A 72,089-nucleotide genomic window follows, 5' to 3' on the forward strand; every position below is an offset into this window, starting at 1 on the left:
GGTAATACGAGGGCAAATATTTGACTTTCTGCCATAAATCATAAAATTAGTTTTTGATAAATTTGAAGAACACCAATCAAGAACATTAGAAAATGCAGTAATCAGTTTTGCCTCTTCTCAACTTCTTGTCATTCCTCTCGGAAATTGAAACAGCCATATCATCAGTAAAATGTGTGTTGAGACACGGGACTGTAAAAGCGCGGTGAACATCATTTATATAAACTAAAAAAAGCAGAGGAACTATGACAGAGCCGTGAGGTACCCCAACCTTTGAAGACTAAGGTACAGGCGAAGAGAGGAAATTGCCTCCATCTATTTGTTGATTTCCCTGATCAAGATAAAATTTAAATAGATCCAACACCAGTGCGCGTACTCCACAATTATCCAATTTACAAAAAGAATATAATGGAATATTGTATCGAAGGTTTTTTTTTAATCAAAATTAAAAAAAAATACGCATCCGAGGTCTAGTTTCAAACAAAAATACATAATACCACATTTTTGTATATAGGAGCGTAAAACCACCACAACAGAGTTTTCTGATATGTTGAAAGATGTATCAATCGTTATCAAGACTCTGTTTCTTAGAGTTTTGATAACTATTGACTACATTATTCGTTACATAGAGTTCATTACCACGAGCTGATTGATTTGAAAAACATTTTTTAGGACTATAAAGTTCAACCAGATCTTGATCATTTCAAACTAAATAACTAAACAGGATTTTGAATGAAATTAAGTAATAACATTAAAAAGTGGAACAAAAGAAAACTGTTCTATGTAAGAGACAAGCCCCAACCCATGCGTCTCACTTTTTACACTAAGGTATTATTAACATTTAATAAAACTAATTCAACTGCAGCGGATGAAGTCAAATGGTAACTGCAAACTCAATATCTGTTCATTACCTTTTAAAAAAATGTGAACTAATCATCTTGCTGTTAAGGAAAATGTGAATTAATTCGTCTTTTCTTCTCAAAAGATTGAAAAAAAATATTTATACATTGGTTTTGGTTTTGTGCTAGAGCATGTCTTTACCGGACTTTTACACTTAGATTAACAAATGAGGGGCTTGTGTTAGAAGTGTGAAAAAGTCAAATATCTGCTTTACGCATAAAACGACAATATAACGAAGAGTATATCTAATTTTAGGTAGGCATGTGATGAAAATGCAACCTATTGTACTAAGTACAACCTGTAAATATAACTAAATTATACTAATACAAATTATGCTATACGAAAATTAGATCAAATTATACTAAAACAAATGATCAGAAAGTTTAGAAGAAGTTTATTATACAAACATGAAAGAACAACAAAGGAAATTATGGAAGACTCTTTCAACAGATAGTAATAGAGAGAAAAGCCCCGAAAAATGTAAAAGCTAAGTAAACTTGTTCTTTGAAATACTATGGCGCTTTAAAGGACATCTACTACAAAAAAAAAGCAAAATAGAGGGCAACCTAAAAATCAGCCAGCAATTCACCATGAATGGGAAAACAAATAAGCTACTACTAAAAGCGTGTGTTAGGCCTGTAATAGTAGCAATATTAACCTTTAAGTGTTCATGATTCGATAATTTGGTTGTGTCTAATAGTCTATTTTTCACTGAACTACAAATGCTTCAAAAGATTTAACCATGAACACTTAGAATGAATAGAAAGGTTCGGCCTTAAAAAAAATTGTGCAGTAGGTTTTTGAATTATTAAAAAAATCACCAAATATTGCAAGAGAAATGAAATATTAGGGTCAAAATTAAATTCCAGAGTAATATATTGTAATTATGGATTCATCCACAAAGAGAAATATATTGTGTTTTTAATTCATCCAATCAATCAATCAATCAGTTTTATTAATACTAGAAAAAATAATGGGTCAAAAATAAAAATAAAACTATTTTATAAACCATATAAAAAAAATAATAAATCATCAAATAGAGTAGAAATACAAGCACAAACAAAAAAAAACAAACAAAAAAAACACTGGAACAAGACAAGGACATTTATCAGATAGGGAAAATGGAAGGAAAAGTAAACATAGAACTGAAAAAGAATTGAAATGAAGAAAAGAGATAAGAAATTAGGATAGAATCCAAAAATATTTTAGGATATGAAAAATATATTAAATACAGAGAAGAGTTAAGAATAAATTAGGATAAAAAAAGAAAAAAAGACAACATTAAACTGGAAATACCCGATGAGAAACTGCCTTTACAGAGAGAAATAGAAGTACATCAGGAGGGATTTAGTTCCTTAGTAAAAGTGATTGATAAACAGGAGACCTCTGAGCTGCTGTTGATGAAGGTTCGGGTAAAATATATATGCGAAAAGAACTACGTATATATGAGACGGACCTAACTGAGTCCGTCAGTAAGAAACCTGCTGCAGATACAGTGGAAGTGTACCTAGAAAAGCAGAATATGCTAAATAAAGATAACTTTTACCCATAATATTATCCAGCAGAACTATTCCAGTATCATTAAAGGATCAGGGGAATGGTAAAACCGATGTAGAAGAAAAGTAGCCTTCGATGCCTAATTTGAGTTCATTAAAGTGAGCAGAGAAGAGGCTTGTAAGTACTAACCCAGACAGGACAGCAATAAGAAAGGTAAGGAAGAATAAAACCATGATAAAGAGAAAGTATAACATCTAGGGGAAGAAATGTGTTAACCTGGTGCAATATTTAAGATTGGCAGAGGACAAAGGAACAGCAATGTGTTATATGGGGTTTGAGAGAAAGAAAGCAGTCAAGATATACACCAAGAAATTTCACCATAGTAGCTTGTGGTATAATATCATTCCCATAAGTCAGGATTGTTGGGTCCTGTACGTCTTTCATACGATAAGGGGTCCTGAAGTGTACAATGGCACTTTTCTGGCTGTTGACAGCCATACCATTTGACTAGTACCAATCTTTTACTTCATCAAGAAGACTTTGAGCTATGGAAGTGGCAGATGGCGTGTCCACTGCAGCAATGAAAAAGTTACTGTCGTCAGCAAATAGTATACGGTGCAAAATGCAATGAAGACCATCGAAAAGATCATTAATATAAATTAAAAACAAAACTGGTCCAAGCACAGAGCCCTGTGGAACACCTTTCAAACAAGGCAAAGTAGAGGAAGAAGTATCATTAACCGAAACATACTGAGATCTTCTTAAAAGGTAGGACCTAAGCCACTCAAATAGGATTCCATGCACTCTAAATAAGAATAATTTAGACAAAAGAACAGAGTGGACTATCATATTAAATGCTTTTAAAAAGTCAAAAATTAAACCCAAAACACACAAGCCCTTGTCACGATGAACACGCACAAACTCTGTTGCATCTGAAAGTGCATGCGAGGTAGAGAAACTGGGACGAAAGCCATACGGATGGCTAACTATGAGAGAATTCCCTGCGGTCATTTTAGTACTAAATAAAAAAAAGAAGAGAGCCTATTAAAAAAAAGAAGAGAGTCGATACACTATTTTTGCAGCAACCTTAGAGGTTAATTGAAAAAGAGAAATTAGTCTATATTTTTAAATTAGAGATGAATCACCTTTTTCATACAAAGGTAGAACAGTATAAACGAGGAAAAAAAACAGAAGAAAGAGACAGGTTAGTTATGTGTGAGTTGGGATCAGATACAAACTGACCAATTTTCTTAAGAACATTGTTACTCAAAACATAACCTTCAACTGAACGGCTACTTGAAAGCTGAGAAATAACACTAGAAATTTCGGTATCACCGCATGGGGAAAGGAAAAAGGTCTTTTCTGCTAAGGGAAAACTACTTACTCTGCTCCAGAGTTGATTAGGAACCAAAGGAAGTGTGGTGAAAAATGAATTTCAAGCGTTCGCTAAAGAATTTTTGTCTACCGTAGATCCATCAGTTTTCCTGTAATGACATGGGGGGGGGACCATTTTGAATTTCTTCAATTCAAGGAAAACTACTTACTTTGCTCTGGGTTGGAGTAGGAACCAAAGGAAGTGTGGTGAAAAACGAATTGAAGGCGCTCGCTGAAGAATTTTATGTCCACAATAGATCCATAAGCTTTCCTGTAATGTCATGGGGGAGGGGGTGACATTTTGAGTTTCTTGCGGAAAAGAGCTTCATTAACTACAGTCCAAACCTTTGGCAAGTTCCCCTTACATTCATCAATTCGACGCAAAAAATTGAGCTTTTTGGCTGCACATACTGAAGAAGTAAGCACATTTTTATAATGTTTATACTTTAAAAGATCATCCTGTGTCATACTTTTACATGCAGTCTTGAACAGAGACACCTTCATATGTGTAGCATTGACCAGACCTCTAGACGTGGACATTTTGGACGTGGACCATGGACATTTGGGCTTAGAATTCCTTGGCCTCTTTCTGAGAGGAAAAGCCTTATCTAACAGAGCTCCCGTATGACACAAAAATAAACTCACTGCACATTCACCATCCTTAGCTTCAAGAACACTAGATCAACCATTACTCTGAAGACTATGTATTAAATTAGAAATTCCTTGGTCTGTAACAGTTCTAAGAGAAAAATCACCTTGCTCATTCACAGCAATCTCAGTTTTAGGCACAAAAAGCGATAGGTAAATAGGGAAGTGATCAGAAAGATCTGTGAAAATAAGACCAGAAGTAAACTTCAAATTAGGAGAATGGGAAATGAAAATATTACCTATTAAAGTGGCAGAAATTCTTGTGGGGTCAACACGGGAAGGAAAAGAAATTGAAGGAAGTAGCCCAGAAGAAGAAAGCACATCAAATTAGATGATCACATTCATCACCTGATCCAATATTTAACCTAATACAATTAAAATCTCCCAAAACACAAATACATTTTTTAGAGAAAGCCTACACAAGAAAGCTGATCAAAGAAATAGCAGAACAGATGTGTTGGAAAAGGAGGGGGCTTACAAAACAAACAAACAGTATCACATGCAAACTGGTTTTTCTTAGAGAATAAACTGTCCTACCATTTTACACTATTGATTTAAACAAGGATTCAAGGTCAAACCTTCTATTAAATTCAGTATGAGAAATAGTCCACAAATGACTATTTTTTAGAAGTTGTTTTTGAGCGAATTAAAACCAAGTCTTCTATTACAGTAAGTTATTTGGATATTAAACTTTAACTTTGACAATATTTTTTCCCTAAGAGGATAAGTAAGGATTCAATCCTGCTGAACAGGAGATGGCGTATACAGCTCACCACAAATGTACATGGCCGATTTTTTATCAGGAAGTTAATATAAAAATATCTCATTGCTCCTATAACAGGTCTAGTTTGTAATGCGAAATTTCTAATTGTACATTACTGTGATGTTTGCACATAGCTCCAAAAATACTGCTATTTTGTCGTAATGAATTTTCACTTGCAATCAAAATTAGATTTTCTTAGTTTTTCTCAGCGTCGGCTTCTAAAATGCTAGATAATTATTTATCTAAAAAACAACGGTTATGTCACATAGCTGCTCAAAATTTGGAGAAGCCATAAGATTCTGAGAAGCGTAACTACCACCTCATAAAAGTCCCCCAATTTTTGCATGCAATGAATTTAAAATTTTTAAAGTTTTCATCACAATAGCCCCGGGACAAAGTTCTAGAATTATTTAAAAGATACTACAATCTTTGGTTAAAGTCCATTTTCTATTTCCTTTTTTTCAGTGCATTTTGTTCCCCTATGAAAATGAAACCACCTATCAGAAGCAAACCTACTGCAAGATTTGGTGACCAGGGGCTAAAAAATGGTCAATTACATAATTTGGGGCTTTTCACTTGGGGTTGCTGGTATCTTTCGCGCTGTATTATGTTTTTGGACCATTCAATTACTCTTAGTATCAAAATTTTCTCAAAAGCTTGATCCAAGGGCATGGAGTGCTAAGGAGGTGTCTAGAGGAAAAAAGGACACAGGAGGAAGGATGGTTATACTCCAGTTACTTTCTCTTTTTAAAAAGAGCTCTAATTCTTGGTACTTCCGATTAAATGAGCCGATGTGAGAAGCTACTGAGGCGCAAATATACAATCAGACCATAGCCTCATGGCTACCAAGATTCATCTAAATTTAAAAGCGACACAGAAAAACAATAAACCGACAACACACAAATCCTTCAACGTTGAGAAACTGGACGGCAAGGAAACAACACGAATGTTGCAGTTAGAACTTTCAAATAAATTTGAAGCCCTGAAATCGGAATTAGAACTAAGTGCTGATGTCAAAAGTATATGGGAGAAACTGAAAACCATGTACAGAGAAGTTGCAGAAGAGAAATTAGGCTATAAGAAGAAAAAGAAAGAAAGATAGATTTCCGAACAAACCTGGAAACTAATTGATGCAAGAAAATCAGCCAAACTTTCCATTCTGTCGGCCTCAGACGCATCTGAAATAATGTTCTGCAAGACTCATATAGAGAAATAAACAAACAAGTAAAGAAGATTGCCCGTACCGAAAAGAGGCAATTTATTGAACACAAAGCAGCTTTGGCGGATGAGGCAGTAAAGAAGGGAGATTCGAAAACAGTCTATAGATTAAACAATGAGATGGTTAGAGTCAAGCCTAACAGGACTAATCTAGTAAAGGATGAGAATATAGTCCTTTTGACATACTCTTTGAAGATTGACGAGAGGTGGGTAACCCACTTCGAGAACCTACTAAATAGACCGAGAGTAAATGACCGAGATATAATTCCTGACAATCCATTTATGATTCTTGATGTTAATGAAGAACCACAGTCTCCAGAAGAAATCATAGGCGCCTTCAGAAAGCTGAAGAATGCCAGGAGTAGATGGCATTACATCTGAGATGCTGAAAACTTCAGTCCGCGAATGCATGACAGTTAGGGTTGAGCTGCTAACTCAGATACGGAGCGACCAGAAAGTGCCCAGTGACTGGACGAAAGGAATATTAAATATATGAGAAAATATTAAAGAATATATTAAAGAATATATTATTAGTATATGTTAAAGAAGAAAGAAAAGAAAGAATATATTAAAGTATAAAATGTATAAAAGCACAAATACTTTGTTATGTACACAGCATGTCTTGTGCAATGTTAAAATAGGAGAAAACTTACCAATATAGATGGAATGGCAATACCAGTACTTGGGAACAAAAAATCCTTCTATTACGTGCCATTGGACAGATTCCAAGCGTAAATTTTGTGGCTTTCCCCGGGTGCTTCTATTTGCGAGTACTTTTGTACCAAGTGAACAATGCAACAAGTTTTGAAGATGTTAAAACAGTTGATAAAAATGTTTTTCCACACACAAAAACTGTAGATAGTATGTTTTGGCTTTTTCAAAGAAAACAACTTGAAATTGTTGCCAATATTGTACAGGCTGTAAATGATCCTAATAATGTTGAGAAAAAATGTTTGTTCATAGATGGACCAGGTGATACCGGTAAAACATTTGTTTATAAGACCTTGTACCACATTATGTGTGAAAAAAATACCATAAAAACCACAAAAACCAAAAAACCATAAGAATAGCAGCAATTGTATTGCCACTAGGACTAACAACACACACGACCTTTGGCTTGAAAGTTCCACTTTCCTCAGACTCTGTTTCGAGTATAAGATCTGGTTCAAGCAATGCTTTAGAATTAGCTCAAGTAGATGTTTTCCAACTTGACGAAGCACCCATGCTTCCCAAGTATGGCTTACAAAATATAGATCAGTTGTTGCGGTCCGTTGCAAATCCAAACTTGCCATTTGATGGGGAAATTTTTAGTGGCTGGAGGTGGTTTCCAACAGTGTTTACCAGTTCAGACCCAAAGCAACCGCAGTGAAACAGTCAATTCAAGCAATGCTTCAGAACTAGCTCAAGTAAATGTTTTCCTACTTGACGAAGCACCCATGCTTCCCAAGTAATGCTTGCAAAATATGGATCAGTTGTTGCGGTCCGTTGCAAATCTAAACTTGCCGTTTGATGGGAAAATTGTTAGTGGCTGGAGGTGATTTCCGACAGTGTTTACCAGGTCAACCCCAAAGCAACCGCAGTGAAACAGTCAATTCATCAATAAGAAAAACATCTTTGGAAATATTTCAAACATATTTCCTTTGAGAAACATATGCGGGTTGATCCCGAATAAGAAGCATTTGCAAAGTACATCCGTGAACTTGGAAATGAAAATCTTCCTAAAAACCTTCGTAATAAATTGAATTACCAGAAGACATAATTCTGAGTGGTAATTTAATTGAGGAAGTTTCTGGAGAATGTTTGTCTAAACAAAGTTTCAATCAAACAGTTCGTGGTAACGAACTGTAGTAAGGAGCGACCCGGCTCAATAGTAAACGAAACTCGAAAAAACGGAATTTCGATGCTAAAAGATATATCAAAAGAATCAGATTTTTATGCTGATTTCAAATATATAAGTTTCATCAAGTTTAATTATTGTCATCAAAAGTTACGAGCCTGAGAAAATTTGCCTTATTTTGGAAAATAGGGGGTAACACCCCCTAAAAGTCATAGGATCTTAACGAAAATTACACCATCGCATTCAGCGTATCAGAGAACCCTATAGAAACGATTTCAAGGTCCAATCTACAAAAATGTGGAATTTCGTATTTTTTGCCAGAAGACAAATCACGGGTGCGTGTTTATTTTTTTTTTTTTATTTTTTTTTTTTTTTCCCAGGGGTCATCGTATTGACCAAGTGGTCCTAGAGTGTTGCAAGAGGGTTCATTCTAACGGAAATGAAAAGTTCTAGTGCCCTTTTTAAGTGACCAAAAAAATTGGAGGGCACCTAGGCCCCCTCCCACACTCATTTTTTTTCCCAAAGTCAACGGATCAAAATTTTGAGATAGCCATTTTGTTTCGCATAGTCGAAAACCATAATAACTATGTCTTTGGGGATGACTTACCCCCCACAGTCCCTGGGGGAGGGGCTGCAAGTTACAAACTTTGACCAATGTTTACATACAGTAATGGTTACTGGGAAGTGTACCGACGTTATCAGGGGGATTTTTTTGGTTTGGGTGTGGGGTTCAGGGGAGGGGGTTATATGGGAGGATCTTTCCTTGGAGGAATATTTCATGGGGGAAGAGAAATTCAATGAAAAGGGCGCAGGACTTTCTAGCATTACTATAAAAAAAACAATGAAAATATAAACATGAAAAAGTTTTTTCAATTGAAAGTAAGGAGAAGCACTAAAACTTAAAAAGGAACAGAGATTATTACGCATATGAGGGGTTCTAAAAATACTTTAGCATAAAGAGCGAGGTATTTAGGAGGAGATAAACACTTAACTCTTTATGCTAAAATTTTTTTAAATAATTTCAACTATTTATTCTACGGCCTTTCTGATTCAGGGGTCATTCTTAAAGAATTGGGATAAAACAAGATTTAGTGTGAAGAGCGAGGTATTAACGAGGGGACCAACCCCCTCATATATATAATCAAAAATATAAGAATATAAAAGTTTGTTACGTAAGTTAATTCTTAAGTTACGTATTTTTTTCTACTAATAAAAACGTTCGTTAAAAATAAAAGATCTAGTTGCCTTTTTAAGTAACCGAAAAATTGGAGGGCAACAAGACCTCCTTCCCCACCCCTTATTTCTCAAAATCGTCTGATCAACACTAAGAGAAAGCCATTTAGCCAAAAAAAGAATTAATATGCAAATTTCATTTTAATAATTTATGTACGGAGAGCCAAAATCAGTCATGCATTAATTAAAAAACTTTCAGAAATTAAATAAAAAAAACAAGTTTTTTTAAATGAAAGTAAGGAGCGACATTAAAACTTAAAACGAACAGAAATTACTCCGTATATGAAAGGGGCTTTTCCTCCTTGACACCCCGCTCCTTGCGCTAAAGTTTGATTCTTTCTCGCAACTCTACTTTTTAAAACAATAAAAAACTTTAGCGTAAGGAGCGGGGTCTCAAGGAGGAAAAGCCCCTTTCATATACGGAGTAATTTCTGTTCGTTTTAAGTTTTAATGTCGCTCCTTACTTTCATTTAAAAAAACTTGTTTTTTTTATTTAATTTGATGAAGGATCGGGTTACTTCAGCTTTAATTAACAAACATGTTAGTGAAATAAACATGAAAATTGTCAATCGCCTCCCAGGAGAATACGAATTGTATAAAAGTGACGATTCTGTAAAAGATTAAATAAAAAAAAACAAGTTTTTTTAACTGAAAGTAAGGAGCGACATTAAAACTTAAAACGAGCAGAAATTAACCGTATATGAAAGGGGCTGTTCCCTCCTCAACGCCCCACTTTTTACGCTAAAGTTTGACTCTTTCTCTCAACTTTACTTTTTTAAAACAGTAAAAACCTTAGCGTAAAGAGCAGGGCGTTGAAGAGGAAGCAGCCCCTTTCATATACGGGTAATTTCTGCTCGTTTTAAGTTTTAATGTCGCTCCTTACTTTCAGTTAAAAAAAACTTGTTTTTATGGCACTTGGTATTAACCAAGTGACATATAGCAGTCGCCAATTCTGTCGGTCTGTCTGTCGGTCTGTCTGTCGGTCTGTCGGTCTGTCTGTCGGTCTGTCGGTCCCGGTTTTGCTACTTTAGGCACTTCCAGGTAAGCTAGGACGATGAAATTTGGCAAGCGTATCAGGGACCGGACCAGATTAAATTAGAAATAGTCGTTTTCCCGATTTGACCATCTGGGGGGGAGTGGGGGCCCGGTTAATTCGCAAAAAATAGAAAAAATGAAGTATTTTTAACTTATCAGCGGGTATTTGGATCTTAATGAAATTTGATGTTTGGAATGATATTGTGTCTTAGAGCTCTTATTTTTAATCCCGACCGGATCTGATGACATTGGGGGGAGTTGGAGGGGGAAAACCTAAAGTCCCGGTTTTGCTACTTTAGGCACTTCCAGGTAAGCTAGGACGATGAAATTTGGCAAGCGTATCAGGGACCGGACCAGATTAAATTAGAAATAGTCGTTTTCCCGATTTGACCATCTGGGGGGGGGGAGAAGGGGCCGGTTAATTCGGAAAAATAGAAAAAATGAAGTATTTTTAACTTATGAGCGGGTGATTGGATCTTAATGAAATTTGATGTTTGGAATGATATTGTGTCTCAGAGCTCTTATTTTAAATCCCGACTGGGTCTGATGACATTGGGGGGAGTTGGAGGGGGGAAACCTAAAATCTTGCAAAACACTTAGAGTAGAGGGATCGGGATGAAACTTGATGGGAAAAATAAGCGCAAGTCCCAGATACATGATTGACATAATCGGAACTTATTTGCTCTCTTTGGGGTAGTTGGGAGGGGGGGAGTAAGTCTTAAAAATTAGAAAAATGAGGTATTTTCAACTTACGAACGGGTGATCGGATCTCAATGAAATTTGATGTTTAGAAGGATATCGTGTCTTAGAGCTCTTATTTTAAATCCCGACCGGATCTGGTGATGGGGGCGGGGAGTTGGGAGGGGGAAACCTAAAACTTGGAAAACACTTAGAGTGGAGGGATCGGGATGAAACATGGTGGGAAAAATAAACATAAGTCCTAGATAGATGATTGACATAAACGGAACGGATCCGCTCTCTTTTGGGTAGTTGGGGGGGGGGGGTTAATTCTGAAAAATTAGAAAAAATGAGGTATTTTTAACTTACGAATGGGTGATTGGATCTCCATGAAATTTGATTTTTAGAAGGATATCGTGGCTCAAAGCTCTTATTTTAAATCCTGACCGGATCTGGTGACATTGGGGGAAGTTTGGGGTGGGGAGACCTAAAATGATGGGAAACCCTTAGATTGGAAGGATTGGGATGAAACTTGGTTGGAAAAATAAGCAAAAGTCTTGCATACGTAATTTACATAATTGGAACGGATCCGCTCAATTGCGGGGGGGGGGGGGGGGGTAATTCTGAAAAATAAGAAAAATAACGTATTTTTAACTTACGAAGGAGTGATCGGATCTTCATGAAACTTCATATTTAGAAGGACCTCGTAACTCTGATATCTTATTTTAAATCTCAACCGGATCAAACGTAATTGGGGGGGGGGGCAGTTGGGGGGACCGGAAATCTTAGAAAATACTTAAAGCGGTGAGATCAGGATGAAACTGGATGGGAAGAATAGAAACCTGTCTAAGATACGTGACTGACATAACTGGACCAGATCTGCTCTCTTTGGTGGAATTGGGAGGGGGGAGGTAATTTTGAAAATTGAGGTATTTGTAACTTACGAAAGGGTGACCAGATCTTAATGAAATTTGATATTTAGAAGGATCTTGTGCTATAAAGTTTAACTTTAGGTTCTGACCTTCTCACAAGTGCCAAATGAGCTCTTGGCTCTTGGCTCTTCCGACCTCGTCCAAATGAGCTCTTGGCTCTTCCGACCTCGTACCATATGAGCTCTCGGCTCTTCCGACCTCGTCACAAGTGCCATATGAGCTCTTAGCTCTTGTTTTTATTTAGTTTCTGAACGTTTTTTAGTTAATCCATGTTTTGATTTCGGCTCTCCGCAGATGAATAATTAAAGCGAAATTCGTATATTTATTTTTTTGGTTAAATGGCTTTCCCATAGTTTTGATCGAATGATTTTGAGAAAAGAGGAGGGTGGATGAGGTCCAGTTGCCCTCCAGTTTTTTGGGTACTTAAAAAGGCAACTAGAACTTTAATTTTTTACGAACGTTTTCATTAGTAAAATATACAAGTAACTTACGAATTAGCTTGCGTAACAAACTTCTATATTCGTATATTTTTTTGCGTATATGAGAGGGTTCGCCCACTCGTCAATGCCTCGCTCTTTAAACTAAAGCTTAAATTTTGTCCCCCTGAATCACAAAGGCCGTAGAATAAATAGTTGAGATTACTTAAAAATACTTAGTGTAAAGAGTGAGGTATTAGGAGTAGGTAAACCCCTCGTATGTGTAATATTTTCTGTTCGTTTTAAGTTTTAGTCCTACTCCTTACTTTCAGCTGAAAAAACTTTTTCATATTTATTTTTTCACTGTTTTTTAAATAATGCTAGAAAATGCTGCGCCCCCTCCATGGAAATATTATTCCCCCATGAAAAATTCCTCCATGGAAAGTTTTCCCCACATAAATCCCTCTTCGCAACCCCTCCTCCCAACCAAAAAATCCCCCTGAAAATGTCTGTACACTTCCCAATAACCATTACTATATGTAAACACTGGTCAAAGTTTGTAAATTGCAGCCCCTCCCACGGGGACTGTGGGGGAGTAAGTTGTCCCCAAAGACATAGTTATAAATTTTTTCGACTATGCTGAATAAAATAGCAATCTTAGAATTTTGATCTGACGGCCTTGGGAAAAAATGAGCGTGGGAGGGGGCCAAGGTGCCCTCAAATTTTTTGATCACTTAAAAAGGGCACTAGAACTTTTCATTTCTGCTCAAATGAGCCCTCTCACAAAATTCTAGGACCATTGGGTCGATGCGATAACCCCTGGGAAAAAGAAAAAAACAAACAAACAAACAAATGAACACGCATCCGTGATTTGTCTTCTGGCAAAAAATACAAAATTCCACATTCTTGTAAATAGGAGCTTGAAACTTGTACAGTAGGGTTCTCTGATACGCTTAATCTGATGGTGTGATTTTCGTTAAGATTCTATGACTTTTAGATATTGTTTCCCCCTATTTTCTAAAATAGGGCAAATTTTCTCAGGCTCGTAACTTTTGATGGGTAGGACTACACTTGATGAAATTTATATGTTTAAAATCAGCATTAAAATGCGATTCTTTTGATGTAACTATTGGTATCAAAATTCTGTTTTTTAGAGTTTTGGTTACTATTGAGCCGGGTCGCTCCTTACAACAGTTCGTTACCACGAACTGTTTGATAAAGAAAAATGAGGAATTAACTTTACTTCAGAATTTGTCAATTCAATTTAAACTGCAGAATTACCATCACATTACTTCGAAATTATGAAAAATATGGTGGTTATGCTTTTGCGTAGCTTAGATATCAAACAGTTTGTGGTAACGATCAAACAGTTCGTAGTGACGAACTGTAGTAAGGAGCGACCCGGCTCAATAGTAACCGAAACTCTAAAAACGGAATTTTTATAAAAAAAAATGGTTACATCAAAAGAATCGCATTTCAAAACTGATTTTAAATATATAAATTTCATTAAGTTTAGACTTACCCATCCAAAGTTACAAGCCTGAGTAAATTTGCATTATTTCAGAAAATAGAGAGAAACACCCCTTAAAAGTCAAAGAATGTTAACCAAAATCACACCATCAGATTCAGCATATCAGAGAACCCTGCAAAAGAAGTTTCAAGCTCCTTTCTACAAAAATGTGGAGTTTTGCATTTTTTGCCACAAGACAGATCACGGATGCTTGTTTATTTGTCAGTTTTTTTTCCATGGAGGAATTTGTCATGGGGGAAGAAAATTTCCATGAAGGGGGCGCAGGACTTTTGGCATTTTTTAAATAGAACAATAAAAAATAAACATGCAAAAGTTTTTTCAACTGAAAGTAAGGAGCAGCATTAACACTTAAATCGAACAGAAATTATTGTGCATATGAGGGTTCACCTCCTCCAAATACCTCACTCTTTATGCTAAAGTAATTTTATTAATTTCAACCATTTATTCTATGGCCTTTGTGATTCAGGGGTCACTTTTAAGGCACTGGGACAAATTTAAGCTTTAGTATAAAGAGCAAGGTATTTACGAGGGGGTAAACCCCCTCAAATAATCAAAAAATTGGAGGGTAACTAGGCCTACTCCTCCGCTTCTTTTTGGCAAAATCATCCGACCAAACTATGAGAAAGTCATTTAGCCATAAAAACAAATTAATATGCAAATTTCGTTTTGATTATTCACGCGCGGAGAGCCAAAATTAAAACATACATTAATTCTAAAACGTTCAGAAATTAAATAAAAAAACAAGTTTTTTTTTTTAACTGAAAGTAAGGAGCGATATTAAAACTTAAAAGAACAGGAGTTACTCCGTATATGAAAGGGGCTGTTCCCTCCTCAACGCTCCGCTCTTTAAGCTAATTTTTTTTTTACTGTTTTAAAAAGTAGAGTTGAGAGAAAGAGTCAAACTTTAGCGTAAAGAGCGGGGCGTTGAGGAAGGAACAGCCACTTTCATATACGGAGTAATTTCTGTTCGTTTTAAGCATTAATATCGCTCCTTACTTTCAGTTAAAAAAATTGTTTTTTTAATTTTATTTCAGAAGGGGTGTGTAATAGGACCCACCTTATTGTTACTGAATTATTAAACAATGTAATAAAGACGAATATCATTACTGGGAAAAAAAACAGGGAAAGAAGTTCATAATTTTCGAGTTACAAAGGACTCTAGTAAAGGTCAACTTTGATGTACTGTTCAACGACATCAATGTCCACTTCGACCCGCATTTGCCTTGACTATATGTAAGTCCCAAGGGGAAACTTTGAATTTGTTTGAGTCGAACTTAGTATTCCAATTTTTAATCATGGAATGTTATACGTGGCGTTTTCTCGTTTGAAAAGACAACGTGGCTTAAAAGTTCTGCTACCACCTGAAAATGAAGGAAGAACATACAACAAAGTGTGGAAGGAAGCCCTGACAACTGCAAACAAAACATCTTATTGTTAGAGTGATATTTCTTTTCTTAGGTTAAATAAAGGATTAATAATTGTAATATATATTGCATCATTGGCATTTCAGGTCACAAGAACGATCTAAGTAGGTCAGGACTTTAAAGGAAGAATTCATATTTTTCCTTGTGTGCTTGTAATGAACCTGTGGTGCTATTCTAACAGGTTCTCGTCTGCGGTTAGAAGACATGTGACGATGAGAATCCATATATAGAAGCCTACCATGTGCCGAGTGCCGGGACCCCACAGCGAAGCCGCCTGGTTCCCAGTAATATATATATATATATATATATATATATATATATATATATATATATATATATATATATATATATATATATATATATATATATATATATATATATATATATATATATATATATATATATATATATATATATATATATATATATATATATATATATATATATATATATATATATATATATATATATATATATATATATATATATATATATATATATATATATATATATATATATATATATATATAATTTCCTCTTATAGAATATTAAAGAAAGTCATATTAGCGTTATTTCCCAGTCTTATAAGTTATCCAGATTGTTTGATTTGCATTAACTAGCTGCCATCTGTTCTTCTGGAAATCCCTCAGATGGTACCGGATCTCAAAATAAAATCAAAGAAAACCCAGGTTTCGAAAAGTCAACTTGTCAAAACCCACAACAAAAAGTTGTTTTAAAAAAATCTTCGCATTTGCTCATTAATCTCAGATGTTTATAGCAAGAAAGTCAATATTATAAACTAAAATCAAAGGTTTTTCAATTGGCTTTTCGCTCTTTAAAGCTTAGTTTTCGGTTGTTTAATTGCCTGGTTTACTTTAGCACGGAGTGCTCCATTCAATTTGGAACCATAATTGTACAAGATTTTGTCTTTTCATTTCATTTGCCTTCTCTAATTTAATTAATAAAAACACTAATCAGTAAAAATTAAAAAGAAAAATTGAAATGCACTAAATTTTATTAAATAAATTTGACTATAAAATATATGCTGTAACTCAAGGTTTGTTTCAGAATTCACTGCATAAAAAGAAAACGTTCAAATTTTTTGGCAGCATTACGGCAGAGTCGTCAACTCTCTGTGTGAAAAAATCATAGATTTTTTAAGGGAAGGTTTTCAAGGGAATGGAACAGTGACGAAATTGCGACACTGCCCTAAAAATTCGTCGCTTTGAAATATTCTCTCCTCACTATCTCTCTCTTTTTATTTCTTTTGTTTATTTTTTTGCGTCATCTTAGCTTTTTTACTTTTCATTTGTTTCACTCAATAATCGAAAATAAATTATGTTGGTTTATAATACTCTTCTATACTCTTCTTACTTATTACTAATTGCAAAGCTGATAATAGTGTCATTTTTGAAGAGTAATAATAAAGTAATCGATTCCAAATTATGACATTAAATTTGACAATAAGATATGTGAGTGAAAAATAAGCAAAAACAAGCTAAAAATATATAGCACCAGACTAGCTGTACAAGGGTATTTTTTTCAATTTCTTACCAATATTTTTGATATTAATACGCTCTTCCACTTTTTACTCAGATGGAGTAAAAATAAAAAAAGAAATAAAAAGAGAGAGATAATGAGGAGAGAATATTTCAAAGCTCATTATTCCGTATATGAGGGGAAGTCCCCTCATATATGAAATAAGTTCTATTCGTTTTAACTTTTACTTATTACTAATTTCAAAGTTCATCATGGAGTTTTCTAGGATCTAAACGATTATTACAATCTAAATGTTACATTAATGCGTTTAAATTCACTCAACACCGACAAAGACACTAATTAAATCACACGAAAATATACAAATTTGGATGTACGGATTGAAACCTTCAACCAGTCTTTCTATCCCTTAATTCACAGAGAATCGCAAGCCCCTATTGCCAGGAGTTACTCCATTGAAGATGACCAAGAAACTTAAAACATTTTTATTTTTTATTTACCTTATTGGTCATGTTACTTTATGATGATTCTGATTTACAACTTATTACTTAAAAGGCCTCTTACCTCTATTTCTTCAATTTTATTCATTTCTTTTTTGAATGTTGGAATAAATCTATCTACTCTATAAATGCATTATTTTTTTTACGTTTCTTGCAGTATGTAAGTGACTCAGTATGTATTGTTCTCTGAGCCTTTGATCCGTATATGTCCCCTTAATTCATGGCTCAATGAACCTCCTTTTTTTTTGGGGGGGGGTCATTATTTTGTATCGATTACGAATAGATCTTATGTTATACTTCTAGCAAATGGACTGAACTTTTGAAATATGATAAAAATTGTGAAAAAATTTTGCGATTTACTAATTGAGATTTTTTTTTCTTTCATTTATTCGATTTATATGAAAATTGCAGAATTTAAGGTTATGAACAAAGACTCAGACGGACAATCAAGAGATAATTCAATTTCTAAATAAAGGTTCAAAAAAGAAATTATTAGAACTAAGAGATGTACTGAAGGCTGTACTGTTACTGCTGAAAATTGTGTTTAAATTGTCATCTATAACCCAAATCTTCAGAAGGAACAGGGAACAGACTAGGGATCTGAAAAGAAAAAACAAAATTAACAAAATTAAATGAATTTACCATGTCAACCTAAAATTAAGGAAAAGTAACTGTAAAAATAATAAAATAAAAGAAAATAACAAGAATCATGATTCTGAGAACTGATAATAAAACAGTTTTACCTCAAAAGTCCCCCAGAAGTATAAAAGAAAACTTTTGCTAAGTCAAATAATTATAATTCTTTAAAGACTAAAAAAGCGGGTGGAGAGGACCCAGTAAGTTTTATTGAAAGATTCTAAGTTTTGAAAGTTTGGAAAGCTGATGAGTGTCAAATGTTTTCATTTTTGTTAAATTTTTTTTTCTGAGTTTAGTATTTTACAAGTAACACGAAATCAAAACTCATTTTAACTTTCTTGATCATTTGAAGGTAAAATAGACACACTCGGTGTCTTTTTGTTTGGTTCTACATTCCCCTCAACATTCCCTCTAGTTTCACATTAATACTCTTAGTTTTTTCGCATACATCCAAGATCAAACATTTCCCAGTTCTACATTCCCCTCAACATTCCCTCTAGTTTCACATTAATACTCTTAGATTTTTCGCATACATCCAAGATCAAACATTTCCCCTTTACCAATAATAAATCAATAATAAATCAATAATAATAACATAACAGAAAATTATGTATAATTTACAACTTTTGCCCTGGGAGGTGTAATGGATCATATCATTCCCAAAGGGCATAGTTACTAGATTTTTTGACTATTTTGAACATACTGGCAATCTTAAAATGGCCATCTCTAACCCAATATGACTGTTAGTATTGAAAAGATGATATCACTGTTCATTCAATAATTAATGTTTCCCCATAATATTTTTACCATATAGATCTGTCCTTTTACCATGGTTCGCAATAATAATCAAAGTTCCCTTAAGTAAAAATTTGGTTTATACTTGATTTCAACAAGTAAAATAATTGGTTTAAAAATGAATTCCAACACTCGAAATATGATTTCGGTATTAATAGCGGATAAAAAAAAAAAAAAAAAAAAAAAAAAAAAACGTTTAGGTTCACAATACGGTGTTTATTCAACACCACATCTTTGGTCTCATGCACACTGCAGCACAAAAATAGCAGGAAATTGCAGTTTTGCAATTTTTGCAAAATTGCAGTTTAGCGCAGCACCTTCCTTTTCCTTAATAGAAAAATATATATTGAAAAATATAATAAAATATAAAAAAAAGACATAATAATAATGATAAATAATATTATAGTAAAATAATGATATAGTATATATTAATAATATATAAATAATATAATGAATAATAAAATAATAAATATAAAAAAATAATAAAAATTAAACATAATTTAAGTATCCAGTTTCAATGAGCATTCTCTCTCTTCTCTGTAATTAAATAAAAAAAACAAGTTTTTTCAACTGAAAGTAAGGAGCGACATTAAAACTTAAAACGAACAGAAATTGCTTCGTATATGAAAGGGGCTGCTTCCTCATCAGCGCCGCGCTCTTTACGCTAAAGTTTTTACTGTTTTAAAAAGAAGAGTTGAAAGAGTCAAACTTTAGCGTAAAGAGCGGGGCGCTGATGAGGAAGCAGCCCCTTTCATATACGAAGCAATTTCTGTTCGTTTTAAGTTTTAATGTCGCTCCATACTTTCAGTTGAAAAAACTTGTTTTTTTTATTTAATTTCTGAACGTTTTTGAATCAATGCATGTTTTGATTTTGGCTCTCTGCAGAGAAATAATTATAACAAAATTTGCATATTTTTTTTTTTTTTGGGGGGGGGGCTAAATGGCTTTCTCATAATTTTGATCGAATGATTTTGAGAAAAAAGAGCGGGGGAGGAAGCCTAGTTGCCCTCCAATTTTTTGGTTAATAAACTATGCCATTAGATTCAGCACATCACAGAACCCTGTAGTAGAGGCTTCAAGCCCCTATATGCAAGAAATGTTGACTTTTGTAGTTTTTGCCGAAAAGCCAGGGACGCGTTTTAATTAATTTTTTTTTCCAGTTGTAATCGTATCGAACCAACTGTCCCCGAACAGCGGAAGAGGGCAAATTTGAACACAAATTGAAATTTTTTTTTGTCTCTTTTAGTCGAACAAAAAGATTGGACGGCTACTAGCCCCCCTCTCATGTCTCTTTCACCCCTTCCGCCAAATTGTTCAATCAAAAGTTTAAGATCCATTTTGTTTAGCATTGTTGAAAGGCTCCAAAACTATATCCTTAGGTTTAAATTACCCCTGTATCCCCTTAGGATAGATCCGGAGATGAAAGTATGCTAAGGATAGTTTGCTATGGATAACAAGGAGAATGTACGATCTATGAAAATCGGTTTCATAGCCACAAAGAAAATAACTGGTGATAAAATGTATTTGACTTGTATAATTTGGACTATATATTTGCACATTACGGGGGTTGGGGTTAGGTTAGGTTAGATTACCTAGAGCTCTAGCAGCTCTGTCTCCAAAATACTGGTTCAATCAAAAAAGGGTTTGGAAGCCTCCAGTGTTTTCTGATAAGCTTTGTTCAAGTCCCTAGGTCAAGAAGATGTTTATTCATAGAAAATAATCGAATTTTTTTCCCCGGACCAGAGTTAACAAAATTTCTGATTGTCCAGCACTTTGAATGTTTTGATCATCTTGTTCGAAAAGATCATCTTGTTCGTTTTTTACTGTTTTAAAAAGTAGAGTTGAGAGAAAGAGTCAAACTTTAGCGTAAATATCGGGGTGTTGATGAGGGAACATCCCCTTTCATATACGAAATAATTTCTGTTCGTTTTAAGCTTTAATGTCGCTCCTTACTTTCAGTTAAAAAAACATTTTTTTTATTTAATCTGTCCTAGTGGGTCGGGAATAAGAAGCTCTTTTAGCCATATCTGCTTTGAAATGGATTTTATCAGATTTTTCAAAAGATGGTAGATTTCTCAAGGAGGAATGGATTTTTAAATGGATTTTCGGACGAAGATTTCTCAAGGAGGAATGGAAGGAGGAAAAAGGAAGGTGCAAGTGGATTTTTCAAGGAGGCAAATAACATACTTCAGATTGCAAACTGACAATTTTTTGCATTCTAGAATGCTCTCTGGAAAGCCCTTATCAAACTTTAGCGTAAAGAATGGGAGAAGGATATCCCTTCTCCCATTCATTGCCTAAATGAGGCAAATTTTGATGGATAAGACTAAACTTGATGAAACTTATATATTTAAAATCAGCATTAAAATGCGATTCTTTTGATGTAGCTATTGAAATCAAAATTCAATTTTTTAGAGTTTTGGTTACTATTTAGCCAGGTCACTCCTTATTACAGTTCATTACCACAAACTGTTTGATATATCATAAAAATTATTTATCCTAACAAAACTTCCGCAAAAAAAAAATTGCTGGTTTAAACTTGGCAAACTTGGTTTAGAAACCTAAAAAATATTTCAAATCCCGCTATTAAAGTCCTTTGTCATCTTACGTTAAGCCCTTCGATAGAAAAAGTTCGATAACCTTTTTAATGTTTGTCTATGGGAACTATTTATTTAACAACTTGAACAGAACAGAATTTACTGACAATTACTGAATTTACTGAACAGACGAACAGAAATTACTCCGTATATGAAATGAGTTGTCCCCTCCGCAATCCCTCGCTCTTTACGCTAAAGCTTTAAATTATTTTAAAAAGTAGAATTGTGGCAAAGAGTTAAACTTTAGCGTAAAGAGCGAGGGATTGCGGAGGGGAAAACTCATTTCATATACGGAGTAATTTCTGTTCGTTTTAAGTTTTAATGTCGCTCCTTACTTTCAGCTAAAAAAATTAATTTTTTTTATTTAATTTCTGAACGTTTTTGAATTAATGCATGATTGGTGTTGGCTCTCCGCACATAAATTATTAAAATGAAATTTGTATATTAATTCTTTTTTTGGCTAAATGGCTTTCTCTTAGTTTTGATCAGACGATTTTGAGAAATAAGAGGTGGAGAAGGAGGCCTAGTTGCCCTCCAATTTTTCGGTTACTTAAAAAGGCAACTAGAACTTTTAATTTTTAACGAACGTTTTTATTAGTAAAAAATATACGTAACTTAAGAATTAACTTACGTAACAAACTTTCATAACCTTATATTTTTATTATGTATACGAGGGGATTTGTACCCTCGTTAATACCTCGCTCTTTACACTAAATCGTAAGTTTTGTCCCAATTCTTTAAGAATGACCCCTTAAAGAATAAATAGTTGAAATTACTAAAAATACTTTAGCATAAAGAGCAAGGTATTTATCTCCTCCTAAATACCTCGCTCTTTATGCTAAAGTATTTTTAGAACCCCTCATATGCGTAATAATCTCTGTTCGTTTTAAGTTTCAATGCTACTTCTTCCTTTCATTTGAAAAAACGTTTTCATGTTTATTTTTCATTGTTTTCTTATAGTAATACTAGAGAATCCTGCGCCCTTGTCATTGAATTTTTCTTCCCCATGACAGATTCCTCCAAGGAAAGATCCTCCAACATAGCCCCCTCTCCTCAGCCCCACCCCCAAACAAAATAAAATCCCCTTGAAAACGTCTGTACACTTCCCAATAGCCATTACTGTATGTAAACACTGGTCAAAGTTTGTAACTTGCAGCCCCTCCCCCAGGGATTGTGGGGGAGTAAGTCATCCCCGAAGACATATTTATTATGGTTTTCGACTATGCTGAACAAAATGGCTATCTCAAAATTTTTATCCGTTGACTTTGGGAAAAAAATGAGCGTGGGAGGGGGCCTAGATGCCCTCCAATTTTTTTGGTCACTTAAAAAGGGCACTAGAACTTTTCATTTCCGTTAGAATGAGCCCTCTTGCGACATTCTAGGACCACTTGGTCGATATGATGACCCCTGGGGAAAAGAAAAGAAAAAAAAAAAAAAAAAACAAACAAACAAATAAACACGCACCCGTGATTTGTCTTCTGGCAAATAATACAAAATTCCACATTTTTGTAGATAGGAGCTTGAAACTTCTACAGTATGGTTCTCTGATACGCTGAATCTGATGGTGTCATTTTTGTTAAGATCCTACGACTTTTAGGGAGTGTTTCCCCCTATTTTCCTAAATAAGGCAAATTTTCTCAGGCTCGTTATTTTTGATGGGTAAGACTAAACTTGATGAAACTTATATATTCAAAATCAGCATTAAAATGCGATTCTTTTGATGTAGCTATTGATATCAAAATTCAATTTTTTAGAGTTTTGGTTACTATTGAGCCGGGTCGCTCCTTACTACAGTTCGTTACCACGAACTGTTTGATCATTGTTTTGGTTCAGTATGACCAACCCCAAAAAAGGTGAAAAAAGGTCTTTGGGGAGGTATATAACAGCGGAAAAATGAATATTATAGTCATAATTTTGATTTTTTCTTTTTAAGGGGCATCAGTATCTTCCGACAAATCTCAATCTGTAGTGAGGTACCCCAATCCCTATTCTTATTGTACACCTGACGACAAAGCGTCTTTATAGAAAAACAAAACAAAGTTAAATAAAAAATAATGAAATAAAAATAAAACAAATTAAAAATTATTAAATGAAAAATAAATAAAAAAATCCCTCCACAACCAAAAAATAAAATAGTAATTATAATTATTTGTAAAAAAAATCCAGCAAATTAAGTTTCATCGTTTCAAATCTTTCTACCGACTAGAAGGGTAAAAACCCGACCCTATTGAGGAAACAGATATAATTTATTATATGAGAATTTATTTTTTTAACCACGTATTTAAAGCAAGTCTGTGGCAAGGAAAGCACGCAGGAAGGTTTTTGAACCCGTCCTTTTTGCGAAATTTAAAAATGTTCACCTTTTATGCAGTTTTCTGTATTTATCAAATATTTTCCGGTTAATTGCAAATGGTCAAATATTAGAAAAACAGCTAAAACGTCCCCAATAATATCTATTGTAACGTTTCATTATGTTTGAGAGTTTAGTAACAGCATTTTGGCCTTCATCCAGATGGATTGTCCACTTTTGTTTTCCTAACTATGACGCAAAAAATTGCAATTCAAAATTGCTGCGGTTTAAGCAATTTAAGACAATTGGGATAGTATAAATACCAATTGTTTCTGTTTAAGATTAAATAAAAAAAACTAATTTTTTTAGCTGAAAGTAAGGAGCGACATTAAAACTTAAAACGAACAGAAATTACTCCGTATATGAAATGGGTTGTCCCCTCCGTAATCCCTCGCTCTTTACGCTAAAGCTTTTAATTGTTTTAAAAAGTAGAATTGTGGCAAAGAGTCAAACTTTAGCGTAAAGAGCGAGGGATTGCGGAGGGGACAACCCATTTCATATACGGAGTAATTTCTGTTCGTTTTAAGTTTTAATGTCGCTCCTTACTTTCAGCTAAAAAATTAGTTTTTTTTATTTAATTTCTGAACGTTTTTGAATTAATGCATGTTTGGTTTTGGCTCTCCGCACATAAATTATTAAAATGAAATTTGTATATTAATTCTTTTTTTGGCTAAATGGCTTTCTCTTAGTTTTGATCAGACGATTTTGAGAAATAAGGGGTGGAGAAGGAGGCCTAGTTGCCCTCCAATTTTTCGGTTACTTAAAAAGGCAACTAGAACTTTTAATTTTTAACGAACGTTTTTATTAGTAAAAAATATACGTAACTTAAGAATTAACTTACGTAACAAACTTTCATAATCTTATATTTTTATTATGTATACGAGGGAGTTTGTACCCTCGTTAATACTTCGCTCTTTACACTAAATCGTAAGTTTTGTCCCAATTCTTTAAGAATGACCCCTGAATCAGAAAGGCCGTAGAATCAATAGTTGAAATTACCAAAAATAGTTTAGCATAAAGAGCGAGGTATTTATCTCCTCCTAAATACCTCGCTCTTTATGCTAAAGTATTTTTAGAACCTTTCATATGCGTAATAATCTCTGTTCGTTTTAAGTTTCAATGCTACTTCTTCCTTTCATTTGAAAAAAAACGTTTTCATGTTTATTTTTCATTGTTTTCTTATAGTAATGCTAGAAAATCCTGCGCCCTTTCCATTGAATTTTTCTTCCCCCATGACAGATTCCTCCAAGGAAAGATCCTCCAACATAGCCCCCTCCCCTCAGCCCCACCCCCAAACAAAATAAAATCCCCCTGAAAACGTCTGTACACTTCCCAATAACCATTACTATATGTAAACACTGGTCAAATTTTGTAAATTGCAGCCCCTCCCCCAGGGATGGTGGGGGAGTAAGTCATCCCCAAAGACATAGATTTTATGGTTTTCGACTATTCTGAACAAAATGGCTATCTCGAAATTTTGATCCGTTGACTTTGGGAAAAAATGAGCGTGGGAGGAGGCCTAGATGCCCTTCAATTTTTTGGTCACTTAAAAAGAGCACTAGAACTTTTTATTTCCGTTAGAATGAGGCCTCTTGCGACATTCTAGGACTACTTTGTCGATACGATGACCCCTGGAAAAAAGAAAGAAAAAAAAAAACAAATAAACACGCACCCTTGATTTGTCTTCTGGCAAAAAATACAAAATTCCACATTTTTGTAGATAGGAGCTTGAAACTTCTACAGTAGGGTTATCTGATACGCTGAATCTGATAGTGTCATTTTCGTTAAGATTCTATGACTCCCTTTTGTCTTAAATAAGGCAAATATTCTCACGCTCGTAACTTTCGATGGGTAAGACTAAACTTGATGAAACTTATATATTTAAAATCAGCATTAAAATGCGATTCTTTTGATGTAGCTATTGATATCAAAATTCAATTTTTTAGAGTTTTGGTTACTATTGAGCCGGGTCGCTCCTTACTACAGTTTGTTACCACGAACTGTTTGATAGCCTTGCTCACAATGCTGCGTTGTTGCGGTTTGATAAGACTGATTCCCGACAATGACTGTTACAACTCCAAATAGGCCGAATTCGTACTTCAGAATCAATAACACAGCAAAATTCTGTAATCATAATAACAGCTAGAGTCAAAACCCCTCGTAATTTTGGTACTTTATTTTCATATTTTATTTCAAATTCAAAGTTGTTTTCTTATGCAAATTAAACATAAAAACAAGCTTATCAACTGAAAGTAAGGAGCAACACTAAAACTAAGAATTAACAGAAACTATTATGTTTATGAGGAGCGTCACTCTGGGATTGCTCCATCGTCAATACCTCACTCATACGCTAAAGCTTCTTTAGCACTTTAAAAAGAGCTTTTTATTCTAATTAAACGGCCTTTGTGATTCAGGAGTCATTCTTAAGAAATTGGCACAAATTTCGAACCTTAGCGCAAAGAGCGAGGTATTGACAAGGAGACGACAACCCTCACATATGTAATATTTTCTGTTTGTTTTAAGTTTTACGTTGCTCCTTACTTTCAGTTGAAAAATATTATTTTGTTTTGTTTAATTACAATAGACAACCGAGTCAAACTAAAAACAAGTAAAAATTTACAGGAGTACGGCTGACAACCAACATGCCTTCTCGAAACCTGAACACAATTTACACTTTACCAGAAAAAAAATATGCCCTCTCAAAAATCTACATATACATGGATTTTTTTTTATTTAATTGAAACTCCCCGTAACCATTCCATAGAAGTTTCATCTTAATGCTCAGCGTTATTAGTTCAAGTAATTGTGCTGGTAGTATAAATATGGTGCCTTCTGGCTAGTTCAAAAACCGTGGCAACTTACTCTTGAAGGTCTAATTTAATAATATAACCCATTCTTGATGGTTTGTTTTGTAACCTTTTTAAAAATTTGTTTAGTCACAGTTCGTTTTGATTTATTTAAACTACTACCTAAATATTGCTCCAAAGCTGCACCTCAATACTCTTAGGTTAAGCAGTAGCGACAGTTGTAATATCAATAGTAACACTAGTACCAGTAGGCCTACGGACATAGCACCTTTGGTTTCTTCAGCATCCCCTTCAACACACGCTGAAAGTTTCAATTTAATACCATCAACCGTTTTTGAACCATTGCTAAAACGTCATCTTGACAACTTCTGTGGGCATAGTATGTTTCGATTTAGCTTAACAATATTTTAATGTTCCCCAAATTTTTCGTCTTGGTACCCTAAGCCTTAGAATAAGCTGTAGAGGTACTTTAAGTTATGTATTTTGATCATTGTTCATTAAACATTATTTGAATTACATTAGTTTGTTATTAACAATAATCTGGTAATAAATGGAAAAAAACAAATCAAATGTAAGTAAGTAGAATTTTCCATGGAAAATACCATATGAAATTTTCAGCAAGGAAAGAATGATCCGGTAATAATTTGAGGAACTTTAAGTAGAGAAATTTATCGTGGGAGTGGAATCATCATGGGAAAATTTTTCATGAAACTGGGAGGTGGATTTTCTGTAAGGATCTAAGAAACGACCAGAAATTAAATGAAAAAATATTTTGTTTCAATTGAATGCAACCATCTACATTAAACCTTAAAACGAAGAGGAATTATTCCGTAAACTATTACAACCACTATTGTCTTTGTGAAGAAAGTAACTGTCCCCTACCCCTCCCCCTCATATGTGGAATAATTTCCGGTAGTTAAAAAACTTAATGTTGCTCCTTACTTTCAGTTGAAATAATCTGTTAATTTATTTTTGGACTAATTGTTTTTTTAATTATAGTTGGAAATCCTAACCCCTCTTTAATTCCCCTTTGGAAACTTTTCTTCCCACGGGAAATTTCTCCGGTGGAAAAAACCTCTCTCTCTGTGATTAATTCTCCCCTCCCCCAGAAATCACCTTATATTTTCATATAATAAATACCATATGTAAATAATTAGCAAATTATATTTCTCCCGCTCGTTTTCCATGGGACTATGGGGAGTTATGTCATTCCAAGAAGCATAGTAACTGGATCTTTCAAATATGCTAAATGACAAGACTGGCTCAAAACTTTATCAGATCTCTTCTGTAAAAAAGGATGCGTCAGAAGGGGGATAGTTTTCTCTAATATCTTAGGTCGCTTAAGAAGGATTCCAGAGCCAAGGCCGTATCCAGCAGGGGTAGGGGGTTGGACCCTCCCTCTTTTATTTTGTCTGACTCTTAAGAACGTAACCAAAATGAATATAAAAACAGTTTTGATTCTTTTTTACAGTTTTTTCGTGTAACGATCCTCCCGCCCCCAAAAAAAGACAATCCTTTTGAAGACTCCTTCCTTCAAAAATAATACTGAATACAACCCTGGCTAGAACTTCAGAAATTTATTCGAATGAGCCCTCTTTCAAACTTCTAGGACCATTGGTTTAATTTGATCACCCCTGGGAGAAAAATAAAGTAAAAAAGTTCCCCTAGTCGTTATTCTGGTAAAGAATACAAAGTCTATTGTTTTTGTAGATTTAAGTTTGAAACCTCTTAATGAGTGTTTTATTATCATTTGAATCTGATGCGTTATCTATTTACTATGTGAGGGTGCCCCTTTTTTTTGATAACCAGGCGAATTTTCTCAGACACTAAGCTTCGATGGTAGTTTAAGTATTTTGCCCCCTGCGGTAAAATATAGTATGCCTTATCAGTTTTACCAGGCATTTCCACCATTTGGGCACTATTTTCGGGTACTTGTACATTGATATTTTCCGATAATCAATTTTTTCACCTCTTGCACATTTCCCCTAGAAACAGTATGTCTTGAGCACACTTGAGCGTCATCTGGGTCATTGTGGGATGATGGAAACTTTAACGAATTTTATATATTTGAGTTCACCAAGAAAAAAATCAACTGGTATATTTGCTGTTTTCAAAATTGTTTTTTTTTAAACTTTGGTTACTATTGGGCTGAGTAATTCCTTCATACAGTTCGCTACTACGAGCTATTTGACAGCTGATGAAACTCAAAGGGTATTGAGATGGAATACGAAGCGTTTTTAAGTTAATATTTTTTTGGAAGTTTTCAAGGAAAACGTTGTTGAAAACGTTTCATATCGTGTTACATGCTGTGCAGTACACAATTACAAGAATAAATTTTAAATCAAGGAAATTGTTAATAGGCCTCTTTTGACTTTCACATTAATTTCAACTGATAAAGTTGGTAAATACCTAGTGGTGGAAAATGTGGAATTTCTTCGTTTATGGTACACTCTTGAGCTGCAAGTTGGCGCTCTTGGCGTGCCACTCCCACTATTGTTACTATCTGAAAAGAAAATGTATCAACTTAGATTTAAGGCTTGTTGTGGAAAATTACAAACTATAAACCTAGGCCACGACCAAAATAATTACAACCATACTCCCTTTCTATAGTTAGAAAGTCATACTAGACTCTTGTCATAAGAGCCTACAAATCAGGCTCAAAATAAATACAATATCCCGAGATAAATTAGACAATACGCAATTAGATAATATCTCTTAGATAAGTATCTCAATATCCCGATTTTCTCTTACGCTAGGATATGTGGTCACATATGACCTTAAAATTCATTAGAAAAATATATATCCACACAGAGAAGAAATGGAGATAAAAGGGGGAGGGAAGGGAACTTGCACCAACAGAACTACTAGTGAGAGACACCACACGGATTGTCGTTTAAAACAAAGCAAACATGACTCATGAATGCAAATGAGTCTTGATGAGTAATAGCATCATAGCGCTCTTAGGGTTTTTTTTCCTGTTTTCTTGATAGTGAATTTTTTGAAAGAAATGAGGTATCAAAATAGCTTAAAATGCCCCTTCTTTTCTTCATAATTCTAATATAGATAGAATATTCTAGAAACATTTCATTTCTACATTATTTAATTTGTCATACTTTTTCTTTAGCAGCTCAACTTTGAATGAGGCGGAGTTTTCCATTGAGAAAAGTTTCCAGGAAGATATAACTCGCACTTACAACATCAACAACAGGCCCCTTTTGAGTTTGATAGTGATAAATCTGTTAATTATGCATTTTTATTCCTTGATTTAAGTTCAATATCCACAACCCCAATTTTTAGAAGACCGAATATATACTTATTATTTATTAGAAAAAACAAATATCCGGAGGGAGTAATAATTAAGTAGAATTAAACATTTTATCTTAATGTTTCAACTCTTCAAATAAAATTTAATATCGCAATTATCCCGAAATTCCAAATGAAGCGCTAGTTTTTGTTGGGACTGTTGCTTTGTCCCTGGTACACCAACTAGCCGAAGTTGCAAACCCCTTATTTCCAAAGATGATTATGGTCTAACAGCCGACTGTTGCTTACAAGTCCTCTACTTGTCTCACAATTTGTATCGGCCTATTTTTGTTTTCGGTGTTTACCCTACTACTGAAGTTGTCAGCCCCTTGAAACTTTCAAGATAGTATATCTCATGAAGGAATTTTTGTACCAAAAAATGAATGAAATATACTTTAATCAGCTCATCAAGAGCTATCGATTTCCGTCGAAAGAAAAATTCTATCTGTCTTAGTTCAAAAATTGATTTTTTTTGCCGTAGGCCAACTTTCTAACGTCACCACTTAGAAAGGAGTAAAGGATAAGCTCCAATTTCTTTAGCAACGACACAACTTTTAAAGTTTAAGAGGTACATATGATAACATTTCTCAACCTCAATCCCAAGTCCGAAAAAACAAATTTTCGGACCTTGGGAAGATGGCGCTTTTTTGCTTCTGTCAATTTTTCTATTTACCACTCAAAGAAGATATGTTGGCTGTGGGGCCGGGTAACTGCCACATATATTTAACACTTATAGATTTTAGTCCATCTTCAATTTGAAAGTGGTGCCTGCCTGCATACCTGCTAGAACGGAGCTTTCCACTCGAAAGCAGAAACAAGGTTTGATGAAACGAAAGCTTGGCTTCACAACTTCAGATACTGCTCTCTGACATAGGCTATATAACTCCACTTCACTTCGCACAACATAGTCTCTGGTTCGTGGACAAGCGAAAACCATCTTTTTTGGCCCCAGGCAAGAGTTCTGCGGAGCTTTCCAAAATGTAATGCCACAGTCATCAATCCGGCCTGAGGTCCACACTTTCCGTAACAGCCGCACAGGTAAGACCCTTACCAGTTTTCAGGAATAAACCGAGATCGGCGGCAGAGGAAAAAAAAAAAAAAAAAAACCGGGACAAAACCAAAGTGTTCCTCTCGCATCACAATCACATCATCGGAATCAGCGTATCAGAGATCCCTATTGTAGAAGTTTCAAGCTAATATCCAAAAAATGCGGAATTTCGCATTTTTTGCCAGACTATAGATCACGGATGTGTTTTTATTTGTTTTTTGTTGTTTTTTTTTGCCAGGGGTGATCGTATCGACTCAGTGGTCCTAGAATATCGAAAGCGGGCTCATTCTAAGGGAAATTAAAAGTTCTAGTGCCCATGTCAAGTGACCAAAATTTGGAGGGCACATAGGCTCCCTCCTACACTGATTTTTTCCACATAGTAACCAGATCAAAATTCTGAGATAGCCATTTTATTCACCATAGTCAAAAGACCTTATACTTTGTCTTTGGGGACGACTTATTCCCCCAAAATCTCCATGGGAGGGGCTTCAAGTTACAAACTTTGAACAATGTTTACATATAGTAATGGTTATTGGGAAATGTACAGACGTTTTCAGGGTATTTTTTTGGTTTGGGGGGGGGGGGGGTTGAGGAGAGCAGGTTACGTGGAAGGATTTTTCCATGGAGGAATCTGTCGTGGGAGAAGAGAATTTCATTGAAGGAGCCACAGGATTTTCTAAATTTATTTTAAAAATAATGAAAAAATAAATATAAAAAAAGTTTTTTCAACTGAAAGTAAGGAGCAGCATTAAAACTTAAAACTAACAGAAATTTTACGCATATGAGGGGTATACAACAGCCTCCTGAGTCTTGTAATTTAGTGACGTCAAAAAATGATTTAATTGAAAAGGTATTTCCGAATATTCTAACCAATTATAAAAACCATAAATGGTTAAGTGAACGGGCGATTCTGGCAGCCAAGAAGAAAGACGTCCAGGAAATCAACAATATTATTCTGACCAAGATTCGAGACCAGGCAGTCATTTACAAGTCTGTCGACACACTGGAATCAAATGAAGCGGTTAACTATCCAATTTTTAAATTCCCTGGATCTCCCAGGGTTTCCACCACACTTGCTACAAATAAAAATAGAAGTAACAATAATACTGTTGTGAAATATTAACCCACCAAAGCTTTGCAATGGCACGCGACTTGCTGTAAAAAAAAAGAAAAAAGAAAGGAAAACTTAATAGAGGCATAAATCTTGACAGGGTCTTCAGAGGGTGAGACTGTTCTTATTCCTCGCATTCCCATGATTCCAACGGATCTGCCTTTTCAATTTAAAAGATTGTAATTCCCAATTCGATTAGTATTTGCAATCACCATCAACAAAGCTCAAGGGCAATCATTAGAAAAATGTGGTATAGATCTTAAAGATCTTAATACGGATTGCTTTTCCAATTGACAATTATATGTTGCGTGTTCTAGAGTCGGTAAACCGGACAATCTATTTATATGCATAGACAATGGGACTTCGAAGAATGTTGTATATCCACAAGTTTTACGCAGTTAAAAATTAGCACCTTGCATACGTGCTGCTTTAGGGGGGGTCTAGGCTTGCGACTCAGAGAGGAATTACCAAACGAAAGCGCGTCGATGTATTATAAGAGCAACGCAAAACCCTGCTTGCAGCTGAAACAGAAAGTAAAACAAGAGCTAAGAGCTCATATGGCACTTGTTAGAGCCCAGAGATTATATGGTATGAGCTCTAACAAAATTCTATGAATCAATAGATTGACTTAAAAAAGAAAACAAGAGGCTTAATGCTGGTCAGAATTTCAAATAACACTTCTGAGTCAAGATGTCCTTCTAAATATCAAAATTCATTAAGATCCGATCACCCACTCGTAAGTTATAAATATCTAATTTTTTTCGAATTTTTCATCTCCCTTTAGCCCCCCCCAGATGGTCGAATCAAGGGAAAACGACTTTATCAAGTCAAATTATGCAGCTCCCTGACACACCTACCAATTTTCATCGTCCTAGCACGTCCAGAAGCACCAAACTCGCCAAATCACTGAAACCCTCCCCCAACTCCCCCAAAGAGAGCAAATCCAGTACGGTTTTGTCAATCACGTATCAAGAACATTTGCTTATTCTATCCACCAAGCTTCATCCCGATTCCTCCACTCCAAGTGTTTCCAAGATTTCCCCCTCCAACTCCCCCCAATGTCAAAAGATCTGGTCGGGATTTGAAATAAGAGCTCTGAGACATGAGTTCCTTCTAAATATCAAATTTCATTAAGATCCGATCACCTATTCGTAAGATAAGAATACCCCAATTTTCACGTTTTCCAAGAATTCCGGTTTCCCCCTCCAACTCCCCCCGATGTCACAGGATCTGGTCGTAATTTAAAATTAGAGCTTTAAAGCACAAGATCCTTCTAAATATCGAATTTCATTGAGATCCGATCACCCGTTCGTAAGTTAAAAATACCTCATTTTTTCTAATTTTTCAGAATTAACCCCCCCCCCCCCCAACTACCCCAAAGGGGTAGTTGGTTATGTTAAGCATGTATCTAGGACTTGTGCTTATTTTTCCCACCAAGTTTCATCCCGATCCCTCAACTCTAGGTGTTTTCCAAGTTTTAGGTTTCCCCCTCCCAACTCCCCCCAATGTCACCAGATCCCGCCGGAGTTTAAAATAAGAGCTCTGAGACACGATATCTTTCTGAATATCACATTTCATTGAGATTCGATCACCTGTTCGTAAGTTAAAAATACCTCATTTTTCTTAATTTTTCAGAATTACCCCCCCCCCCCCCCCCCAAGTACCCCAAAGAGAGCGGATTCGTTCCGGTTATGTCAATCATGTATCTAGGACTGTTGCATATTTTTCCAACCAAGTTTCATCCCGATCCCTCCACTCTAAGTGTTTTCCAAGATTTTAGGTTTCCCTCCACCCAGCTCCCCCCCCCAATGTCACCAGATCCAATGGGGATTTAAAATAACAGCTTTGAGACATGATATCCTTCCAAACATTAAATTTAATTAAGGTCTGATCAACCGTTTGTAAGTTAAAAATACTTAAATTTTTCTATTTTTCCGAATTCACGGGCCCTCCACTCCCCCCCAAATTGGTCAAAACGGAAAAACGATTTTCTAACTTTTTCTAATTTAATCTGGTCCGGTCCCTGATACGCCTGCCAAATTTCATCGTCCTAGCTTACCTGGAAGTGCCTAAAGTAGCAAAACCAGGACCGACAGACCGACAGAATTTGCGATTGCTATATGTCACTTGGTTAATACCAAGTGCCATAAAAAGAATGCGTGTCGAGGAATTACCAGAGTATATAAGAGGAATTACCAGTTGCATATCCGCAAGTTTTATGCAGTTAAAAATTAGCACCTTGCTTAAGTGTTGCTGGGGCATGATCCGGAAAAAAGAAAACAACTAAAAAATAACGAAGAAAAATAAAATAAAAAAAGAAGGGAAAAAAACTAAAAAAACTAGAAAAGGTAACCAACTAAAAAAAAAAAACTAAAAAGAAAAAAAGAAAAAAAAACTAAAAAAAACTTAAAACCAAAAAAAAAGAAAAAAATAAAAAAGAAAAAAGTTAAAATTTTTTCAAACAGTTTTTTTCAAAACATTTTGAAAATTTTTTTCAAAACACCCCCTAAAAGTCGTAGGATCTTAACGAAAATGACACCATCAGATTCAGCATATGAGAGAACCCTATAGTAGAAGTTTCAAGCTCCTATCTATAAAAATGTGGAATTTTGTATTTTTTGCCAGAAGACAAATCACGGGTGCGTGTTTATTTGTTTGTTTGTTTTTTTTTTTGTTTTTTTTTTCTTTTCCCCAGGGGTCATCGTATCGACCCAGTGGTCCTAGAATGTCGCAAGAGGGCTCATTCTAACGGAAATGAAAAGTTCTAGTGCCCTTTTTAAGTGACCAAAAAAATTTGAGGCCATCTAGGCCCCCTCCCACGCTCATTTTTTCCCCAAAGTCAACGGATCAAAATTTTGAGATAGCCATTTTGTTCAGCATAGTCGAAAATTATAATAACTATGTCTTTGGGGATGACTTACTCCCCCACAATCCCTGGGGGAGGGGCTGCAAGTTACAAACTTTGACCAGTGTTTACATATAGTAATGGTTATTGGGAAGTGTGCAGACGTTTTCAGGGGGATTTTATTTTGTTTGGGGGTGGGGCTGAGGAGAGGGGGCTATGTTGGAGGATCTTTCCTTGGAGGAATCTGTCATGGGGGAAGAAAAATTCAATGATAAGGGCGCAGGATTCTCTAGCATTACTATAAGAAAACAATGAAAAATAAACATGAAAACGTTTTTTCAAATGAAAGGAAGAAGTAGCATTGAAACTTAAAACGAACAGAGATTATTACGCATATGAGGGGTTCTAAAAATACTTTAGCATAAAGAGCGAGGTATTTAGGAGGAGATAAATACCTTGCTCTTTATGCTAAAGTATTTTTAGTAATTTCAACTATTTATTCTACGGCATTTCTGATTCAGGGGTCATTCTTAAAGAATTGGGACAAAACTTAGGATTTAGTGTAAAGAGCGAGGTATTAACGAGGGTACAAACCCCCTCGTATACATAATAAAAATATAAGGTTATGAAAGTTTGTTACGTAAGTTAATTCTTAAGTTACGTATATTTTTTACTAATAAAAACGTTCGTTAAAAATTAAAAGTTCTAGTTGCCTTTTTAAGTAACCGAAAAATTGGAGGGCAACTAGGCCTCCTTCTCCACCCCTTATTTCTCAATATCGTCTGATCAAAACTAAGAGAAAGCCATTTAGCCAAAAAAAGAATTAATATACAAATTTCATTTTAATAATTTATGTGCGGAGAGCCAAAACCAAACATGCATTAATTCAAAAACTTTCAGAAATTAAATAAAAAAAAATAATTTTTTTAGCTGAAAGTAAGGAGCGACATTAAAACTTAAAACGAACAGAAATTAATCCGTATATGAAATGAGTTGTCCCCTCCGCAATCCCTCGCTCTTTACGCTAAAGTTTGACTCTTTGCCGCAATTCTACTTTTTAAAACAATTAAAAGCTTTAGCGGAAAGAGCGAGGGATTGCGGAGGGGACAACTCATTTCATATACGGATTAATTTCTGTTCGTTTTAAGTTTTAATGTCGCTCCTTACTTTCAGCTAAAAAAATTATTTTTTTTTATTTAATTTTATTACAAAACAAGGGATTACAAGAATTCAAAAACCTTAGAAAATAAAAACAAAACTTTGAAGCTTAGTAGATATCATTGTTAGAAATTGGTCTTGCTTTAATAATCAAATATCTTTGCAATTGAACGCAAGGGACAATGAGAATCCTATATATATACAAGCCTACTGCGTGCCGTGCTGGGGCGCGGCGGCGAAGCTGCCAGGACCAGCTATATATATATATATATATATATATATATATATATATATATATATATATATATATATATATATATATATATATATATATATATATATAGTTGGCTACAGACTTCAATATATGGGTTCTCATTGTCATATTAATTGTTCCCATTGTTAAATAAATGCAACTCACCGTCATTTTTACGTTTCTCTTTGAATGTGATATACACTCTTCAGATGACAGTCTAGACTGCTGAGATTTAAATAAGTTTTATTGCATAAATGACAGATATGGTTTTCGATTGTTTTTCATCTGACGTGTTTCTGAAAGAGAAAGAATTACTTGAAAAAGCGAAACAAAAGTAATATAATGCATAGCACAGTAATATAATGTATGAATATCATATAATGGCTCGAATTGTGCTCATCAAACAGTTCGTGGTAACGAACTGTAGTAAGGAGCGACCCGGCTCAATAGTAACCAAAACTCTAAAAAATGGAATTTTGATACCAATACCTACATCAAAAGAATCGCATTTTAATGCTGATTTTAAATATATAAGTTTCATCAAGTTTAGTCTTACCCATCAAAAGTTACGAGCCTGAGAAAATTTGCGTTATTTTAGAAAATAGGAGGAAACGCCCCCTAAAAGTCATAGCATCTTAACGAAAATTAACGACCACGGATGCGTGTTTTTTTTTTGTTTTTTTTTCCCCAGGGGTGATCGTATCGACCCAGTTGTCCTAGAATGTTGCAAGAGGGCTCATTCTAACGGAAATGAAAAGTTCTAGTGCCCTTTTTAAGTGACCAAAAAAATTGGAGGGCACCTAGGCCCCCTCCCACGCTAATTATTTTACCAAAGTCAATGGATCAAAATTCTGAGATAGCCATTTTATTCAACGTAGTCGAAAAACCTTATAACTATGTCTTTGGGGACGACTTACTCCCCCACAGTCCCCGTGGGAGGGGCAACAAGTTACAAACTTTGACCAGTGCTAACATATAGTAATGGTTATTGGGAAGTGTACAGGCGTTTTCAGGAGGATTTTTTGGTTGGGGGAGGGGTTGAGAAGAGGGGGATATGCTGGGGGAACTTTCCATCGATAATTTATAATGGGGGAAGAAAATCTCCATGAAGGGAGCGCAGGATTTACTAGCATTATTTAAAAAAAAAACAATGAAAAAATAAATATGAAAAAGTTCTTTCAGCTGGAAGTAAGGAACAGCATTAAAACTTAAAACAAACAGAAATTATTACCCATTTGGGGGGCTCACCTCCTCCTAATACCTCGCTCTTTACGCAAAGGATTTTAGTAATTTCAACTATTTATTCTACGGCTTTTGTGATTCTGGGGTCATTCTTAATGAATTGGGACAAAATTTAAGCTTTAGTGTAAAGAGCCCGGATCTGACAAGGGGGCGAACCCCCTCATATATGTAATAAAATTATGAGAATACAAAAGTTCTTTACGTAAGCTAATTTATAAGTTACGTAAATCTTTTACTAATAAAAATATTCGTAAAAAATTAAAAGTTCTAGTTGCCTTTTTAATTAACCAAAAAATTGGAGGGCAACTAGGCTTCCTCCCCCGCTCTTTTCTTCTCAAAATCATTCGATCAAAATTATGAGAAAGCCATTTAGCAAAAAAAAAATGCAAATTTCGTTTTAATTATTCCTCTGCGGAGAGCCAAAATCAAAACATGGATTGATTCAAAAACGTTCAGAAATTAAATAAAAAAAAAACAAGTTTTTTTAACTGAAAGTAAAGAGCGACATTAAAACTTAAAACGAACAGAAATTACTTCGTATATGAAAGAGGCTGCTTCCTCATCAACGCCCCGCTCTTTACGCTAAAGTTTTTTTCTGTTTTAAAAAGAAGAATTGAGAGAAAGACTCAAACTTAAGCGTAAAGAGCGGGGCGTTGATGAAGCAGCCTCTTTCATATACGAAGTAATTTCTGTTCGTTTTAAGTTTTAATGTCGCTCCTTACTTTCAGTTAAAAAAACTTGTTTTTTTTTTAATCATATAATGGCTCGAATTGTGCTCATCAAACAGTTCGTGGTAACGAACTGTAGTAAGGAGCGACCCGGCTCAATAGTAACAAAAACTCTAAAAAATAGAATTTTGATACCAATAGCTACATAAAAAAAATTGCATTTTAATGCTGATTTCAAATATATAACTTTCATCAAGATTAGTCTGACCTATTAAAAGTTAAGAGCCTGAGAAAATTTGCCTCATTTTAGAAAATAGGGGAAAACAAAGTCATACCCCCTAAAAGTCATACAATCTTAACGAAAATCACACCATCAGATTCAGCGTATCAGAGAACCTTATTGTAGAAGTTTCAAGCTCCTATCTAGAAAAATGTGGAATTTCGCATTTTTTTACCAGAAGACAAATCACAGATGCGTGTTTATTTTTTTTTTTTTTTTTTTTTTTTTTTTTTCAGGGGTGATCGTATCGACCCAGTCGTCCTAGAATGTCGTGGGAGGGCTAATTCTAACGGAAATTTAAAGTTCTAGTGCCCTATTTAAGTGACCAAAAAGATTGGAGGGCACCTAGGCCCCCTCCCATGCTCATTTTTTCCCAAAAGTCACCGGATCAAAATTCTGAGATAGCCATTTTATTCACCATAGTCAAAAAACCTAATAACTATGTCTTTGGGGACGACTTACTACCCCGCAGTGTCTCTGGGAGGGGTTGCAAGTTACAAACTTTGACCTGTGTTTACATATAGTAATGGTTACTGGGAAGTGTACGGACGTTTTCAGGAGGATTTTTTGGTTTGGGAGGGAGAGTTGAGGTGGGGGGGGGGGTTACGCGGGAGGATCTTTCCATGGAAAAACTTCTCATGGGGGAAGAGACTTTCAATGAAGGGGGCGCAGGATTTTTTTGCATTATTTAAAAAAACAAGGAAAAAATAAATATGAGAAGTTTTTTCTACTGAAAGTGAGGAGCAGCATTAAAACTTAAAACGAGGAGAAATTATTGCGCATATGAGGGGTTTACCTCCTCGTAATACCTCGCTCTTTACGCGAAATTATTTTTAGTAATTTCAACTATTTATTCTACGGCTTTTGTGATTCAAGGGTCATTCTTAAGGGATTGGGACAAAATTTCAGCTTTAGTGTAAAGAGCAAGGTATCGACAAGGGGTGAGCTCCCTCATATACGCAACAAAAATATACGAATATAGAAGTTCGTTACGTAAGTTAATTCGTAAATTAAGTATATTTTTTACTAATGAAAATGTTCGTAAAACAATTAAAAGTTCTAGTTGCCTTTTTAAGTAATCAAAAAATTAGAGGGCAGCTAGGCTTCCTCCTTCTCTCCTTTTTTCTCAAAATCTTCCGATTAAAACTATGAGAAAGCCATTTAGTCAAAAAGAAAATTAATATGCAAATTTCGTTTTAATTGTTTATGTGCGGAGAGCCAAGATCAAAACATGCATGAATTATAAAACGTTCAGAAATTAAATAAAAAAAACTAGTTTTTTTAAATGAAAGTAAGGAGCGACATTAAAACTTAAAACGAACAGAAATTACTCCGTATATGAAAGGGGCTTTTCTTCCTCAACGCCCTGCTCTTTACGCTAAAGTTTTTTCCTTTTTTAAAAAGTAGATCTAAGAGAAAGAGTCAAACTTTAGCGTACAGAGGGAGGCGTTGAGGAAGAAAAGCCCCTTTCATATACGGAGTAATTTCTGTTCGTTTTAAGTTTTAATGTCGCTCCTTACTTTCATTTAAAAAAAAATTTGCTTTTTTTATTTAATAGTAAGTTAGGAGTCGGCTTTTCAAGTTCAAATATGCATTTGAAATATAAACAACCAAGAAAAAAAATGTGCCATTGGCAGCAGAGTAGCGCTGCCTAAGTAAAGAGCGATTTGGGTGCAAAGTATTTTTTTTCTTTTTTTTAGTAAGTTATCGGGGCATAACTTATAACCCTTGCACTGAGAGATGTGGGGGTAATGTCATTCTCAAGTACATAATTTCCAGACCTTTCAACTACGCTGAACAAAATGGCTATCTCTAGTGCCCTGGTCTAAAAAAAAGGCCTAAAGGTCTAAAGGCATATAAGATTCTTATGGAAAGGGTGGATGTAAGAACTCAGGCATGAGCTGATTTGATTTGAAATAAGATGTTCTTGTGTCCTTTTTATGAGTCTAAGTGATCTGAGGGCAGCCACCCCCCACACAGCCTTCTACACTAATGCATCTGACCTAAATTTTAAGATAGCCAATTGTTTAAAAATGGTTCAAAGTTCTTGTAATAAGAGTCCGGGGGTAAGGGTTGTAAGTTATGTCCTAGGGGCATAAAAGGTTTTTATGGAAGGGTGGTCATGTGAACTTTAAAAGAGGCTCATTTGATTGGAAAGGTATAGTTCTAGTCCCCTTTTAAGAGTCATACATGATTGAAAGGAACTAACCCTCCCTTCCTGATATCCTCTTTTCACAAAACTATGAATATTGAAATTGCGAGACAGCCATTTCGTTATCAATAGTCGTTATCAAAAATCATGTATTAATATCTTTAGGGTGAAAACAATCCCCCAGAGCCCATGGACAAGGGTTGTAAGCTATGCCCTAGGGCATATAAAGTTTTGGTGGAACGGTTGATCGTAAAAGCTTTGGATCATATGGAGCTCTTTTGATTGGAAGTCGTCAGTTTTAGTGCCATTTTTAAGTGTCAAAAGTGAATGGAGGGCGATCAACCCCCCAAGCCTATCATTCCCCAAAACTTATCCAATCGAAATTTTAATAGATCTATTTTGTTCAGACTTATGTCTATTATGTCTTTATAATTATGTCTTTGGGGATGTCAACCTCCCCAAAGTCCTCAGGACAAGGGCTGTAAGGTAGGCAAATCGTTCATCGTTTACACATAGTATATGTTATTGACAAAGGTATTAATGTTTGAACTTTACTGTCCAAGAAAACGAAGGACATTTAGAAGAGCATTTTAGAGATTGTTAAGAGGAGTTTTGAACTAGATCAAGACATGTTATGTTTATAGGGATTGTCAAAAGGATGTAACACAGGAATAATTGAGTATAATAAAATTTGGAAAATTCAGGAAATGATAAGGGATATAACCAAAAAGGTAATATTTGCATGCTACCTATGCTACTACACCTATCGTTACTACTAAGGATAGTACTCCATTTACACTAAAGAGGGGAAATCGTAAGCAGCGCAGTGTTGGTCCCTAAGTAAAGAGCAATGTGGACAGAATTTATTATTTTTAATAACTACCGGTAGGGTAGTTATCTTACAAGTACCTATAAACGGATGCAAAGCTCAGAAAATAATCACTTATATACAGAAAAGTGAAAAGCGATAAATTTACAGAGCAGGTAGATGTATTCAAAAAAAAAGAAACAAAAAGAAAAGAAATGAAGAAAAGGGATATTGAACGAATTCACATTATTTACCCTCAAAATGGCCTTATTTCTTTTTTTGTTTCTTATATTTTGCAATTATTTGTTCGTAAATTAACTATGGTAGTTTATTGATAAACTAGCATTGCAGATACAGTAAAACGCTTTCAAAGTTTAATAAATAAATAATGCAATATTATGTACCGAATAGAGTAAATAATAAATAGACATCCCTTACACTTTTTGGTAATCTTCAATGGAGCAAATCTTGGGAATAGGGGCTTGAGATTCTCTGAAGACTCTTTGATAGGTTGAAGGTCTCAATTTGTATATCCAAATTAGTGTATTATCGTATGACTTTAATTCTGTCTTCGTCCGTGTTCAATGAATTCATACGCATTAATGACACCATGATCACCATGACACCATGACACCTAGAAAATTGTCACCATGATCAATTTCTCAATTAGTAATATGTAAAAGGGGTTTTATTTCCAACAGTTTAAAGCAACATGAAATACTTTCTACTATTAAGAGAAACAAATGAAAAATATCAAAGAGACTAAGATGGAACAAAAATAAGTAAAAGAAATAAAGAGAGAGATAGCGAGAAAAAAAACCTTTCGAGATGATGAAGATCTTAGTGCAGCGTTAAAGTTTTTTCAGTGTGGCCAGATTGAATTGCAAAAACTGATGAACTTAAACTAATGAGCTTAAATTAGTTAAAGTTAATGGTGTTTTCACTATAGTGTAATTCCAACATTAAAAAACTGTTGATTGTCAAAAGACTATAGCACAAAGGACATCAGCGTAGAATAGAATAGAATATTCTTTAAATTAAGATTACTTCAAAAAATCTTTTTTCGTTTCCCTATTATATGGATTAAAAACTTTTCTCATGTTTTTAATATATATGTCTACGCAAGGTTTCAAACATCCAGTTAAAAGAAAATTGGATTAAATTTTAACTATTCTTTTAATTTAGGAGTTGAACTAATAATTTGTGTTCCCCAATGACAATGATATCAAAAACGATTTTTTAGATAAAACAAAATACCAAATTTTGGCGTAAAACTATTATTATGGCTTGCTAGATTACGCAAGTTATATCTCAAAAATAGCTTAAATAAACTGACTTATTTTATAATACCTCTAGAAATCTATAAAAACTGGTGCTTCACTAAAAACTAAACATCCTTGATTTTGTTAATCAAGTTTGTGTAGTATTGACTTGTTGACTTCACTTATCGACTGTTTATTGGTATAGTATTGTCTTATTGACTTTAGGACCTGTGAGAATCTGCCAAGAGCCTTTTAAATTTGTCTTCTATCTTCCGCAGCCTACTAAAGAAATAAAAACAAGTTTTTATTCTTTCAAGTTAAATGAAAGTAAGGAGCGACATTAAAACTTAAAACGAACAGAAATTACTCCGTATATGAAAGGGGCTTTTCCTTCTCAACGCCCCGCTCTTTACGCTAAAGTTTGACTCTTTCTCTTAACTCTACATTTTAAAACAGTAAAAAACTTTAGCGTAAAGAGCGGGGCGTCGAGAAGGAAAAGCCCCTTTCATATACGGTGTATTTCTGTTCGTTTTAAGCTTTAATGTTGCTCCTTACTTTCATTTAAAAAACTTGTTTTTTCTGAACGTTTTTGAATCAATGCATGTTTTGGTTTTGGCTCTCCGCAGAGGAATAATTAAAACAAAATTTGTATATATTTTTTTTTTTGGCTAAATGGCTTTCTCATAATTTTGATCGAATGATTTTGAGAAAAAAAGAGCGGGGGAGGAAGCCTAGTTGCCCTCCGATTTTCGGTTAATTAAAAAGGCAACTAGAACTTTTAATTTTTTACGAATCTTTTTATAAGTAAAAGATATACGTAACTTATAAATTAGCTTACGTAAAGAACTTTTGTATTCTCATGTTTTTATTACATATATGAGGGGGCTCGCCCCCTCGTCAGTACCTCGCTCTTTACACTAAAGCTTAAATTTTGTCCCAATTCATTAAGAATGACCCCTGAATCACAAAAGCCGCAGAATAAATAGTTGAAATTACTAGAAATACTTTAGCGTAAAGAGCAAGGTATTAGGAGGAGGTGAGCCCCTCATATTGGTAATAATTTCTGTTCGTTCTAAGTTTTAATGCTGCTGCTTACTTCCAGCTGAAAAAAACTTTTTCATATTTATTTTGTCATTGTTTTTTTTTTAAGTAATGGTAGTAAATCCTGAGCTCCCTTCATGGAAATTGTCTCCCCCCATGAAAAATTCCTCGATGGAAAGTTACCCCAGCATATCCCCCTCTTCTCAACCTCAGCCTCCAACCAAAAAATCCTCCTGAAAACGCCTGTACACTTCCCAATAACCATTACTATATGTAAGCATTGGTCAAAGTTTTGAACTTGTATTCTCTCCCACGGGGACTGTGGGGGAGTAAGTCGTCCCCAAAGACATAGTTATAAGGTTTTTCGACTACGTTGAATAAAATGGCTATCTCAGAATTTTGATCCGTTGACTTTGGGAAAATAATTAGCGTGGGAGGGGGCCTAGGTGCCCTCCAATTTTTTGGTCACTTAAAAAGGGCACCATAACTTTTCATTTCCGTTAGAATGAGCCCTCTTGCAACATTCTAGGACAACTGAGTCGATACGATCACCCCTGGGGGAAAAAAAACAATAAAAAAAAAAAATAAAATAAACACGCATCCGTGATCTGTCTTCTTGCAAAAAATATAAAATTCCACATTTTTGTAGATAGGAGCTTGAAACTTCTAAAGTATGGTTCTCTGATACGCTGAATCTGATGGCGTGATTGTCGTTCAGATTATATGACTTTTAGGGGGTGTTTCTCCCTATTTTCTAAAATAACGCAAATTTTCTCAGGCTCGTAACTTTTGATGGGTAAGACTAACTTGATGAAACTTATATATTTAAAATCAGCATTAAAATGCGCTTCTTTTGATGTAGCTATTGGTACCAAAATATTGGTACCAAAATCCATTTTAGAGTTGTGGTTACTATTGAGCCGGGTCGCTCCTTACTACAGTTCGTTACTACGAACTGTTTGATTATTTTTGCTCCTAATCGCGTTTTGTTGAATTGGTTTTGTGGGTTATGTAAAGCGCAAGTTTTTCAAAATTTTGCATACACAAAACAATATGACAGGTAAGTTTATTTGAAACAGTTTTTCAGGCGTATGTTGCATTAACTGCGAAGCAATAATTTTGTTCTTGTTAAATTTCAATTTTGCTCTTTACTTTCACTAAATACAAAATTAAGTTGAGCATCATTATAACTCAATACAAACAAAAAATTATTCCTAATACAAAGGGACGGATCCACACCTCAATACCTTGCTCTTTACACTAAAGCTTTTAGCACTTTCAAAAAAAGCTTCCTGCTTTAATTAAACAGGTCTTGTTCTTCAAAACTGGAACAAACAGTCAAAATTTAGCGTAAAGATGAGGTTATTAAGGAAGCGGGCAACCCCTTCATATACGGAATAATTTATGTCCAATTTGGGTTTTAATGTTGCTCCTTAGTTACAGTTGAAAAATATATTTTTTTTGTTTTATTCCTGATCGCTTTTGAAATAATGCCGATAAATTGGCGTCACTTTCCACGAAAATTTCTTCCTCTCACCGGAAATTCCTCAGTGAAAATTTTTCCACGCATAATTGACCCCACCCCCATAAAAATACCTCCAGACAATTGGGGAGAAGGGTGGTGGGGGTTATATTGCCCCTTAAGACATAGTAATTAGATTTTACGACTAAGTTAAACAAAATGGATATCTCAAAATTTGATCGGACGACTTTGGGAAAAAAGAAATTTTGAAGGGGGAGGGCTATTTGCCCTCAAATGTATTTGATCACTTAAAAAGAGCGCTAGAACTACTAAGTTTCGTTCGAATGCAGGCTCTTCCGATCTTCTAGGACCTTTGTTTTGATATGATCATTAAATAGAGAAAAACAAGCTACTTCAACAGAAAGTAAGGAGTATCATTATAATTCCAAACGAACATAATTTATTCCTTGTATGAAGGAGTGGACCCCACCTCAATATCTTGCTCTTTGTGCTACAGTTTTTAGCACTTTTAAAAAACCTTCCTGTTCTGATCAAACGGCACTTGTTCTTAAAAATTGAGACAAACAGTCCAACTTTAGAGTAAAGAGCGGGGTATCAAGGAGTGGAGGGTTGACCCCCTCATGTACGGAACAATTTGTATAAGTTTCGTGCTTTAACGTTGCTACTTACTTTCAGCTGAATTTATTTACTTTTTTTCTGATCGCTTTTAAAATAATGCCGGTGAATCTGGGTCACTCTCTCTGAAAAGTTCCTCCCCCCGCGGGAAACTTCTCTGTGCAAATTTTAATCACACATAATTCATCCCTCCTCCCATAAAACTCTCTCCAGACAATTCCATCTCTTCTAAAAAACAAACCCCTCATAAATTCTTTCGGATGATTCAGCCTGAAAAATTCTTCTTAGTAAATATTCATTTAAAAAAGACTTTAATCTTTAGTCTTTCCTGCTCACTCTGGAGATCGCTTTTTCCTTGAAAATTTTATCCGGGAATCCAAACCTGCTTAAAACGACCCGGGACAATTTTCTCCAAACATTTTTACATGCAAAATTGAGTCGATGAAGAGAAAGTTAGACATGTAAAAAGAATTACGTACAGGAATTCTGTCAAACCCCCCAGTGTAAAATTTCCCCTGGAAAGCTTACCCCCCAAAATTTCCCTCTCCCCAAAACATCCAGCCAATAGAAACCAACTCCAAGCGTTAAACCCCCTCCCCTTCAAAAACTGTCTAGATACTTCCCTCTCCTCACGGACAGTGGGGGGTCATGTTGCTTCTAAAGGCATAGTTATTAGATTTTACTACTATGTTGAACAAATTGATATGTCAAATTTTGAACGGACGATTTTGGGGGAAAAAAAGTTTTGGATGAGGGCTACTTGCCCTTCAATCTTTTTGATCACTTGAAAAAGCCATTGGAATTATAAAGTTCCCCTCAAATGCAGGCTCTCCCACTCTTCTATGGCCATTATTTTGTATGATCAGCCCAGAAAAAAAGAATAATAAAATAAATACGCATCCGTGATCTTTCTTCAGGCAAAAAAAAAACGCAAAATTCCGCATTTTCGTATATAAGAGTTTGAAAATTCTACAGCAAGGTTCTCTGATACGCTGAATCTAATGATGTGATTTTCATTAATATTGCTTGACTTTTAGGGGATTTTTTTTTTACCACTTTTCAAAAATCATGCAAATTTTCTCAGTCTCGTAGAATGGATGATAAAAAAAAAAATAAGCCTGATGAATTTTACGTATTTCGAATCAGCATAATAAGTTGATTCTTTTGATATATCTATTAATACCAAAATTCTGTTCAATCGAGTTCGTTTACTATTGAGCCGCGTCGCTCCTTGTTTAGAGTTCGTTACCACGAACTATTTGATCAGTAAAACTTTATCTTTAAAGAACGAATTTCATTTTGTCTTTATGTATTACAAATATACACAATAGAGCTTGTAAAAACATGGCTGACCAACCCGGGCCATGAAACTAAAAAAGTAAGCGTAAGTTTTATTTTTCAAGTAGGGCATTAGCATTAAGTTTTGTTCTGTGGCTCTCTTAAACCTCCCCTTGAAAAGATCTATATTTTGTCAAACAGCTTGTGGTAACGAATTGTAGTAAGGAGCGACCCGGCTCCTTATCAAATTAAGGAGCGAAGTTATCAGCCTGAGAAAATTTGCATATTTTTAGAAACTAGGGGGGAACACCCCCTAAAAGTCATAGAATCTTGTTTTACTGTTTTAAAAAGTAGAGTTGAGAGAAAGAGTCAAACTTTAGCGTAAAGAGCGGGGCGTTGAGGAGGGAACAGCCCCTTTCATATACGAGGTAATCTCTATCCGTTTTAAGTTTTAATGTCGCTCCTTACTTTCAGTTTAATCGCATAAAGAGACGAAGTGTCTGCAGCGATACTTCGAAAATTTGAGCTTTAAATAAGAGAATATACTTTTATTATTTATTTTAGCAAAACTGATTCTTTATATCACGTTATGAATAACACAAGGTTGAATCACCTTAGTTCTTAAATGCAGGGGGAGAATTCCTTGTCCCAAAATGACAAAGTGTAAGACGTTAGAATAAATGAAGAATTCATTCATATTTTGATGGGGCGTGGGGAGGAAAAATCTATCTAAAAAATTCAAACTGTCACAATTTTTAACCCTCGTACAAAAGCCCTATTTTTAACCCTCGTACAAATGTCCTACTAGTATTGCATAAAAAAGAGCAGGGATTTAGGTTGTTTTTAACTGCCATAGAAATTTTTTAAACTTGACTGCTAGAATAAACATAAAAAGGGCATGCCAACATATTATTATTCATTTATAAGTTTCAACCTGAATGAAAACATGTTTTCAGAAGATAGTTTTATTAATTTTTTTTATTTTCACTAGCTAGGGGCTTTAGAGGAGGGGGGGGCATTCAAAAGGAAGGTTTAATCCAAAACGAAGAAAAAACGTAAAGAAGAGAAAATGAGAACAATTCAGCCAGTGAAAAATAGAATAAATAGTTCGAGACCTCCACTCTGGGTCTAAATGTTTACCCTCAGCCCCTAGAAAACTGCCCCTGGTAAATACGCCCCAGTCCATCCCCCATGAAAACTACCCCGCTTTGATAAATCCCCTCTCCAAAAAATATCCCCATTGAAACTATGGAAACTCGAGAATTATATTCGAGTTGTGTTTTTTTTTTAGTTTAGTTGTTGAAAGGAAAGTGGGAAAGAGGAATTTACACACAATAATTATCTAAGAAATTTATAAGAAATCTGTAATTAAATTTTTGTAGAAACAACTTCCATATAAGGTTCTGCTATTTTTCGCAGTAGCGGGCACCAAATCAAAAATAAAAGAAAAAGAAAAAAAAACTAAAAAAAAATGGAATGCAGGAGAAAAATCATGAAAATTAAGCTAAAAATAAGACAGCAGAAACTTTAAAAAGATTTAATTTCCCATGAAAACACAATTGCTTTTAGGAATAACAAATTCTTATTGTTTAAGTATTTACGGAGGTAAGCGTTGTCAAACTCTACAAAATAGTTTTGCTTGTCTTCCAAGCGTAAAACTACCGCAAATCACCATTAATAAATAAATGGAAGTCAAATCGAACAGAAATTACCGCAAATAACCCATTCAAATTCAAAACGAACAAAATTTTTTGCACATTACTAAAAAAAAAAAAAAGGAAAAAAAAATATCACCGTAGATTGTTAGTTTAACATACACATACTGATATTTATTTATTCCCTAAATTCTTAATAATTCTTTATCTATTAAAGTAAAAAAGTAAAAACAAAATTAAATATATTTTGTTGTTAATAAAATTAAATCATGTTCTGGTTTTGAGAGGGCATGGGGGTTGTCAGCCGTACTCACGTTAATTCTGCTCATTTGATTTTGTCTCGGTTATTTATTGTAATTTCTGTTCGTTTTGGGTTTCTTTTATTTATGGATTGTTCTTTACTATCTGTAAGCAATGCAAAAATTATAAAACTTGAAAAGGCACTTAAGCTTCTACTACGTGTTTCTGTGATTGTGAAGAGGGAGGGAGGGAAATACCTCAAAAGGTATATATTAAGACCAAAACATTTCAGCTCTCATTAGGTCTTCAGATAAATACATAATTAGTTCTAAGGAAGAGACAAGGGGCGATTGAAAGTACAAATTGATGAATAATGCCCAAGGATTATTTAGAGGGGTACAAAAAATCTTTAAAAGAAAACACAGGAAAAATCTGAAAGTAAAATTTTTTCCTTTACCATTTCTGGGAATATTTCTGGTATACGCTGTCATAACCAAAGTAGAGTGATATTAAAACCAAAACTGAGCAGAATTTAATCTATTCTGAGCAGAACATGTAGGACGGATACTGCCCCTTTTCATCCAGAGCCCCACCTCATATTGGAGACCAACCAACCGCAAGGGGTATTTTCGTTGGGGGGGGGGGGGGTAAACCAACGTTTGCCCCGGTCGACCGTCATCGGGGCAGAATAAAAAAAAGTACACATAGAAGTCCACAGGATAATATAAAAAAACAAAAAAACAAACCTTTAAAGAAATCACTAAAACTAAAAGAAGAACAACCTTTCTATGTAACGATGAAAGGGCAACTGAATAAAAATACGACAGTGAATGGCGATTCAAACTTTCATTTTATACAAATCTTTTTTAAAGGCTAATCTCCTACCAGTCATGGTATTAACAGAGCTCGATTGCAAAATATAATCTGGTGGACAGATATAAAACGATCGGAATTGATAAGTTTATTCTCACTGGGAATTCATTTTAAATAAGACGAGTTTCGCTAGTATATCCGTTAAGGGTGACCTTTTGATTGATGTAATTTCTGATTTCAGCTGCCTCCCTGAAAACTTGCATGAAACCTTAAACGGGGGCAATAATGGAGATGAAATGAAATGGTGAGGGCAAGCATAGACGTTTTGAGCCAAGGTGGAACTGAAAGTCTCAGTCCTTGGGTGTAGCCACGTGGCTTTATCGATTGAGGACCTATATTCTTCTAGCCTTTTTCCTAATTGTTGGTGGGTCCTCCCAGGCCCGGATTCACTAATAGGCGCACGAGGCCCGAACCCAGGAGCTCAATAAACTATTACTAACTATTTTATATTTCTTAACAATAACTGGAAAGGTGTGGTAAATCGTTTAGCTGCCAGGTGCACTCCGCCACCCCACTGCCCATTCACAGGAAAGTAATTTTAAAACAACACAGGAATTCCACAGCTACTTAACAATTGTCAGATGTCTCCCAAGAATAGCAGTTGAATAATGGGTATCATCTCTTTCATTAGTTTTTGGTTCATAGGCTGCATTCTGTTCAGTGCTCCCACTACCCCCAATTTTCGGGTATGTCTCCGGTGATCTCGCGAAAATGGAGCGAAAAAAACGATTGCGCCTAAAAATGTCAAAGCTTTAAATCCCACAATTGAAAAGGCTCGGTAATTTATTTGAATTTTTAAACACTGCATTTTGTTTTACAATGGATATCCTATAAGCTTACTTGAATCCATTATAGAAAAAAATGATAAAAAAAGGAGAAAAAGGATGCATCAACATCAACCCTCCCCAAGACAGCATCCTTTTGTCGGCGATATGAAAATTTGAATTGTTCTACCCGATAATCCTAACTTTAGTGACAAACTGGAAAGAACTTTAAGAAAACATAACTTTATTGTCAAATTTACAAATAAATGGTATTAGGTCCTTGTAGTTCCCTGTAAATAGGTAATACATATGCATATTATACACAGCAAACAGATTGATGCGCTGAATTTAGGATCCTTTGTCTGTGAGGGCGAGGGTTCGAATCCAAGTGTACCCAATTATTTGGTTTGGAACGGGGGTCAGTGGTGTGACTCTTTAAGCTCAGCTGGATTCGGCCCAGTTCTAAATGGGTACCTGGAGAAATCTGGGGAATGTAAACAGGAAGGTTGTGCAGAAGCACAGGATGGCTAGCCCTCATTTCCCCATTGCGCTTCCTGGCTGAAGGGCCTTGAGACGGATATCAGCACTACCTGTTCGGCCCTTGAGGGTCTAGTGCCGCATCCTTTACTCTTTTCTATACTATGCACAGCAAACAGAGAGGCAAACGATAAACATGGCTAAGTCGAAAGAAACTACAAGGAAATCAACAGGTGGAAACAGTGGCGTCATTGAGGCGGGGAAGAGGAGGAGAGGGGGAGAAATTTTTCTAAGTAGCTTTAAAATTGTTGCTTGTTTCAAATTCCACCTTCGTACTTTATTTTGAGCTGATAATTATTGTTAACTAATCTAAAGTCACTTTTAATACAAAAAACGCGAAAAACAGGGATCCATTACACTTCCTAATATGTTCCACATTAATATTGATAAAAAATTCATTAAATTGAAAAAAACAAGTTTTTTCAACGAAAAGTAATGAGCAACATTAAAGATTATACCAACAGAAATTATAATGTGATAATGGGGGTGTGCCCCATCGTCAATACCTTGCTATTTATGGTACAGTTCAAATTTTGTTCCAATACTTTAAGGATGACTCTTAAATTTCAAAGACCGTTTAATTAGAATAAATAGCTCTTTTGAAAGTACTAGAAAAACTTTAGCCTTAAGATTGACGAAGGAGCGAACCCCGTCACATACGTAATAATTTCTGTCCCTTTTAAGTTTTAATATTGGTCCTTACTTTCAGTTGAGAAAACTTCTTTTATTTAATTTCTTATCTTTTTAAATAAATCTCAAAAATCTGGCGCCCCCGTCAATGAAAATTCCTTCTCCCATGAATAAGTCCTCCATGGAAAGATCATATCACGTAAGAAACTCCTCTGACCCTCTCCCCAAAGGAAAAGATCCACCTGAAAACGTTTTTATACTTCCCAATAACTAATACTATACGTAAACAATAGAAAAAGTTCATAACGTGTTGCCATTCCCCCGGGGACTTTAGGGGATTAAATCATCCTCAAAGAAATAGCTATTAGTTTTTTTTCGACTATGCTGAACATAATGGCTCTCTCAAAATTTTGCTCGGATGATTTTGGGGAAAAATGAACGTGGGAGGGGGCGTAGTTGCCCTCCAATTCTTTAGGTCACTTAAAAAGGGGATTAGAACTTTAATTTCAATTCGAATGATCCCTCTCGCGATATTCAAGGACTACTGGGTTTGTATGATCACCCCTGGGAAGAAAAAAAAAAATAAACACCCATTCGTGATCTTTCTTCTGGCAAAAAATACAATATGCTACACTTTTGTGGATAGACCTTTGAAACCTCTAGAGCAGGGTTCTCTGATATGCTCAATCTGATTGCGTGATTTTCATTTAGATTCTATGACTCTTAAGGGGTGTTTTCCTTTTTTTTCAAAAATACAGCAAATGTTCTCAGGATCGTAACTTTTGAGGGTTATATTCACATAAAATTATAAATTTGAAATCAGCATAAAATATTTATTCTTTTAATGTCTCTGTTAATGTCAAAATTCCATTTTTTTAAAATTTCTGTTACTATTGAGTCGGGTCACTCTTTACTTACAGTTCATTACCACGAACCTTTGATATACCGCCTTCAAAACCTTATCGTCAAGTAAATAGGTGATCCCAGTTAATGGCAAAATTAAGAAAATGTACTATACTTCCTGTTTCGCCACGTTTGCTCTGGTTAAATTCTTTCCTCTTATAGGTACAGGTCTTTTACTTCCTAAAATCTATCAGCTTAATATAGGGCCTAAGATTTTGTTGTTTTAAAAATTTTCAAAAAGGGACATGAATACAACCTCTAATTCTGCCAATAGGACAGCAATGGAATCACTGAAACAAAGAAATCATTTAATTTTTTAGTTTCAAACAGTTCGTGGCAGCACACGTTAAGAATGGAGTGACCTGGCTCAATAGCAAGCGAAACTCTAAAAAATGAAACTTCGATACCGTTAGATGCAATAAAAGAATGGAATTTTTATGGTAATTTCAAATATATAAGTTTTATCAATTTTAGTCTTACCCATGAAAAGTTACGAGCCTGAAAATTCCGCCTTATTTTTGACAAAATGGAGAAACAATCCCTAAAAGTCATAGAATTCCTATGAAAATCACACCATCAGATTCAGCGTATCAGAAAAATATATTGTAGAGGTTTCAACCTCTTATCTGCAAAAATGTGGAATTTTGTATTTTTTGCCAGAAGAAAGATCAAGGATGAGAGTTTATTTGTTGTTTTTTTTCAGGGGTAATCGTATCGACTCAATGGTTCTAGAATATCGCGAGAGGGCTCATTCCAAGGGAAATTAAAAGTTCTATTGCCTTCTTTAAGTGACCGGAGTATTGGAGGGTAACTAGGCCCCCTACTCCGCCAATTCTTTTCCCAAAGTCACCCAATCAAAATTTTGAGAGAGCTTTTTTGTTCAGCATATTTGAAAATTGTAATAACTATGCCCATGAAGGGAATTTTGTCCATGAAATTTAATAACTATGTCCATAATAACTATGGATTTCCCAGCATTGATTTGCAAGCACTATTTAAAAAAAAACAATCAGGAATTCAATAGAAAAAAAAAACAAGTTTTTCAATCGAAAGAAAGAAACAACTTTAAAACTTAAAACGAACAGAAATTGTTGTGTATATGAAAGGGTTTGCTCCTTCGTCAATACCTCACTCTTTACGCTAAAGGTTTCTTAGTACTTTTAAAAAGGTAATTATTCTAATTAAACAGGTTTTTGTGATTTAGGGGTCATTCCTAAGAAATTAGAACACAATTCAAATTTAGTGTAAAGACCAAGGTATTGATGATGGGGCGACCCCCCTCATGAATGTAATAATGTCCATTCGTTTCCAGTTCAAATGTTGCTCCTTGCTTTCAGTTTAATTTTTTTTTGTGTTTTTACTTAATTATTGAAAAACATGAAAAGAAATCATCGGAAAAGAAAATAATTTTGTTTTTGTTTTTAACAAAAACTTTTATTAAATTAATTTTGTATAGTTTAGTCATGAAAGTTATTTGGGGGAAGTTTCACCTCCAATATTCAAATCAAAACTCCAATATAGGCCTAGCTCCAAATTATCTTAATTGTAATTGAAACGAGCGGTGATAACGTTCTCTTTTTTAGTTTTGGATTCACATGCCAACCCATAAATGTAGAACTGTCGCTTTGTAAAATACCCTTCTGACTTTTTCGCTTTTTCGCTTTTCTAAATATTTCTTTTAACCCACTCCAAAAAAGATTTGACAAAAATTTGCTGAAGGTTATTGCTGTTAATAGGCGCATTTCACTTACCGCTAGTGCTATTTATGTGATTAAATAAAAAAAACAAGTTTTTTTAACTGAAAGTAAGGAGCGACATTAAAACTTAAAACGCACAGAAATTACTTCGTATATGAAAGAGGCTGCTTCCTCATCAACACCCCGCTCTTTACGCTAAAGTTTGACTCTTTCTCTCAATTCTTCTTTTTAAAACAGTAAAAAACTTTAGCGTAAAGAGCGGGGCGTTGATGAGGAAGCAGCCTCTTTCATATACGAAGTAATTTCTGTGCGTTTTAAGTTTTAATGTCGCTCCTTACTTTCAGTTAAAAAAACTTGTTTTTTTTATTTAATTTCTGAACGTTTTTGAATCAATGCATGTTTTGATTTTGGCTCTCCGCAGAGGAATAATCAAAACGAAATTTGCATATTTTTTTTTTTGGCTTAATAACTTTCTCATAATTTTGATCGAATGATTTTGAGAAAAAAAGAGCGGGGGACGAAACCTAGTTGCCCCCCGATTTTTTGGCTAATTAAAAAGGCAACTAGAACTTTTAATTTTTTACGAATCTTTTTATTGGTAAAAGATTTACGTAACTTATAAATTAGCTTACGTAAAGAACTTTTGTATTCTCATGTTTTTATTACATATATGAGGGGATTCGCCCCATCGTCAGTACCTCGCTCTTTACACTAAAGCTTAAATTTTATCCCAATTCATTAAGAATGACCCCCTGAATCACAAAAGCCGTAGAATAAGTAGTTGAAACTACTGAAAATACTTTAGCGTAAAGAGCGATGTATTAGAAGGAGGTGAGCCCCTCATATGGGTAATAATTTCTGTTTGTTTTAAGTTTTATTGCTGTTCCTTACTTCCAGCTGAAAAAGCTTTTTCACTTTTACTTTTTAATTGTTTTTTTTTAAATAATGCTAGTAGCCTATATCCTGCTCTCCCTTCATGGAAATTTTCTTCTCCCATTACAAATTCTCTAAGGAAAGTTCCCCCAGCATATCCCCCTCTTCTCAACCCCTCCCCCAAACCAAAAAAATCCTCCTGAAAACGCCTGTATACTTCCCAATAACCATTACTATATGTAAGCACAGGTCAAAGTTTGTAACTTGTTGCCCCTCCCACGGGGACTGTTGGGGAGTAAGTCGTCCCCAAAGACATAGTTATAAGGTTTTTCGACTACGCTGAATAAAATGGCTATCTCAGAATTTTGATCCGTTGACTTTGGGAAAATAACTAGCGTGGGAGGGGGCCTAGGTGCCCTCCAATTTTTTTGGTCACTTAAAAAGGGCACTAGAACTTTTCATTTCCGTTAGAATGAGCCCTCTTGCAACATTCTAGGACAACTGGGTCGATACGATCACCCCTGGGAAAAAGAAAAAAAAACAAAAACAAAAAAACAAAAAAACAAATAAACACGCATCCGTGATCTGCCTTCTGGCAAAAAATGCAAAATTCCACATTTTTGTAGATAGGAGCTCGAAACTTCTACAGTAGGGTTCTCTGATACGCTGAATCTGATGGTGTGATTTTCGTTAAGATTCTATGACTTTTAGGGGGCGTTTCCCCCTATTTTCTAAAATAACGCAAATTTTCTCAGGCTCGTAACTTTTGATAGGTAAGACTAAACTTGATCAAACTTATATATTTAAAACCAGCATTAAAATGCAATTCTTTTGATGTAGCTATTGGTATCAAAATTCCATTTTTTAGAGTTTTGGTTACTATTGAGCCGGGTCGCTCCTTACTACAGTTGAGTTGAGATGATTGACATTTATCTCTGCATCAGCAACCTCTACGAAATGGCTGCTGCAAGTAGGATAAAGAGAATCCGAACAATATATGTATATTTTTTTCAAAAAATTAGAAAGTTTATGCTCACAAATAAGTGGTACCAATCCGTACTCAAGGTTGTCAGCCGAATTTTCAGCGTTGTCAGCCAAGTTTTTTCTGTGAGCATCACCCTTCTTCTTCTTTGTTTTTTAAACAAAAAAAAACAACCCATAGAGCACTTTTTGGTTGCCTTCTGGCACTTTATGATTGCCTTATTATGTCAAATTTGTGAAGAACAATTAATGATAAAAATTAGTTTATAAATAAGACCATAACTAGCTCTCTATGATGTCCCAGCCTTTCCATTCCAAAAACATCGACCAAATTGCACTTTTAGTGCACTAGATGGCACTTTATGAGCGCCTCATCGAGTCGAATCAAATAGTTCGTGGTAACGAACTACAGTAAGGAGCGACGCGGTTCAATCGTAACCGAAAGTCTAAAAGATGGAATTTTGATATCAATAGTTACATCAAAAGAATCGCATTCTTGTGCTGATACTAAAAATTTTACTTTTATCAAGTTTAGTTATACCAATCAAAAGTTAAGAGCCTGAGAAAATTTGCCTTATTTTAGAAAATAGGTAGACCCTTAAAAGTCATACAATTATGACGAAAATCAAACCATCAGATTTAGCGTATCAGAGAACCCTACTGTAGACGTATCAAACTCCTATCTACAAAAATGTGGAATTTTGTATTTTTTACCAAAAGATAGATCACCAAAGCGTGTTTTTTTTTGTTTGTTTTTTTCACCAGGGGTAATCGCATCGACCCAGTGGTCCTAGAATATTGAAAAAGGGCTCATTCTAATGAAAATTGAAAGTTCTAGTGCCCTTTTTAAGTGACCGAAAAAATTGAAGGGCACCTAGGCTCCCTCTCACGCTCATTTTTTCCCAAAGTCACTAGATAAAAATTTTGGCCATTATGTTCATTGATAGCCATTTTGTTCAGCTAGTCAAAAAACGTAATAATTATGTATTTTGGGACAACTTAATATCCCAGAGTTCCCGGGGGAGGGGCTGCAAATAACAAACTTTGACTATTGTTTACATATAGAAATGGTTATTGGGAAGTGTAATGATGTTTTCAGGGGGCCCTTTTTACGTTAAGGGGAGAGGGGGAGTGGTTTACGTGGGAAGATCTTTCTATGGAGGAATTTATCATGAGGAAAGAAAATTTCCAAAAAGGGGCCGGTGGATTTTCTAGCATTATTTAAAAAAAAAAACAATGAGAAAATGAATTAACAAAGTTGTTTCAGCTGAGAGTAAGGAGCAGCATTAAAACCTAAAACGAAAAGAAACTATTATGTATATAAGGGGGTTCGTCTCCTCCAAAGTACCTCACTCTTTACGCTAACGTATTTTTTAGTAATTTCAACTATTTTTTCCCCAGCCTTTGTGATTCAGGGGTCATCAAACAGTTCGTGGTAACGAACTGTAGTAAGGAGCAACCCGGCTCAATAGTAAACGAAACTCTAAAAAAGTCTTTGTCTTTGTCATCAAAAGTTACGAGCCTTACGAGCTTTGCCACAATTCTGCTTTTTAAAACAATTAAAAGCCTTAGCGTAAAGACCGAGGGATTGTGGAGGGGACAACCCTTTTCATATACAGAGTAATTTCTGTTCGTTTTAAGTTTTAATGTCGCTCCTTACTTTCAGTTAAAAAAAACTAGTTTTTTTATGTAATTCTTAAAGAATTGGGACAATCATCAAGCTTTATTGTAAAGAGGGGTGAACCCCCTCATATACGTTATAAGGATATCCGAATATAAAAGTTCCTTACGTAAGTTAATTCTTAAGTTACGTATATTTATTACTAATAAAAACGTTCGTAAAAAAATAAAAAGTTCTAGTTGCCTTTTTAAGTAACAAATAATTGAATTGATTAGCGTAAAGAGCGAGGCGTTAAGGAGGGGATCACTCCTTTTATATACGGAATAAATTCTGTTCTTTCTAAGTTTTAATGCTGTTCCTTACTCGCAATTACCTGAGTAATTAAAACGAAATTTATATATAATTTTTTTGGGTAAATGACCTTTTCATAGTTTGATTGGACAATTTCGATAAAAAAAAAAAACTAGTGGGAAAGGCCAAATATCGATTTGGATTTGGCAAAACGTTCGACAGAACACGCAGTTGCTACTCTTTTATTGAAATTATCGATTGTTTAGATCAGTGGTTCTCAACCGGGGTCCATGTAACATTTCCGGGAGTCCACAGGCAAAACACGACAAATTGGGAGTCCACAATGATATTTTGGGGGTCCATGAAGAAAACCAACTCAGAACAATCTTTATTTTTAAAAATTTAATTTTTACTGTAATTTACTGTTCATTTTATATTGTGTTCACTGCCTGATACACCGTCAACACTTAGTTGCAAAGAAAATGAGTGCAAGTCTGCATGATGCCCTTACTCTTGCAATAAAAGTAGTTAACCATAGTAAATTAAATTCTCTCCGAGACCACCTTTTTCGTGAATTCTGTAAGCAAAATTGAGAAAAGTTTGGGCGGCTTGTATCAAACAGTTCGTGGTAACAAACTGTAGTAAGGAGCGACCCGACTCAATTGTAACCAAAACTCTAAAAATGCGAATTTTTATACCAATAGCCACATCAAAAGAATCGCATTTTAATGCTGATTTTAAAAATATAAGTTTCATCAAGTTCAGTCCTACCCATCAAAAGTTAAGAGCCTGAGAAAATTTGTGTTATTTTAGAAAATAGGGGGAAAACCCCCTAAAAGTAATAATAACAAAAATAACAAAAGTAATAAGAATCTACAAGAAAATCACACCATCAGATTCAGCGCATCAGAGAACCCTACTGTAGAAGTTTCAAGCTCCTATCTACAAAAAGGTGGAATTTCATATTTTTCACCGGAAGGCAGATCACTTATGCGTGTTTATTTGTTTGTTTTTTTTTCCCCAGGGGTAATCGTATCGACCCAGTTGTCCTAGAATGTTGCGAGAGGGCTCATTGTAATGGAAATGAAAAGTTCTAGTGCCTTTTTAAGTGACCAAAAATTAGTCGGAGGGCACCTAGGCCCCGTCCCACGCTGATTATTTTCCCAAAGTCAACGGATCAAAATTCTGAGACAGCCATTTTATTCAGCGTATTCCATAAACCTTATAACTATGTCTTTGGAGACGATTTACTCCCCTACAGTCTCCTTGGGAGGGGCTACAAGTTTAAAAAATTTGACCAGGGCTTACATATAGTAATCTTTATTGGAAAGTGTACAGGCGTTTTCAGGAGGATTTTTTGGTTGTGGGGGGGGGGGGTTGAGAAGAGGGGGATAAGCTCGGAGAACTTTCCATCAAGGAATTTGTCATGGGGGAAGAGAATTTCCACGAAGGGAGCGCAGGATTTACTAGCATTAATTAAAGAAAAGAACAATGAAAAAATAAATATGAAAAAAAATTTTCAGCTGGAAGTAAGGAACAGCATTGAAACTTAAAACGAACAGAAATTATTACCCATATGAGGGGCTCACCTCCTCCTAATACCTCGCTCTTTACGCTAAAGTATTTTTTTGCAATTTCAACTATTTATTCAACTGCTTTTGTGATTCAGGGGTCATTCTCAATGAATTGGGACAAAATTTAAGCTTTAGTGTAAAGAGCGAGGTACTAACGAGGAGGCACACTCCCTCATATATGTAATGAAAACACGAGAATAAAAAAGTTCTTTATGTAAGCTAATTTATAAGTTACGTATATCTTTTACTAATAAAAACATTCGTAAAAATTAGAGGTACTAGTTGCCTTTTTAAGTAACCAAAAAGTCGGAGGGCAACTAGGCTTCCTCCCCCGTTAATTTTTTCTCAAAATCATACGTATATCTTTACTAATAAAAACATTCGTAAAAATTAAAAGTTCTAGTTGCCATTTTAAGTAACCAAAAAATCGGAGGGTAACTAAGCTTCCACCCCCGTTCATTTTTTCTCAAAATCATTCAATCAAAACTATGAGAAAGCCATTTAGCCAAAAGAATAAATATGCAAATTTTGTTTTAATTTTTCCTCTGCGGAGAGCCGAAATCAAAATATACATTGATTCAAAAAACGTTCAGGAATTAAATAAAAAAACAAGTTTTTTTTAAACTGAAAGTAAGGAGCGACATTAAAACTTAAAACGAACAGAAATTACTTCGTATCTGAAAGAAGCCTCTTCCTCATCAACGCCCCGCTCTTTACGCTAAAGTTTTTTTACTGTTTTAAAAAGAAGAATTGAGAGAAAGAGTCAAATTTTAGTGTAAAGAACGGGGCGTTGATGAGGAAGCAGCCCCTTTCATATACGAAGTAATTTCTGTTCGTTTTAAGTTTTAATGTCGCTCCTTACTTTCAGTTAAAAAAAACTTGTTTTTTTTATTTAATTACATACAGAGGTGAGATGGCTATCAAAGGGGAATTGTCTTAAGCGTTTCATATCACTTTGGGATTCTATTGTTTCCTTTTTTTGCTGACACATAACTTGGAGCAAAACTGCTTTCAATAAAGGTGATGTGTTTTTCTTATCAGATATATTTGAAAAATTTAATTCACTTAATAAACAGCTCCAAGAAAACAATTCTGATCTGATATCTAGTAAAAGTGCTATTGCTGCATTTCTAAGGAAACTACAGCTGTATAAGAATAATATCAGGCGTCGTGCATTTGAACAGTTTCCTTGTTTGGCCTGTATTAACAGTGATTTGCAAGATGAAGATCTTGCATTATATGGTGAATATTTGGAAAATATACATGAAGATATGCAAACTCGGGTTGGCGACCTACTCGGGATGGATATACCGATTTGGGTTTCAATTCCTTTCGAAGTTAATGTTGCCGAAATAGACATATCTTTGCAAGAGCCCCTCAACGAAATACAAAGTGATGAAATAATGCATGCAAAATTCGAAGATCACCATGTACAATATATGGAAAACAAATGATTGCAAAGTACCCTTTGCTCTGGCATAAACTACGTTATTGCTTTTCCTACATCTTATCTTGTTGAAGCGGGATTTCGTCGTCTTTCTTAAATGTTATCAAAAGATCGCAATAGACTTAACATTATGAAAAGGGGTGATCCTCGACTATCATTAACATCAATAGAACCAAATATAAATAAACTCGCCGAGAAGAATCAACCACAGGGATCTCATTGAATAAACATGCCTTTTCCTTTTTTTTAATCGCACACTTAATTTCAACTCCTTTTTTATCCAGTTTACATAATGTTGGAGTGAATTAAACTGCCTGAGGAGCTCTACTCTCCGTGAGCTTGTTTTGCTTGCCCATGGAAGAAACATTGTAATATTGTAGTTTTTGTCATAATAATAGTAATAATAAAAATATTAGTAATACTTATTATTGTTATTATTATAGTAGAATATTTTATTTGTATTAAATTAGTTTTCATTTAAAAATAAAGCTTAATCGTATACTATTCCATTGATAATTAAAACCCTAAAATTTATATTAGTGAAAAATAGAAAATTGTTCTTATGTCCAATAGCTATGAAGGGGTCCACCAAGATAAAAAGAAGGGAAAAGGGGTCCATGGGTAAAAAAAAAGGTTGAGAACCACTGGCTTAGATGATGATTTCCATGCGGCTACTGTTTTCTATGATGTAAAAAAAGCATTTGACGCTATAAACCATGAAATTCATTTTGACAAAATGATAAATTCAGGCATTAGAGGGAAAGGATTATAAATTATTAGATCACCTGTGCGGACGAAAAATCACAGTGGATTTCGGTGGAAAAATGACTAACTTAAAAAGTTTTAATGATATTGGTGTCTCCCAAGGCTCAGTATTTGATCCACTTTTATCTTTGATCTATATTAATGATCTTCCACGAGGCTAGCAAGAGAAAATTAGCCATGCAATTCTATTTGGAGATTACACAGCTATATCAGTTAAGGCTAGGGATTCATCGATATTCATCGAAAATTTGATTATAAGTGCTACTTCATTTTATCGATGGTTTGCTTCCAATAATCTAGTACCGAATTTTATGAAAGCTAAAAGTATGGTTTTTGGTCGTTCAAAACGTGCTACTCGAGAGATTTCTTGTCAGGAGCTTCAGGTTTGTGATCAAAAAATTTGTAGGGTCCAATTATGTCGTTATTTAGGAGTTTTTCTTGATCCCCTCTTGTCATTTCATAATCATACTGAGTAATATATATTAAATTTGCTCATAATATTGGGTTGATGTATCGTGTAAGAAATATTTTTCCATTTTCCATTTTAAAAATAATTAACTACTCTCTAATTGTTTCTTATTCTAATAATATGAAAAAAACTTCGTTTTCTTAAAGAGTTAAAGAGGCTGTGTCCCAAAGTCGAACCTTAAAACGTACAGGAATTAGAAGAGGCAGTTGGGGGGCTGCCGCCCCCCAAACCCCCAGCTTTTAAAGACTCTTTTGTACAGGTTTTTTTTTTTGGGGGGGGGGGGACTTCATTGTTACTAATTACTAGTTTCGGCGCAATGGTTCTCCTGTCCTCTTGTGTTTAACATTTTTCGAAGTTATTCCATTATTCATTCATTTCAATTTTTTGTTAATTAAAAGAGGGCCTTTCCGAAGCCAAGAGCTGGGGGTTAGCAAAAAAACAAAAAACCTGTACAAAAGAGTCTTTAAAAGCTGGGGGTTTGGGGGGCGGCAGCCCCCCAACTGTCTCTTCTAATTCCTGTACGTTTTAAGGTTCGACTTTGGGACACAGCCTCTTTAACTCTTTAAGAAAACGAAGTTTTTTTCATATTGTTTCTGTACGTTTTTCTACAATCCATGGTGGATGTAATTTAATAATTCCTGTACTCCTCGTACAGGAATTAGGAGAGGAACTTGGGTGGCTGCCGCCCTCCCCGCTTTTAAATCATTGTATAAAATAGAAAAAAAATAGATAGAATGACCGAAATGTTTCTTTTGCTCATAAGAAGCTAATATTCTGTTATCTCTCAAATGATAAGCTGTCCAGGTGTTATCAAAATTTTTTCTGGAATGGAGCTGGATTTTTATGATGCTTGCAGTCATTCTCGCCGTGCCGAGCTGATTATTTTGATGTACTTTAATGTTGATATTCGTAACTTTTAAGAATTTCAAAAATTAACATGGGACTATTAGACTATTAGGACTATAAGAAGACTATTAGGAGAGGCAAACCCCCCGCTTTTAAAGACTCTTTTGTACAGGTTTAATTTTTTTTCATATTAATTCTGTACGTTTTTCTACAATCCATGGTGGATGTAATTTAATAATTCCTGTACTCCTCGTACAGGAATTAGGAGAGGAACCCCCCCCCCCGCTTTTAAATCATTGTATAAAATAGAAAAAAAATAGATAGAATGACCGAAATGTTTCTTTTGCTCATAAGAAGCTAATATTCTGTTATCTCTCAAATGATAAGCTGTCCAGGTGTTATCAAAATTTTTTTGATGTTGTGAAAAAAAACCGCCCGTAAGGGACTTGAACCCTTGACACGAGGATTAAAAGTCTCACGCTCTACCAACTGAGCTAATAACTTGCATTTGTGTAAATATAACTTCTCAATAGCTTTTAAAAATTTCAAATTAACATGGGCTCTTATGGAGAGAAATCCGTTAATTAAATAGCTAATGGGTGGTTTCTGGAAAACAGGGAAGGAGTTATCGGATCAAGCTGAAATTTCGCGGATAAGCTCCTGGGCCGTAGGGGACCTTAACTTGTGAATTTCAGCCCGATCGGACAACGTTAAAAGGGGTGAGGGGGGGGGGTTGGAGGGTCGAAACTTTCGGGGGGTTAAGATTTTCCTACGAAACTTTCATGGGCACTTACTCGGAGAATGCCGCATCGAATGAGTCTTCGTACACCCAGATACGATGTCGGATGTGACCTGTAGGCGTCTAGGAAAAAAAGTAAATGAATTTTAAGTGGCTATGCGTGGTTTCTGGAAAACAGGGAAGGAGTTATCGGATCCGCGAATGAAATTTCGCGGATAAGCTCCTGGGCCCTAGGGGACCTTAACTTGTGAATTTCAGCCCGATCGGACAACGTTAAAGGGGGGCTTGGGTTGACAGGTCGAAACTTTCGGCCAGATTTTCCCCATGAAGAAAAAGTTGGAGGGGGATGAAATTTTGCAGGTTTCTTAGTTGGAGCTCGGGCTACGAAATGCATCCCTCCCCATCCGTCTGCGACCACTGGAACCGAAGATCGCTTAACATTGTCGTGTGTCGCCTCTTTATAGAGGCACGAGTGTGCCTCCTTGATTACTGCTCAATTGTATATCTGAATACCTTTCGGAAGCATCTAAAACCCTTACAGGTACAACAAAATACTTGGAAATTTTTTACATCGACCTTCAAAACTTGAAAATGTATCAGAAACTTAAATGTTATTCTTTTTCTTAAATTTGTTAGATTTAAAACAGATACGAGTATTAAATGTTTCCATATCGAATTTTCAAATTCAAAACTCTAATAAAATTCTGTTTGATCTGTCCCAAAAATTTCAGCTAAATTTATAAAGACAAATATTAAAGATTGTTTGCTAGTTTTCGATTATTCACCCTTGATGATGGAATAATAAACTATTTGACATTTTTCGTGTTCTTTTTTGTGTCCCTGTGTTTGGATTGGCCTCCCACGCCCCTCTTGCCCAATTTTTAGTTATTTACTTATCCTTATTGCTTCTATTTTCTGTATTTTTTTTTCTATTTGTTTTTTTTTTGCCAAACTAATTTTTGGAATTATTTGTATGATGGGATGAAGTTGTTTTTTCTATGGCTTTGTACTGTCCCAGCTTTATGAGCTCTGCTGTCTGTTGAGGCATAATATTGTTTTTGTGTTTTTTAAGTTGAATAAAGAAAAACAGTAGCAGTAACAGTAACAATAAATGTATTTGAAAACATTTTGAGACACGCATCCAAGTTCAAGGTCAACATTTTAATACCTCGCGTCAACTATTTAATGTTCACTATCCTGTTATTCATAAAATTGTGCTTTTGAATGCCATTAAATAAAAAAAGAAGTAGTTTTTTCTACCCCAAGTAAGGAATGACATTAAAACTAAAAACGAACTAAAATTATCCTCGTCAATACTTCTATCTCCATGCTAGAGCTTTTTAAGAACTTTAAAAAAGATTTAGATTTTAATTACACAGCCCTTGTGTTTGAGGAATCGTTCTTGAAGGATTGAGTCAAACGGTCACCTGAACCTGGTCACGGTCACGGAACGGAACTGAACCGGTTAAGGAGCCTGAGAAAAATTTGCCTAATAGGGGGGAACATCCCCTATCAAAATTAGAATCTTAATGAAAATCACATAATCACATGTAGTTCATCAGGAAACCTCACTGTAGTGGGTTTAAGCTCCTACCTACGAAAATGTGAAATTTTTGTTTTTTTTTTTGTCACGAGAGAAATCATGGATGCGTGTTTATTTATTTTTTATTATTATTAGTTTTTCAGGGTGAACGTATCAACCCAAAAGTCCTAGAATATCGTGAGACGGCTGATTCGAACGGAAATTAAAAGTTTTAGGGCTCTTTTTAAGCGACCAAAAAGACTAAAGGGCAACCTGGCCCCCTCCATCCCCTTTTTTTTCCATAGTCGTCCGATCAAAATTTTGAGATAGCCATTTTGTTAATCACAGTTGAAAAGCCGAATAACTATGCCTTTGGATATAATATCCCCCCTCCCCCTTACATTCCCAAGGGAAAGGTCTTTAGGTCAAAAAATTTGCCCATTTTTGAACATAGTACTTGTTATTGCGAAGTTTGTATATATTCTCGAGTGGGAGCGATTTTTTATTAGGGGGGTTGTACCACAGGGGAATTTTCTATGAGGAACGAGGTTCCCAGGGGGTGAACTTGTCAGGAGAAATTATACACTAGGGGAATTTGCCAGAATTCCTATAAAAAATTATGTTTAAACGTCTTGCTTTCTTTTTTCTGTCTAAATTTTACACATGGAGTTGTAAAGGGTAATTAAAAAAAAGGAGCAATATAATATCTTAAAACTAACAGAAATTATTACGTATAGGAAAGGGATTGCTCCATCCTCCTTTTACTTTCGGTTGGATTTTTTTTTAATTTATTCTTTTTATAGCACGAATGTCATTACAAAAAGTAAATCTTATTATCTTTTTCAATTATTTCTTTTTCATTCAGGAAATCCTTCTCAACACCTCGCTCATTACGCTAAAGTTTGAATTTTGTCCCAATTCTTTAAGAAGGACTCTTGAAACACAAAGGTCGTTTAATTAGAACAATAGGAAGTTTTTTTAAAGGACTAAAAAACTTTAGCATAAGGAGTTAAGTGTTGAGGAGGGGGCAACCCCCTTCGTACGCGTAATAATTCACGTTCATTTTAAGTTTTAATGTTACTCCTTATTTTCAGTCGAAAAAACTTTTTTTTTTATTATTTAATCCAGGTATAGCATGAATGTCGTTACAAAAATCAAGTCTTATTATCTTTTTCAATGATTTCTTTTTCATCCAGGAAATTAAATTCACTGTATGTGTAGATCTGCCTTCTTATTCTTCAATAATTCCATTTCTGTTCTATTTGCAGAAGTAGAGGGTGTATTGTAAACTTTAAAAACAAGAGAATCTAATATTGAACTGATAGAGTTTGGGGAAGCAAAAGCATCTTAAATATCAAGGAAAAACCTGACCTAGGCAAATGTTGTGAAATAGAAAGCATAGAACATTTTCAATTTTGTAATTAACATGGCTCGCAATTTTACTTGATGATTAGTGTTTCAAAGGCAATATATTTGGGAAAAATATAAACGTGGAACATATTATGAAGCGTAATGAACCCCTATTGTTCTCGTTTATTTTTAAAAACGAGCACGGATTAACTGAAAATAAAGATCATCTGCTCAAAGTAAAGAGCAAATTTGACACTTAAAACGGATAGCAGTTTTAAAACTATTTAATATATTATAGTCTTTTCCCAAAATGTTGAGTTTTTCCCAAAACTGCTCCCCATCCCCCCTCTCAATGACACCACTGGCCTACGTTAACCCCATAAAAAGAATTATCTATATATATATATATATATATAAATAAATAAGTTGTTTGTTTGTGTGTGTCTGTTGACTGACGTCATGTTTGTCTGTCGACTGATGTCATGTTTGTCGACTGACGTCATTATAAGGATTGAGCATTATTCCGTCATGAAGTTGTTTGTCGACTGATGAAATTGCAGATCGGTAAACCAGGACACAAATGACGACCGGGACACCGGGACACAGGAAATATAAATAACGACCCGGACACTCAAACAGAAATTACAGACTGGGACACTGGGACACCGGGACACAAATAACGACCGGGACACAGGGAATATAAATGAGGAAAAAAACTGAAAAATAAAGGAGAAACAATCTAAATAAATGACGACACTCAAAGAGAAAGCGACCGGGACAAAAGGAATGTTCGATTAGCAATCAACAAAGCACCGGGACACAGGGAGTATAAATGACGACGACCGGGACACAGGGGCATAACTACAAAGGGGACGTCGGGGTGCACAGGGGGATATATAAATGAATAAAATTAAGAATAAAATAAAAAAAAAATAAAAAAGATAAAAACTAAAAAAAAAAGTAAAAAGAAAAAACGAAAAAAACTAAAAAAGCTAAAAAAAAGGTAAAAACCAATAAAAAACTAAAAAGAAAAAAAGGAAAAAAAACTAAAAAAACTAAAAACTAAAAAAAAAACTTAAAAAAAAGGAAAAAAACTGAAAAATAGAAGAGAAAAAGAAAACTAATAAAATTAAGAATAAAAATAAAAAAAAATAAAAAAGATAAAAACTAAAAAAAAAGTAAAAAGAAAAAAACTAAAAAAAAATAAAAAAGGTAAAAACTAAAAGAACTAAAAAAGAAAAAAAACTAAAAAAAGGAAAAAAACTGAAAAATAAAGGAGAAACAATCTAAATAAATGACGACACTCAAAGAGAAAGCGACCGGGACAAAAGGAATGTTCGATTAGCAATCAACAAAGCACCGGGACACAGGGAGTATAAATGACGACGACCGGGACACAGGGACATAACTACAAAGGGGACGCCGGGGTGCACAGGGGGATATATAAATGACGATGGCGACTCAGGGAATGGTCGATTAGCAATCACCATCAACAAAGCTCAAGGGCAATCATTAGAATCATGAGGTATAGATCTGAATACGGATTGTTTTCCCATGGACCATTATATGTTGCATGTTCAAGAGTCGGTAAACCTGACAATCTATTTATATGCACAGACAATGGGACAGCAAAGAATGTTGTATATTCGCAAGTTTTACGTAGTTAAAAACATATATATATATATATATATATATATATATATATATATATATATATATATATATATATATATATATATATATATATATATATATATATATATATATATATATATATATATATATTCACAGGTGGGACGTAGGGACACAATTACAATGGCGCGTAACTAATATGGCGCGTAACGACTTACGCGCGCGGGGGGGCTTGGAGGGGGCGCGAAGCGCCCCCACCAACTTGGTGTTGGGGTGGCGCGAAGCGCCACCCCAACAGCTAGTATATATATAAATATAAGTTGTCTGTCTGTGGATCTGTGGATCAGGTGACGTCATGTTTCTGTGTCGGCTGACGTCATGAAATTAGTTGTCGTCATTTTTGCTTTGACGGTGACGTCATTAACGGTATTTAAGACATTTGTTCACGGAAAAATGTTTAATTGTAAAATGACTGAAGAACCTACAATGGCAACAGCCGAGGAAGCTGCTCAAAGAGTTTATGCCAAAAAACTTGCTACTGATAGAGAAAGTAAGAAAAGAAAGCGTTCCGAGGAATCACAAGAACAGCAAGAAAACAGGCTTGCGGCTAAAGAACGCAAAACCGCGCAGTTAGATGAAAATCCACCTGGACAGCGAGAGTCAAAACATATCAAAACTGAAAATGATAGCGATGATGATTGGGTTTGGGATTTTGACTTGGATAAGGTCATCAATGCCTACCAGATTTAAGTTAAAAAAAAAACTTAATATGTACTTCATAGTGACGCTGAAAAATAAAGAAGAAAAAGAAAACTGAAAAAAGAAAAAATGTAAAAAACTAAAAAAAAAACTAAAAAGAAAAAACACTCAAAGAGAAATTACAGACCGGGACACAAGTGACGACCGAGACAGAGGGAATATAAATGACGACCGGGAACCTCAAATAGAAATTACAGACTGAGATACCCGGACACAAATCACAACCGGGACACAGGGAATATAAATGACGACCGGGACACAGGGACACAACTACAACGGGGACGCCGGGGGCACAGGCGGGATATATAAATGACGACCGGGACACAGGGATTGTTCGAATAGAAATTACAGACCGGGACACCGGGACACAAATGACGACCGGGACACCGGGACACAGGGAATATAAATGACGACCGGGACACTCAAAGAGAAATTACAAACTGGGACACCGGGACACAAATGACGACCGGGACACAGGGAATATAAATGACGACCGGGACACAGGGACACATCATTAGAATAATGAGGTATAGATCTGAATACGGATTGTTTTTCCCATGGACTGGGACACCCGGACATAAATAGGCTGGGACACCCGGACACAAATCACGACCGGGACACAGGGAATATAAATGACGACTGGGACACAGGGACACAACTACAACGGGGACGCCGGGGGCACAGGCGGGATATATAAATGACGACCGGGACACAGGGATTGTTCGAATAGAAATTACAGACCGGGACACCGGGACACAAATGACGACCGGGACACCGGGACACAGGGAATATAAATGACGAACGGGACACTCAAAGAGAAATTACAAACTGGGAATTAACACATCATTAGAATAATGAGGTATAGATCTGAATACGGATTGTTTTTCCCATGGACAATTATATGTTGCATGTTCAAGAGTCAGTAAACCTGACAATCTATTTATATACCCAGACAATGGGACAGCGAAGAATGTTGTATATTCGCATGTTTTACGTAGTTAAAAACATATATTTATATCTATCTCTATTCACAGGTTGGACACAGGGACACAACTACAATGGCGCGTAACTAATATGGCGCGTAACGACTTACGCGCGCGGGGGGGCTTGGGGGGGCGCGAAGCGCCCCACCAACTAGGTGTTGGGGTGGCGCGAAGCACCACCCCAACAGCTAGTTATATGTATAAAAATAAGTTGTCTGTCTGTCAAGTGAATTCATCATATGACGTCTGAATTATTTCATCATAAACCAATTCAAAAACGAATGTATTCAAGCCGAAGTAGCTGAGTTGGTAAAGCGTTGTGTTCCAGGTTCCAGGTCCGAGAGGTTCCAGGTTCGAACCTTGGCTTTAGCATTAATACAAAAGAAGAAAAAAACTAAAAAAGGTAAAACTGCAAAAAAACTAAAAAGAAAATACTTAAAAAAACTAAAAAAGCTAAAGAACTAAAAACAACTAAAAAAAGGTAAAAAACTAAAAACTAAAAAAGAAAAAAAAACTATTGTTCGATTAGCAATCACCATCAGCAAAGCTCAAGGGCAATCATTAAAATAATCAGGTATAGATCTGAATACAGATTGTTTTTCCCATGGACAATTTTATGTTGCATGTTCAAGAGTCGGTAAAACTGACAATCTATTTATATGCACAGACAATGGGACATCGAAGAATGTTGTATATTCGCAAGTTTTACGTAGTTAAAAACATATATATATATATATATATATATATATATATATATATATATATATATATATATATATATATATATATGTATGTATATATATATATATATTTATATATATATATATATATATATATATATATATATATATATATATATATATATATATATATACATATATATATATATATATATATATATATATATATATATATATATATATATATATATATATATATATATATATATATATATATATATATATATATATATATATATCTTTCTATATTCACAGGTGGGACACAGGGACACAACTACAATGGCGCGTAACGATTTACGCGTGCGGGGGGGCTTGGGGGGGCGAAGCGCCCGCACCAACTAGGTGTTGGGGTGGTGCGAAGCGCCACCCCAACAGCTAGTATATATATAAAAATAAGTTGTTTGTTTGTGTGTCTGTTGACTGACGTCATGTTTGTGTGTCGACTGATGTCATGTTTGTCGACTGACGTCATTACAAGGATTGAGCTGTATGTCGTCATGAAGTTGTTTGTCGACTGACGTCATGTTTGTCAACTGATGAAATTACAGACCGGGACACCGGGACACAAATGACGACCAGGACACCGGGACACAGGGAATATAAATGACCACCGGGACACTCAAAGAGAAACTACAGACTGGGATACCCTGACACAAATAACGACCGGGACACCGGGAATATAAATGACGACCGGGACACAGGAACACAACTACAACGGGGACGCCAGGGGGCACAGGGGGATATATAAATGACGACCGGGACATAGGGAATGTTCGAAGAGAAATTATATACCAGGACACCGGGACACAAATGACGACCGGGACACAGGGAATATAAATGACGACCGGGACACTCAAAGAGAAATTACAGACTGGGACACCGGGACACAGGTACACAACTACAACGGGGACGTCGGGGGGCACAGGGGAATATATAAATGACGACGGGGACACAGGGAATGTTTGATTAGCAATCACCATCAACAA

The 72,089-nt window shown here is 35.1% G+C and overlaps 1 long non-coding RNA gene across 1 annotated transcript; it reads right to left on the reverse strand.

The window, feature by feature from the left end:
* Positions 1–16,480: 16,480 nt before the first annotated feature.
* Positions 16,481–50,008, reverse strand: LOC136027614 (uncharacterized). The gene is made up of 5 exons (XR_010617635.1): positions 49,854–50,008; positions 41,972–42,167; positions 36,549–36,679; positions 29,075–29,168; positions 16,481–18,080 (listed from the first exon to the last, which is right to left on the reverse strand). It is a non-coding gene; the product is annotated as an uncharacterized LOC136027614 (long non-coding RNA).
* Positions 50,009–72,089: the final 22,081 nt, after the last annotated feature.

This window comes from Artemia franciscana, chromosome 5 (genome assembly GCF_032884065.1).
Source record: "Artemia franciscana chromosome 5, ASM3288406v1, whole genome shotgun sequence".
Taxonomy (NCBI): Eukaryota; Metazoa; Arthropoda; class Branchiopoda; order Anostraca; family Artemiidae; genus Artemia; species Artemia franciscana.